The sequence below is a fragment of the Marmota marmota genome, unplaced genomic scaffold, assembly GCF_001458135.2.
Source record: "Marmota marmota marmota unplaced genomic scaffold, marMar, whole genome shotgun sequence".
Classification (NCBI taxonomy): domain Eukaryota; kingdom Metazoa; phylum Chordata; class Mammalia; order Rodentia; family Sciuridae; genus Marmota; species Marmota marmota.
Window position 1 is genome coordinate 17,066,678 of NW_025999999.1, and position 72,089 is coordinate 17,138,766.

The following is a 72,089-nucleotide window of genomic DNA, read 5'->3' on the forward strand; positions in this document are numbered from 1 at the left end:
TAACTAAGTAAACTTGGGATGGTTATCTTCCCTCCTGAGCCCTGGTTCTTGCAGCCACTGAATATGGATCCTAACAGCGACCTCTGTAGATCCTCTAGGGCTAAATGGAAACACTGTGGTTCCCTGAGCTGGTGAGTTTTGGGTGCTCAATGCCTGTGAGCTCTCTTCCCCTAATTTTGGTTGTCTCCCTTTCTTACTGTGAGAAATGTGAGCCTCTTCTTTTTTTGTAAATCTTTTTGCAAATTCTTTGTAAATCTGAGGCTTCTCTCAAATCAGCGTGGACAGATCAACCTGGGCTGGCAAGAGTAAGTTTCCAGGACCTGGCAACAGGGGTGTGGGGTGTGGGGAGTGTGTTGGGGGGTGTCCCCTCCGCATGGTAACATCCATGAGGCTCCTCTGGAGTTTCGGTTTTTTTGTTTGTTTGGTTTTTTTTTTTGACTCCTGAGCATCTCCTCCTCGGCCCCTCTCTGTACCATAATGTAATTTGTGAGAAGCAGCTTAGTCCACCCAGGACTTCATTTTCCCAAGTTCCCATAAAGGAGTCCAGTTTCCAAAGCAGCAAATGCCATGGCCCAGGTTCTGAGTGACTGGGGAATTGTGTTTCTACGACTTTTGCAAAAAAGAGTCCCCTGAGCCACACATATGCATTTAGCATCTGTTGAGGTAGAGAGATCCCAGGTTTATACTGAGTTGGTTAACTTTTGGGGTGGTTGGGGGCTAGTGCCTCCCCCAACTACAATGACCGTTCTAAATAATCTGAAAATGTTGTCTTCCAGGAGGGTGACTGACCCATCACAATTTGGGAGTTTCCTTCTTTGAGGACTCAAAAGTCCCATGTCGCAAGCTTCCTTGGTCCCAGGCAAGCTAGGACAACTGGTCACCCTGACTTCTAGTGTAGCCAAATGATCTTCCTTTCCTTCAGATGATGGAACAGAAAAAAAAAAGGGGGATTAATTGTGGGGTTTCTTTACCAGAAAAGAACAGGGACCACCCCCCCAAGAGACCCTGAAGCCCCTGCTCAGCAAACTAGGCCTGAGTTGCCACTCTTGCCCCAGAAGACACATGAGGCAGCTTCTTCCTCCTGGAGGAAGGAAGGATTCTGTAGGCAGCAGTAGTTGGGAAGAGTGGAATGAGGGGCACCTATCATTCAACTCCAAATGATATTGTTTTATCACTATCATAACCATCTTTTCCCTCCCCACATCTCCCTTTTGAGTCTTCTGTAAGCATCCCGGGGGCAGAGCAGTGCCCAGTATAAATCTAAAGAGAATCATCTCTTTGGGCTTAAAAGTCAGAGCAAAAGCCACTCCAACAAATGAGTAAAAGAAACTTGAGAATGATTTAAGTGTCACTGAGGTCCCCAAGTGAAGGATGCTGTGCGGCTCATGCTCCTGTGGATTGCATATTTTCAAAGACTGAGAAAGTAAAGCAGCTACAGGCTTCTGGGCACTGGGTGCTGCAGACACCGTGCTCTACATGCATGTGCCTCACCACCTGTCCTCTCAGCATCCACGTCAGGAGGACAATAGACTTGTCACAGGCATTTCCTAGATAACTGGTCTGAGGTTGCACAGCAAGCAGGTGGCAAGGCCAGGACTTGGGCCCTGGTCATCAGGATACAGAGTCACACTCTTGACCAGTGAGCTACACGGTCTCCCTCTGTCCTGGGTCCCCTTCAGCACACAATCGGCCTTGCCGGCTCTCCCTCCATGGATTTTTACCGTGATCTCCTGAAGACCCTCCCGAGGTGCTCTGCTCAGGATGAACACAGGCGTTCACTGCTATTACCGCTGACTGGGCACACAAGCACACACCTGCTGGAGACATTCAGAGACTCGGGTGGAATTTCTGCATAGCGTGCAGCTTTTCTTTTGATTGCACCTATCTCAGCGATTACTCGACAGAAGTTGAGGTCTTCTAGGTCTTAGAAGGACTGAGGAAGGTGCTGGGGTGATAGAGGTAGGTTCGTGCACAAGGCCCCCACCCTGCCCTGCCTGAGTGTGCTGGAACGTGGCACTGCTGTGATCAGAGACCTTGGTAGAGAAGCTTCCCCCAGGAGAAGATCCACAGGCTTCCATGAGGCGCAGGGCTGGGAACTGGGAGGAACCAAGAGGGGGGTTCTGGCTCCACAGTTTAGCTGGGAGGGCAGACTGCAGCTTTGGAAGGGTGAGTCAAGTCCAGCCTAAATACATCAGGGGGAGATGGCTGCAGCTGAGTCTGGGTCACACACATTCCTCAAGACCATGAGCTTCTAGCCACATGTTTTCAGAACCCCAGACCCTTCCAGAGCAGGGCTCTGTGGGGCCTACTGAGGCCAGCGTGGCTTTACCCTAAACAATGTCACTCCAGATTTTCCCACGAAGGTCTTTTGAGTCTCCTCCTTTCCCTCCCTGCTACCTCAGTTTCCCCACTCACCCCTGCCCATCCTGCCTCCCCCCAACCCGTGTGTCGACTGGTTTGTCCGATATTTGGGGTTTGCCCGACGGCAGGGTCAGTTTGAAGAGGAGGGAGGAGTCTGGAAGATTGGCGTCCCCTCGGTGCTCTTCCGTAACTGGATTGGGGAACTCAGGAAAGACGTGGCTGACTGTTGGGAGATCCTTCCTGGAGACACTCCCATCCAACTCTAAGTTTCCAGAGTCCTCCATGAGCTACCAACAGGTCCCTTGCCTTGGTAGCGGGTTATTCCTCAACAGGTCAGCGTAGACTGCTCTGGGGCTTCTCGCCTGGGCCTGGGTTCTGTTCTACAGAATTCCGGGAAAGTTTTCATGAACATCAATAAGTCATGGGTGGGTCTGATAGACGGTTAGTGCCTCTTCATCCAAACAGGAGGGACTGGGTCGCTTTTGAACACGCCATCTTCACAAGGAGACACGTTGTGGCTGCAAATCTGGATGGCCCCCCCCCCCCCCCTACATTTTTTTTTCCCTCGCTAATTGGCAGGAAACTAATGAACGAGGCTCTGCCTGAGCAGATGCTCCTCGTGGAAAAAGGCAGAATTGGAATTTTTCTTGCCTTTTTAAAAAATTTTTTTGAACACATCAAGAAGGTAGTAACATGTGGCAGGTCAGAAATTAAGAGAAGGTAACAGTACAGATTGTAAAGAACACAAAGGAGTCGGGGTGTGTCTGTGTGTGTGTTTGTGTGTGAGTGTGTGTTTTTCTCTTTTGTTTTAACTTCCTTGCATCTTTTTTTTTTTTTTTAAGCTCATATTCGGCTGTAGCTCATAATTAGCAGCTAGGCCTCTGGGACCTAATTAACCAATTCAATTAACAAAAAAAGCACACGAGTCACCCTGACATTTGTCAGCCATTAGGAGGGATGTCAGACTGGCAGTTTCAGCCGACACATTAATGGTGATTAGCTCATTTGTGACTCACTTTTACTCCACGATCCTCCTGGAGAGACAGCCTCTAAGCCACACTGCCCAGAGCCGTGGGGTCAGTCGTTTGACCTTCAGAGGTCAGGAGGAAGCTCCCACCCAGCTCTCCCATGGGGTCTAGGGCCCCTTTACAGCCTTAGCCGAGAGGCCTGAACTTCTCCCAAGTTCCCATGAGAAGCCTCTTTGGAGAAGCTGGATAATCTTGGCTATTTCTCCAGGATGAACTCAGCAAAGGTATCTTCAGAAGGGAAGAAGCCTTTTAAATTTTATGGTCATTATTATTTGGGGCCCGTCGGTTCCCATCTTTAGTTCCCTGGCTGGGCAGGGCTGCTGCGGTCAGCTCTAGCAGGCAGCTTCTTCAATGCGGTACTGCCTTTGTTCTTGGGTTGATTACCTCCAGTGCCTTCTGTGATGTAGACAGGTATTTATATAGTGCCAGGCTATCTTTGCCTCTGATCTCCCTTAATTTAACTCAATTTTCCTGGAAGCACTGGTAAATAAAAAGCAAGAAAGCCAGGTAAATAAAAACTCTGGTTCAGGGGTTGGCAGGTAAAGGGGAAAGTCCTGAAGAACCAGAGACCTGACAGATCTTCCAGTGTATTCCTCCCCCAAATCTGATTTGTTCTCCAAGGAGCTTATCAAGGGCTTGTTTTGCTGGCCTGAAGAAACAACAATCCCCAGGTAGCCTTTGGAGATTGTGCTTGGCTGCATAGAACAGAAAACTTCAGTAGCTGGGACTTCGACACATGGGGATATATTGTTCTCACCCAACAAGAGGTCCCAAGAGAGGCAACAGAGGACAGCTGTGCTGGCTCCCTCTGTCCTTCTGACCCACTTGCCTTAGAACCTGCAGAGTTTGTCCTTGTGGAGGCAAAATGGCAGATCACAGGCTTCCAAGCCTAATGACTACATTCCAGGAAGGAAGACGAGGGCAGGGAAAAGAAAGTGTTGTGAAGTCTGCCTTTGTCTTTAAATCAGGGAATAGCAGCTTTCCAAAAAGTCCACTTTTCCAGAAAATGTCCACTTTTTACTGACCACAACAATGTTGTACGGTCACCCAGACTACAAGGGACAGTGGGAAATTCAGTTACTCTTGCTGTCCTGAAAAAATTGGGGAATCTATTGATAAGGAAGAAGGAAAGGAGAGACATCTACCAAATACATTTATTGAGTACCAAGGAGGGGGACATATTTTCCTTGCAAGAACCATTCAGGGAAGTGATGATGATACTCCTGTTCAGTGGAGGGTCAAGTGTGTTGGGGAAAGCTGACAAGTCTACAGAAGTCACTCTCTAGTTAATGATGATGGATGACAGGTTTTCAGATGTGCTAGATACAAAGCTTCTTTTTTTTTCCCCTAAAAAAAATGTTTATTTATTTTGAGACAAGGGTCTCTCTGTGTTGCCCAGGCTGACCTCAAACTCATGATCCTCCTGCCTCAGCCTCCCAAATACCTGGGATTACAGGTGTGCCAACCTGCCTGGCTCATGAAGCCTGTTCTGCCCCCAGCCTCTACACTGGCACCACACTGCATTAGCCATGATTTCTCACACATGGTGCAGCCAATGGTGGGTATCCCCAGAGATCAAGATTTTCCCCACCTGAACATTGGGCTGGAAGACTCAGCAGACGCCATTGCTCTTCCGGCCTGCCCGTGTGGCTTGCCTGGTTCTGAGCCACATGCTAACTCAAGCATATGAGTTTCATTTCCCTGGGAGCTAGCCCAAGAAAACCTCCAAAGAAATCTTGCTTGCCACCCTCTGTCCCTGCTTGCCAACCCCCAATCCCCACTCACATACAAAGATGACCCATTCAAGTTGGAGACACCCTGGGCTGCACAATTAGGCTGGAGGAGAAAACAGACCTCGTTTCAAAAGGTGACTCCCTACCATTTTGAAATAAGACTTCATTAATTGCAGGCCCCTGTTGATTCATTACCATCAAATAGCCTGGACGGCTTGCATGTCGCATAACCTTTCTCAACAGAGGGTGCCGGACATTCTTTGCAGGTAATCTACAGGGCCCAACAGCAAACATCTAGAATCCCGACTATTCATGCATGAACAATATAGCAGTTCCTTATTGTTACACCCATTGTTCCCTCACAAAGAGCATCGCGCAGGTTAAATCTATTTTAGCTGAGAAGGCTCTACAGAAATCCTTGCTACTGGGCATTTGATACTGATCACAGAGTCACATCAGGGAACAGCCACTGAAAGGAGAAAGTCATTTTATTTCTGAACCTTAAAGGAGACAACCTCTCCTCTGCTCTGGCTCTGCAGGACTTAGGCCTTGGAGTGGGCGTGAGGATTTTGTTTTGTTTCTAATGACGCTCAATGAGAGTGTTTGATTGAGGGGGGGCAGAGGGTGGGCAGTCAGGGAGCAAGTAGGAAGGTATTAACAATGTCATACTCAAGCGACATATGTGAACTCTGGATTCATTCAATTTTAAAAACATGTCCCCAGGGGAAGCGAGTCAGTGAGCTGTGAATTATAACGAAGGGCGTGGTGGCTCCTCTTGGAACAACAGAGCTAATGTGCATCGCAGGAACTTGATTCTGCCAAGGTTTGTCTCTGTTCAGCCAGGCAGAGGGGATGCACTGGCTTGATGTGCCCTCCTTCTCCAAAAGGGAAGTCAGGAACGGTCCTACCGAGACCTATATAATGTCCAACATGCTTGAGGACCAGGAGGCATTGGATAGACCACTGAGAGTGTCAGGTAGAGGAGGGACTTCAGATGTTATTTAATCCAGTCTTCCTATACAACAGCAGAGAGGGCCAGGGAGGGGATGTGGCCTGCCCTGCTAGTTAGTGCTGAGATTAGAGGCAGCCCGCAGCACTTCATCCTCAAAGGGGGTCTTCAGTGGGAAACATGGCGTTGAACGAGGTCAGGTGGACAGCAGCAATTTAACCTGGGGTTGGGGGAGAATACCCAAAGTATTTACCAATATTTAGCCTACGCACTCCTAGATCAAGCAAGGGCACGGAGCAATCAGAATAGACAACCAGCCACAAACCACCATCCAAGCCCTACTGGTGGCCCTGATACTGTCGGGCATGCTCTAGACCTTGGGAAAACCATCATGGCGCCTGCCAGGAACTGAGCCTGCAGGGGAATCTTCTTCACAGGCAAAAGGGGGGACCAGCCGATACTCACCCTTTTGCTGATGGACGTGGTGGGAGATGGAATTGGGAGAGAAGGTAATTCCATTAGTTGTCTGAAATTATTTATTCCATAAAGTTCTAAAAAAATGTGTGAAAGTAAGAGCTATTTGTTCTGAGCTTATCACAGCAAAGGAGTGAGCCACTGTCATTTGTGTTTGGCAGAGGCCCAAAGACAGGTAGAGAAGGGGAAGCTTTATTGAAGGAAAAGGGGCCTCGGGTGGCCCAGGTGGGGGCTGCTGGCCAGAAGCAGGCATCTCATCCAGTTGGTTACGCACCCGTATCTGGCTTTCTCTGGTTGTCCCTAAACTGGAAGTATTGACAATTCAGGAAGCTGTCAGCTATTAATCAAGTCCTGATCATTTGGGGGCCTTTGTAACGGAAGTTACTGTTGAGTTTTCCTGGGTTGTCACGAGAGATGGCAGTCCAGCTTCCTGCAAGTCTGATTTATAGCAGATGTTCAGAAAGGACTACAGTTCAGGGTGATTTTCTTTGATGAGTCAGAAGTTATCTTTTTTGCCGGATTCTGGCTTCCTGGGTTGTTTACCATAGATAAAAAGTCGCTGCAGGTTATGGGTCAAAGTTCTATTTTTATATATGGTTGGGCCATTGTTTGTTGGTAGAGTGAGCTTCTGGGTCATAGAGGGCCTAGAGGACCTCAGCCCTCAGTCCTCAGGTTGTCACTAGTTTGGTTCAGTCATTTCTCCCCTGCCATTCTTCTCCTTGGAAAAAAAATGAAAAATGAGGGTTTGGATTTTCTCTGAGGTACCCGCTTCATAACACAACCTCAGTGCTAAACCTCTGCAGCTTCAAATTGAAACTGCTTCTTCATGTAGGAAGCACCCTGTTGCTTTGCTAGCTACCCTAAGAAGACAAGAGGGGGGTTCACAGGTGTCCCCTGTCTCTGTCCTTTCTTTCCATACAGTCAAGCAGGGTCACCAGCTGGTGTGGGGAAAATCTCATTTTGCTTTTGGTATTGGGCTGTCCCTTCTGTGGTCTGGGTGCTAATGCTAGCCACAAATGTTCCTACCATGGGGAAAGGTGGGCGTATCCAGTTCCGTACAATATCTTCATACATGCAGATCCATGTTGCCACTACCAGTCAGAGGACAGCTCGGTTACTGCAGGACCCCTGTTTCCTTTCTATAACCCTACCCACCTCCTTGTTGTCCCCACTCCCTGTTGCAAACCCTCATCTACCACTAATCTAGTGCCCATTTCTATAATTTTGTCAATTCTAGAATGTTTTGTAAATGGAATCACATAAAATGTAATCTTTTGACACGGTCCTTGTTCACTCAGTATAATTCTGGGAGATTCATCCAAATTGTTTTGAGTCCTGATGATTTTATTTTCCAGTCTGTTTTGCTAGTCACCCATTGAAGAGTATCTGGGTTTTTTTTTTTTCTAGATTTGGAGTTATTAATGAATAAAGTTGCCATGAACATTTTTGTATGGGTTTCTGTGTGAACGTAACTTTTCATCTTTGTGGAGTGAAGGCCCCAAATTTCAAATATGGGGTCACATGGTGATTGCATGTTTAGTTTTATAAGAAACTGCCAACCTGTTTTCCAGAGTGGCAAAACCATTCCCCCCAGCAATGAATGAATCATCTACCTCTTCTCCAGCACTTAGTGTTGTCCCTATTTCTTACCTTTGCCATTCTGGTAGGTGTCAGTAATACCTCATTGTGGTTTCAATTTGCATCTTCTTGTTGGCTCATGATGCTGAACCTTTTTTCAAGTGTTTATTTGCCACATGTTGTCCTCTTTGGGGAAGTGTCTGTTGATGTCTTTTGCACATTTTCTACTTGGATTGTTTACCTTTTGTTGTTGTTTTTGGGATTTGAGAGTTTTTTAATGTAATTTTTTAAAAAAAATACCTCCTATCTATCTATATATCTATCTATCTATCTATATATGTATATATATATGTATATATATGTGTGTGTGTGTGTGTGTATATATATATATATATATATATAGTGTGTGTGTGTGTGTGTGTGTGTGTTATTGGGCATATTTTCCTTTAAATATGGCTTTAAGAGAAGCTTCTGTCACCTCTGCTACAAACCAACCCAATTTTTTTTTTCATTGAAGACCTTAAAGTCTTCAACCATAAATTTCCCAACCATAAGCCTTTTGGGGAAGATAATTTTTCAGTTACAGAAAGATCACCATCCATCTACCCACTCAGCTCAGCTGTACGTGGAGGTGTAGTTGAGTGAGCAGGCAGTACGACTTAAGCCTCATCTTTCTCAGGCTACAGCCTCAGCACCAGCTGTTTGGAAGTTCTCTTTGAAATGATGTTTACTTCCTGTCCCCAGATCTGCTTCCTACATAACATGCTGACTGACTGCTGTTCGCTTCCTTCTCTGCTCATTGAAACAGGCTGAGTGAACCCTTGCTCCTACCCAAGAAAGGCTTGTGTTCCAGGACTCCCAGATCTCACGTCCTGGAGAACAAACTAGGCCTCTATAGTTTTCTAAGGGTGAAGGTAGGAAGTGCTCATCATGAAGACCTCATTATCCTCACTGTAGAAGATGAGCCCCCTCAAAGAAAGAGCCATGTACTTGTGGACATCCCCTGAGAGAATACGTTTAGCCTTCATCCATGCTGATATATTTTTGGAACATATCCAAGGGCCAGGCTCTGTACTAAATGTCACGGTGGACAGAGCAGAGATGGTCCCTGCACTCAAGGAGAGTGTGGAACTTCATGGTCTGTTTCTTCTCTCCTCTAATTTCCTTGCTTCATGAAAACTTTTGCAGAAGGCTCAGAATGGTTTACATAAGAATGGTCCTGGGTCCCATGGATCCTGACTCTGATGGGCCCAGTGATTCATCTTTAGATGCCAGGATGTCTTTGGGGTCTGTGCAGAGGTGTGGAAGCTCCTTCCCGCTCAGTGTGTCATGCTGGTTACCTGTTCCCAGATGTAGTTCTGCTTGTGCCCAGAGCCACACAGTCTGCTCTACACACTCGAAGCTCCCAGCCCTCAGCCCTTGTCTTGAATGGTCATCTGTGGACTTTAATGCTAACCATAGAAATCAGCATCATTCCCGACGGCTACCGGAGGTCAACACTGCTCTCCCCCCGAAACAATAGCCCATTGCACTTAGAAACACAAGGGCCATCCAGTTGTCCCCACTCCCCCCTTGTGGTAGCCAGAGAAGGCGATGGAATACTTTTGGAAAGGTGTTGGAGGCTTTCCTGGGCAGAGTTGAACCTGGAAAAGCAAAATGCTTCCAGTTTCAAAAGGGAGAGAGAGAGAGAGAGAGAGAGAGAGAGAGAGAGAGGGGGGGGGGGGAGAGAATTAGGCAAGGTTTAAGGTAGGAAAGGACCAATAAGCCTTTGTGGAAGGTTCTTAGAGACCATTCCCGCTTCCCCACCAGCTGGAGATGGTGAGTTTAGCCACGTTCTCCCAATGGCGAAGGCTGGGCTCTTGGCAATGAAATTAGACCATGAAAAAAGTCCACCGCATGCACATTTTACCTAATGTGTTTTATTCCCCAAACTATTTCCTGAGAAGGTTTCAAATACAGCTCATTGTTTCCGCTAAGGTCTTGAAGATCTAGAAACACAGTGTGATCACCAAAAAAAAAAAAAAAAAGATCTCATCCATGGAAGAGACTCTATTTCATTCCTCTTTGCCTCCTCATTCCTGTTCATTCTGATATAAATTAGATACAGCTGGAATATCCCTAATCTGAAAATCTGAAATTCAAAATGCTCCAAAATCTGAAACTTGGAGCACTTACATGATACGCAAAAAGTTCCAGATTTTGAAGCACTTCAGATTAGGGATGCACAATCTGTGGAGTTTATGCAAATATTCCAAATTTGGAAGAATTCCAAAATCGGAAGCACTTTTGGTCCCAAGCATTTTGGATAATGGATCTCAACCTGCACTCAATAAATGTTCTTTGAATGAAGACAGTATTTTTCTTGCTCCAAATTGAGGAGAGAGTTGTTGTTAGGACACTTTCCTCAACTATGTCCCAAGAAATAACAGATAGCAGTAAGTATTTGAAGCCAATCGGATCCTATGAGCACTTGAAGTTTGGTCTTAGCTACAATAGACATTAGCCGACCAAAGGCTCTAAGAATTCCTGTGGCGGGTACAAAGCCTTTAGGCTTTTTCTAACTTGACACTTTTAAAAACTCTATTGACCACGGAACCCTTTATTCCATGGAACAAAATCTTCAGAAGCACCTCACAGAACCCATTATGTGAGAACTTGAGTTAATTAGTCAAAGAAGGATGGAAGAGACATTGCACGAGGAAGAGAAGAGAGAGGAGAGACCATGGGGTGCAGAGTCCTGGGGCTAGGGGCACTTCTGCATTGTCAGGGTACGAGGTGTCAAGTGGAGAGGTCTGAACCACAGACTGGGAGGAAGGGGGCCCTGTTCCTGCAGAGGGCCCATTGCCATGCTGTGGAGCCTGGATTTAGCACTTGGGAGCCCTGGTTCTCTGAACAGTAGAATGACATCATCAGATTCCAGTGGTCGGGTGGAGAATGGATTGGAAGAGGACACTAGGGATGTCCAATCAGGAGGCTGCCTTGCAGTTTGGTAGGAGAGGTTGGGGTCTGATGAATACTGTGTTAGCGGGTGACAGAGTAGATGATCTGTCGTCCAGTATGTTCCCAGCCTTAATCAAGGCCTTGCTGCAATCTGTATATGGGGTAAAAATGGGAGTTCATAACCCACTTGAATCAAAGTGTGAAATATGATATATCAAGAACTATGTAATGTTTTGAACAACCAACAATAAAAATTTAAAAAAAAAATTCAAGGCCTTGCGAAAATGAATAGTGCCAGCTAGCCAAGCCTCTCAGCAAAGACCCTGGTGTCTTGAGGGCAAAGAAGACACTGAGAAGTGGCAGCAGAGCAAGATGGCATCATGGCATCAACTCAGAGGTAGAGGGGCAGAGAAACTGAATCCCTTCAGGGAAGGCACTCATTGTCCTCTCTTTATTCTATTTTTCTTTGTCTCCCAGCTTCTGACACAGATCAGAGTCTCAATAGATGTCCTTTGAATGAATGAACCAATCAACCTGTTGGCTCAAGGTTTCTCAACTTAGTCCATTTTCTGTTGCTACGACAGAATATCTGAGACTAGGTCATAATAAGAGATTTCCTTAGTTCACCATTCTGGAGGCTGGAAGTCCATGATTGAGTGGCCCCATTTGCTTGATTTATGTGTGGAAAAGAGGGAGAAGTGGGCAGAGGGGGACCTACCCTTGTAATAAGTAGCCCACTCTCACAATAACTACATTAAAGGCTTCATGAGGGTAGAACCCCTGTGACCCACGCCTCTTAATAGCCCCACCACCTCCCAATACCATCGCACTGGCAGTTAAATCTCACCAGGAGTTTCAGCAGGGACAAACCACATCCAACCCACAGTTGTTTACCACCTTGTACAAGTTTGCCACTTTTCAAAGAGAGCCTCTCGCAGCAAGAGCAGCCAAAATAAGATGCCCTTGGTTAGTTGAATTTTTTCCTCTAAGGCCTCATTAAGTTCCAGCCTAAGCTTGTTGGCTCATCTGTTAAAAACCGAGTGTGAGTTAGGGGGTCTGGGACTTTGGGGGTGCGCACACTGTGGAACAAATGGCCCTGTTGCTAAGGGACACAGAGGATGTTCCAAGTCAGACCTCAGCTCTCCACCCCACCCACCCCAGTCCATATTGTCCCTAAGCATTTGTCCTTAATGGTTAATGCTGAGTGTATTTCAGGGGAAATTTAATCCATATGGTTTTGATTCATTTACACTTAACTCATCAAAACACTTATTCTCTTTTTTTTTTCTAGGAGAGTTTGTTGCCATATGGGAAGTGTTTTCAGATGTGATAAAAGCTTTTAAAATGATCAGGAAAGAGCTAGAAATTGGTCATAAAAATGACGGATTCGATGTGGAAGGAGGCCCAAGGCCAAGCCTGGCCTTTCCGTGCTCCGTTCAGAGATGGCCACTTTTGGTCACAGTGTTCTTGACCTTGGAAATGGACCAGATTAAAGGAAGATGGGAAAACAGGGAGAGAAGACCAGAGCAGGAAGCAGTACAGAGGGGCCAGTACAGCCCCAGCCCTCACCTGCAGGCTGGCAGGCGGAGGGCAGAGGTCCCCCTCCAGCCACCTTGCCCAGCCACCCTCACCTGGGCCAGGCTGTCACCTTGGTCCCCTTGGTTGTGAAAAATGGCTCTGAACCCAGGCTAACACTTGGACAAGCCCTTAGAGACCAATACATACCCACTGGGTTTACACGGGAGCAACCAAAGGGCAGAAAGCAAGAGGCTTGCCTAAGTTCATGTGCGGAGCCTTGAGCCAGGCTTCTGCCCCACCCCACACCTGTGTGCCTTGTTACGGGGTGCAAGCTTGGGCAAGTTTTTAAACTTCCTTTATCTTAAGAGATAGTAAACATGGTGACCAGGAGAGGAAGATTGGAGTCACTATGCCAGGGCTCCAATCCCAGCTCTGCCTCTTATTAGGTGGCTGATCTTGAGCAAGTTACTTGGCCTTTCTGTTTCTCAGGCCCCATCTCATGGATGTGTTTGTAAGACTGGGTGTTCTTATTATTTAAGTTAGTCCCCCATAACTGCCCAGTAATGGAGCTACCCTTTAAACCTCCATATGGTAGATAAGGAAATGGAAGCCCATGGCATTTGTCCAATGCAACTAACAGAGCTGGAATTCAAACTCAGACCTTTCTGGGTCCAGAGAAGCAAGTCTCTGGGGTTTATTTGATAAGTGTGTAGAATATGTTTATTAGGCTTTCCCCCTCACCATGATATAACCTAGGTGTAACAGGACTTCTCTTATATCTTTAATATACAGCATAATACAATAATGATTGACATTAAGTATCAAATAAATTTCAAATAAAATTTTCACTGTATTCTCAGAACCCGTTTAGTAACTGGTCTCCTTGTGAAATGTTTCTATTCTACACATGATACTTGCAGATCCAAGAGACCAAAACTCAACTCAAATCTTGCAACACACACCAAAAGAAATACGTCAACTCGTATAACTGGAAAAGTCCATGGTCAACTCCAGCTGCTCAGAAGATGTCACCAGGAGCCTTTGTCTCACCGTGCCTTCTCTCTGCTTTCCTCAGGGCCGGCTTCTGTCTCGGGCGGCAGTCCCCATGTGGGGGCAACATGGCCACCTGAAGTTCCAGGCTGATGGGCCACCAGCTTAGCAACCTTGGCAGAAAGAGAATGTGTTGTCTGCAAATTCCACCAAAACCCCAGTGTTGATTCTCTTCTGGTCTGGCCGGGACCTCCCTCCACCCCATGAAACAATCACTCCTGCAGGGTACAAAACCCAAAGCTTACTCAGCCCTAGTCATGTGATTGTCCCCTGATTCAGTCGAATCCCCTGAGCTGAGATTCGACTGAGGTGAGGGAGGGGTGGCCCCCATGGAAAGCTCAGACAGGGGATGGAAGCTGGGCTCATGGAAACATCAGATGTGCGCTCCGAGTTGCCAAACAAGTGTTAAGAAAAAAATCAGTCTTTGAATCATACTTGACACCACAGTGGACAACATTTTCATCCTCAAACATTCTGCCCACGAGTTTTCCTTTGTCTGAGAGCCACTTCTGCCAACGCCCTGCCGGGATGTCTCAAGCTCCAAGTTGGCAAGAAGGGCACAGCAGCCCTGTGCAGGTGGGGTAGGTCAGCTCCAGCCTCTGGCTCTGCAGGGCCAGGGGATGTTACTGCTGTCCCAGGTAAGTGTGTTTCCCCTCTCTGGTGAGGACCCAAAACTGGCTTTCCTCGGGATCTGAACAGGGAGAACTTCACCCTGATTGTCTTGGGACAATGAGGTCTCCCTAGAGGTTGGCTGTGGTGGGGACGGTATTGGCATGAGGACCAAGTTCCCGGGACTCCCTGCCCACAGAGAAGTCACCCCCCACCCCAGTTAGCCCGCCTAGGGGCCTTGAGGGTGGCTGGGCAGAAGCTGTCAGCACCCTGTGAGCTGGTAGAGAAGCCAGTGAGTCATTTTCTAGAATCCTATGCTCATCCACATGTGGTGCTGATAAACAGGTCATTTGGGCTGAACCAGCCATTGGCCCAATCCAACAGCATTTACTGCCACTTGTCAGCCTAGGGACAAGCATAGCCGTGGCTTTCTAGTCGATGCCATCAAACTGCTCAAGACAGCGTTGTGCTGTGGAAAGACTGCAGGCGAGGGGTCAGACGGGACCCACATGCTTTCTGGGTGACTCTGTCCTCCATTTCCTAGTCTGTAAACAGGGACACTGTCACAGAGCCTATGTCTCAGGGCTGCCCTGGAGGGTTCCATGAAGAGACATCTAACAGGCCAAGTAGCTGGAGAAATCACTCAGGAGGTGTGGCCTCCCTTCCTCCCTCTGTTGGAGAATTCCTGCTGATGATCCTTCCCAGATGACAAGATAGAGTGCCTTCTGGTACATAGAGATGGACACGTGGGTACTCAGAGACAGCAGTGTGGACACACTGACTTTCGTTTGGTTCAACTCTCTAACCAACTCCTTCAGGCAGTAGGAAGAGGAGGGAGTCACCAGGTGAAAACTGGCCATCTGTTAACCAAAAACACGCCTTAGTGGGCGCCCTGGGTGTCTCTTCATGGCTCCAAATGGAGAGTTTAGCCTTTGCAGTTAGCCTTGATGGCTGTGGCATCTAGATCTGATAATGATAACAGAAGCCAGATTAAATACCATGCTCTTCCCTTACCTCAGAGAGTCATGACGATATCAGTATTGTTATCTCTTTTTACAGATGAGAAAATGGAGAGTTTCCATCCAGGCAGCCACCCTCAGTCGTATGTGTGGTCTGTGTGACAGCACCCTCTGGTGTTGCGGAGGTGCATAACAGTCATAAAAATAGCAGGCATTTGTGCAAGGCCTGATGTCCGTCACATGCATGCGCATCTTAATCCTCACAACTGTCCCATGCACAATCAGAGACCACATACAGAGACTCCTGGCTAAGGAACTCGCTCAAGGCCAAGATCTCGTAAAGGAAGGGGCCTTCTAGAGTCCCTGCCACACACCCTACACAACACCTCGTGATTGACTAATTCTCCTCCACTCCCCACACACTAGGTGGGAGCTCTGCAGTGGCAGGATAGCCATTCTTGCATCCCCAGGATATAGCAGAGCATCTGGTTGATAGAAGGTGCCAGATAAATATTAAAAAGAAAGTGAATTAATGAATGGGGTATATAATTCAGGGAGGGTTTTGGCCTATGATGTCACAGCAAATGGTTGGAGCAGGTGTGTGTGGCGGGGTGAGTGCTGGCTTCGATGCCAGGTGGTGCAGAACAGATAGAGACTCCTGTGGAGTCTAACACAGATGGAGCCTAACAGGGCTGTGTTTTCTCAAGTTCCCCAACTTTCTTGGTCCCCTCATAACATCTGGTCTAATAGACACATTTCTCAGAAAAGCGAAGGCACTCATTCCAACGTGCAAGTGGCCCCTGGCCAACAGGCACTGGGGTCAAGGCTGATTTTGTTGAAACAGCTGAACGCGGGCCACAGAGACTCAGCCCTTCTGGAGACTCAGCATCTGGGATCTGAGTAGGGACTCTTAATCCTCCTGAACATGGATGTGCTCCTGACTTAGCTCCCAGGCACCCAGCGCCTAAGGGGCGGCCCAGGGCGAGCTGGAACATTCAGAGACACTGCCATCTAGTGGTGCCTTCAGGACAGGGCAGGGTGCTCTCTGGGCAGCTCCTCCAGCCAACCAAAGCCTAAATCCATTTTCTCTTTTTTCCTCATCTTTTTCCAGCTTGACATCACTCCCCCAGCTCCAGAGTAGTGACAGAATCATGTCTGGATACGATTTTGGCATTTGAGTCCTTTCTTTCTGAAAAGAACACAACTAGAATGCACTTTTGAATTCTTAGGAAGTTTTTTGGAAATCTTTCTTGGTACAGAGCATTTCATGGAGGATGTGAAGAGAGTCCCCCTGGTGTTGGGTCTCCTCCTGGGTTCAGCTGAGGCTGCACACTGTGGAGGCTGAACACATCCATGCCACCCCTGTCTACCAGGGCTGTGTGTCCTTAATGTGACCTCGCGAATGTAGATGTGTCCCCACAGTTTCTGAAAGCTCCACTCACAGCCTGGATAACATCCTGCATGAAAGATTTAATCTGAACTAAAGGGATTTGCATTAGTTTTTCGTCTCTGTGACCTAAGTACCTGACACAAACAACCTGGAGGAGGAAGGGTTTATTTGGGTTCACAGTGTCAGAAGTTTCAGTCCATGGTCAGTTGGCGCCATTACTCTGGCCCTGAGGTGAAGCAGAGCATCGTGGCGGAAGGATGTGGTGGAGGGAAGCTGCAGTTAGAGAGAGAGAGGGGGGGGGGATTGGAGCATGATATGGTCCCCATGGGCACCCCCCATGCCCTACTTCCTCCAACCATGCCCCACCTGCCTACAGTTTCCACCTCTTCCCAGTAGTCTATTCAAATTATTAATCCATAAAATGGATTAATCCACTGATGAGGTCAGAGTCCTCATGATCCATCCATTGTTCATCAAGGACCCAAACAAGTGCCTCAGGTTCTAGACAGAATAGACACTTGACAATTCCAAGGTGACTGCACTGTGACAGAATACATGGCATCTCTTGTGCCCCCGGGAGTCTACAACATCGTAAGGGAGCAAAGCTTCAACTGGGTGCTGAGAGGTGATTCCTAGAAGATGTTGTTCCAAGTAGGGCCACAGAGACCATGCACCCTTGCACCACCTTTTGGGCTTGAAATAGCTGCTGCAGCCACCACCTGACTTAGCCGGGAAGATGAGGGCTGGGGGACTGGGAGGATTTGTCCACTGGTTTTTAACACAGAAAAGGGACAGAGAACAAAGACAGAAGTGGAAGCACAAACCAGCCTGCTCTCCCAGCCTCCACCCTGGGGTCCAGGCAGGATGCCCTCTGGGTAGGGGGTGCACTCCCAGGAGGGTGAAGTGATGTTGCATGTGAAATTAGAGACTCCTCCGGAACCACAGCCTGAGGGGATCCTTTTGTTCCACATAGGAAAGCCAAAGGACACTCCTGACATGCCACCCACAGAAGCAGCCTCTGCAGCCCAGCATGTGCTCTGGGACATCCCTCTACAACTCAAAAACAAAATTCCTTCTTCATTCCCCATGTCTCTAGGCAAGAGCATCACAAATGGAATTTCAGGAAAGCAGTCTACGGGGATACGGAGAGGCTTGCATGGGAGGTAATGTGAAGGGAGCTGGGACCTAAAGGATGGAAGCGATGGGCAATATTATAAACACCAAATATTTTCTGCTCTGCTGCCCAGGGGCATGGTGGGCTTGTACTTCCTTCCCTGTCCCCGGATAGTTGGCTGTAGCCCAGCTGCTAGTTCTGACCAATAGGAGTGAGCAAAGGTGACCACTTTTATGCCAGGGTGTTAGACTTCCAAAGGGCTCTCATTCCCTCTGGTAAGGAGATCACGTGATTTGAAATGATGGGTGTTCTGTTAACCAAACTGATTCCATGACTTTGATGACCAGAACCTTGTACCAACCCATGATGGACTTGGAGGATGAGTGAGAAATGAGACTTTTGTTTGAAGACACTACAATTGGGAGGATGTTTGTTACTGTAGCACAGCTTATCCTGTTGTGACTGATACAGTGGGCATGACTTGGATGAGTGACTATGGTTACCAGAGAAGATGTCACTTTGAACCAATTTCTTCCTTATCTGGACTTCATTTTTTTTCCCCCTGACATGATGACTTTGTCTCGGAAGGTTGGGCTCTGCTAGGTCCACACTCAGGAATGAGGGAGAAGAAACAGAATCATTTATGCACATGTAACACTCAGCTGTTTATAGAAAAGGTCCAAGTAGACTCCCTGTGTGCTCCTTATACCAACCCAAGGAAGTAGGCAGAGCAGGAGGATTTCATACTTCCAGAAGTTGGAGGAGGCTGGCTTCTCTGTATCCTGGTTTGCCACATGTCCCCACCCATGCCCACCCTACTTCCATACCCAGCACAACTTGCACATTCTTGAGCTGCATCTCCCATCTTTGGATGTTCATCAGAATGGCAACTGTAGTTGTTTTTTATTTTACCTTTTTATGGACCAAAAATTTATTTGTGTATTTAAAACAAATTCTTGGCTCTGCCATGGTCTCAGTTTAGATTCATCCCGATGTCCCAGATATATGTCAGCCTTGTTCAAAGAAAAATGAAGCTCACTACAGTAGCCCTGAGATGGAGTAAAATCCTTAGGTGCCTTCAGAAATGAAAAAAAAAAAACTACAACTATATGTGAAAGACCTTGAGTTATGGAAGAGCCTTAGACATCGCCTAGTTCAAGATTTTTCAGTCATAAATGAGAAAAATTCAACCCAGAAAGATTAAATGACTTGCCCCAAGTGATGGAGAAATGGTAGTCATTAGAAGAATCCAGACAAAACCCTCCATCTCCCAAATTTCTGGTGTTCTTTTGAATACTGGTAGTTTGCAGGGCCTTGAATGGTCTCAGAATCAGCAGACTTGGGATGGGGCCTGGGATCCTGTCACCTTCAAGACCCCTGGGTGATTTCTGTAAGTTGTGAGCATTGAGTTGTGCCGGGCATATAATTGAAGTTCATGATACTGACTTAGAGCAGAGTCCTCTCGGCTGGGCTAAGCTGAGGTTGGCATGGCGGGGGCTTGGCAAGACAGCTGTAGCTGCTGCCTTAGAGAGCATGGGGCCAGCGCCTTTGTCCTCTCAGGAATTTGCAGAGAAGAGACCTGCTGGAGCCCACCCCCGAAGCAGACAGGGGACAGAGGCACACGTTTGCGTTTTATTATTAAATGGACTACCAGTCCCTGCAGGCTGGCAGGGCCTAGAGTGGTTTGAATTATAAAAAATGAGTATGTCCCCATTTTATTGATGAAGTCACCAAAGCTCAGGAAGAGGGCAATGACATGGCCAACGTGTTAGAGCAAGTAAAAGGCAGACGAGGAGCCGGCTCTGTTAGTAACAAAGGACCAGGCATGGAGCGCCTTACACAGCACAGATGTAGTGTCTCACAGCTGGGGGGTCTCACTGGGGTAAGACCTGCATGTCACGGGCTGGCTCCTGGAGACTGGAGGGAGAATCCATTTCTCCTGCCTCTTGCAGCTTCCAGAAGCCCCGGCATTCCTTGGTTCATGGCTTCCTTCTTCTATCTTCAAAGCCAGCAGTTTTGCATCTTTCTGACCGTTCTACCCCCACCCCCACCCTCACCCCTCTCTCAACAGCCAGGAAAGGTTCTCTGCTTTCAGAGATTGGAGTGCACCCTCCCAGAAAAACCAGCATAATCTCCCCATCTCAGTGTCCTTAACCTCGATTGCAACTCCAGCCCCTTTTGCTCTGGAAGGTTCTCAGGATCAGGCGAGGACATCCCTGGGGGCTCCTAGTTTAGAGCCCTGGGTCAGACCAGGCTGCGAGAGTGTCTGCCCTTCCTCCCTCACCCCCTCCCCTACTCCCCTCCAACACAAGGAGTGACTTCCCCTCAGGCTACATCTGCTTCCAAACGGATCCCACAGTTCTCACCCAAACCCACCATTTGATTCAGAAATTACATGCAGGACTAATTGTTGCTGGAGGCGACTTGTGAAATGGGGGTAGTTTGTAACAAAAAAGCCCAGCATAAGGCTTCAAGGTAGGAAGTGAGCTGTTCTGGGAGGAGACAAGAAATACAGAGAGAACCCTGCAAACTCTGTACTCTTTACCAGGTTTTCCCAGGTGGTAGCATTTAGCAGAACTATAATGCAACCTCTCAGCCAGAATATTGACAGATACAATACACTGATTTTAGTTAGAATTTCCCAGTTTGATTTGTAGGTTCACACATGGTTCTGGGCCATATTATTTTAGGCTTGAGTTCTCGTGTCTACCACCACCCAACAAAGACACTTTTTTTTTTTTTCAAAAAAGAATAGTTTTGTCACTATGATGATTTCTCATGAAAAAACAAACAAAAGTGGTTCTTTTAAAAAAGAGAGAAAATATAAATAAATGGATACATAATGAAAACAGATGAAAATCTTTAGATTTAATGAAAGAACAGAGAATATAGCCCATCGCCCTATCCACAGGGGATGTACTCCAGGAACCCTGAAACCACAGCTAGTAGCAAACCCCACCATTGCCCATTCCTGAATCTGTGTAGCCCTCTCTTATTTGCTGTAAGTGGCTTGATGTCACTGGATTCAGGGGTCCCTTATTGAAGACTTCATAAGGGCTTAGTGCTGACTTATGAAATATGTTGCCAGCAAAAGGAAGACGTTTTCTGTTCCTGTGTTCCACTCACACATTCAGTGCCTTTTCCTTTTTAACCCTGCGCTTGCCAAACACTGTGGTCATAACTTGCACTTTGATGTGTGATAGCAAAACTAGAGTGAATTTCTTTTTTTCTTCTTCCCAGTTTCATAGGTGATTCATTCTTAGCAAACTCTGCATAGGATTTTCCCCTCCATCCTTATTAAGTCAAGAACTTTCACCTTTAAAGGAACATTGTATGGCTTCTCTTGGTCATGTCCAAATGGCCAGCATCAGGAGTCCTGCCCCTTGGGACCCTGATTAAGTGAAGTAAGGGTTACCTCAACACCAGCACTGTGATACGGTGACAATAGATCTGACTGCCAAAACAGTCCTCAGGGGCCAGCAGGTGGCTCTCACCCAGCACAGGTGTGCACACAGTATGGATACAGGTGGTGGCTTCCTGCTCTCAGCCTGCATCAGTTCTGTTACGTTGTCAAGTACAAAATAATCCCTACTTTATCTGAGTTGTTTCAGAAATCAAAAAAGGGGAAAAGCTGTCTAATATATTTTATGAAAGGACCATGCCTCAACTGAAAAATTATATAAGAACAAAAATTAGAATATAATAGAAAAAAACTTGAGTCAACTAAATCTAATGATTAACTGCATTAATAATGACAAAGTTAGGGTTCATTCCACAGTACACAGATGCTGAATCTTGGAAATCCTATTGTAATTCAACATATCAATGCACTAAAGAAGAAAAATCTGGTGCTTTTATCAATAGATTCAGAATATGTTCTTAATAAAGTTTAACAAGTGATTATTATTTTTAACTCAGAAAAAAAAGTTTTTTAAATTTTTTTTTAGTTGTAGATGGACACAATATCTTTATTTATTTATTTATTTAATGTGGTGCTGAGGATCAAACCCAGTGCTTCATACATGCTAGGCAAGTGCTCTACCACTGAGCTACAACCCCAGCCCAGAAAAAAAAAAGGTTTTCTAAAAGTTTTCTTTAACTTGAGAAATGCTAGATATAAAACACTTGTGCAAAAATTAAAACTGAGAAAAATTCAGATGTAGTCCATTAAGAATACCAAAGAAACAAAAGATAAATGCTTTCCTTTTACTAACCAGTGTAGCACAGGTGTCTATCCAATGCTGCAATATAACCAAAGGAAACAAAATACGGAAATTGAAAGAATGGAAAAGAAAACTGTCCATATTTGGAGGTGATAATGGTCATTTCCACAGTGAATCCAACAGAACCAGTTGGAAAATTCTTAAGAATCATAAGAGCCTGGCAGATTGCCAGATTCGAGAGTAATTTACACACCTCAATGAAAGAATGCATCTCTGACTTTTAACTTATGGTCCTGGTGATGGCACTGGGACTGGACTTGCCATCCTAAGAACACCAACCCAAAGCAAGTTAAAATTTGCGACAGCTGTTTCCAGGAAATGAACAACAAACAACACAAGAGCTCCGATCCAGGAAAACAAATGAGGTAAGCCCTACCATCCCTGGGGGAATGTTCCGGAATACAGTACAGGGATTAGGATCCCAAGCAGCCCATGGCTGCATCCCTGAGTGAAGAATAAAGAAATCATAGTCTGATGAGGCTGAGGAGACTAGAACTTGTGGAGGCAGAGAACCAGAGGAGAGAGACACATAAAGAAAGAATTCCATGAGTTTCTGTGTGACTCCTAAGATGTGCCCCAGTAGAATGAAACTCCATAAGGCAGCACAGGAATGTTGGAGACCTTGCAAAGCCAACAACTTCCAGAGACAGACACTTGAGAACTGACCAAATGGAGAAGAGGGTCCTTGAAACTCAGGATTTTTCAAGATAGTGGCTAAGGGTCACATGTTAGCTAGACTAAACTAGCCCAGAATAAAGTTCACTCTAACTTACTCTAATAACGGCTTTAAAAACAAGTCTCAACAGCATAAAACTGATGGATCAGTAACTAGACTGCCTGCCAGAACAAATCCAACATTCCAGAAGGAAAACAACAAAACCCAGCAACATGAAATTCTCGATGTTCACCATTCAGTAAAAGATTACGTGAAATACCAAGAAGCAGGAAAATACAGCTCGTACCCAAGAAAGAAAAAAATCCAAAGAAAGAAGCATCAAAATGCCATGAATGATGAAATTAACAACCAAAGCCTTTAAAGCAGCTATTATAAATCTGCTCAAGGACTTCAAGAAAAATGTCAACACGATGAGAGAAATGGAAGATATATAAAATATATAAACACAACAAACTGAAATCTGTTGGGTATAAAGCAGTGTTTAGAGAAAGATTTATAAATTTAAATGCTCCTTTGGATAGATCTAATGTATAATCTCCCATTATAAAAAAAATTAGAAAAACAAGCCTAAATGAAATAGAAGGAAGAAGTCAATAAAGAATGGAAACCCATGAAATAGAAGCAGAACAAAACTAGAAAAAAGACGCAATGAAACAAAAGCTGGTTTCTTAAAATTATTAATAAAACTGGGCTGGGGAAGTGGCTCAAGCAGTAGCATGCTCGCCTGGCACGCATGCGGCCTGGGTTCGATCCTCAGCACCACATACAAACAAAGATGTTGTGTCCACCAAAAACTAAAAAAATAAATATTAAAATTCTCTCTCTCTCTCTCTCTCTCTCTCTCAAAAAATTTTTTAAAAGAGAAAAAAAATTATTAATAAAACTAATAAACTTTTAACCAGACTTGTTAAGAAAAAAGGAGAGAAGACAGGGATAACCAATACCAGGGACAAGTGAGGAGACATTTTTATAGATCTTATGGATCTTAAAACCATAATAAAAGGATATCATAAGCAACACTGTACTAATGAATTTAACAACTTACATAAAATGAAAAAAAAATAATTTGAAAGACCAAAAAATAAAATAAAAATATATAAAATAAAATAAAAATAGAAGAAATAGGAAACAAATTGCCTCAATGCAATTTTTGTAAATAGTAAAATTTTTTATACTTCCCACAAAGAAAAGTGCCAGCCAAGATGGCTTTCCTGGGGTATCAATCATATATTTAAGAAAAAAACAACTTTAATCTTAAACATATTCTTTCAGATAACAGTAAAAGAGAATAATTCCCAGCTTGTGTGATGAAGCCCATATTACTTGAATATCAAAATGAGGCAAAGGCATTTTGAAGAAAAGAAAATTGTGGATCAATATCTTTCACAAATATACATGCTAAAATTCTTAATAAAGTATTTAACAATTGTAATCCAATTATATATATATATAATAAATCATATCACACATTGTGACCAGATAAGGTTTATCCCAGGAATGCAAGGATGGCTCAACATTCAAAATTCAAATTTATTAATAGAACAAAGGAGAAATCTCATATGATCATTTCCATAGATACAGAAAAGGCATTTGATAAAATTTAGTATGATGCTCATGATAAGTACTCTTTACAAACTCAAAGTGCTAACGGTTTAAAAAAAAAAATCCTACAGCTAACATTATACTTAGTTGTGAAAGAGTAAAGCTTCTTTCTTAAGGTTTGAAGTAAGTAAAGATGCCTGCTTTTACTATGTCTGTTCAGTATTACATTGAAGGTCCTAGGAAATACACTAAGAAGAAAATTTTTAAAACATAAGGTATACAGATCAGAAATGAAATGATATATTCTCTAGGGATAAGCTCCTGAGAAATCTATCAACAAGCAACTGAACTAATAAATTGATATAATAATATTTCATAATACAATAATTAATGCAATAATTAATTGTATATCCATATTTAGCAAAGAAAAACTTAGAAAATGAGATTATAGAAAAGGCAATTACAGTAATAGAAAGAAATCTCTGTGGTTGCCTTGGATGAGCAGAAGCATAGGAATTGAGTACAGAAGGTCTTAGGCAAATTTTTGAGGGGTGATGGAAATGTTCTGTATTTTGATTGTGGTCATGGTTACATGGGGTATATATATTTGTCAAACTCATGAAATCCTACAATTAAAATGAGTGTCTTATTTACAGATTTTTGTTGCAATATGATTAATGGGGGAGCATATTTCACCACACTCCAAAAACCTCCTAGAAAAATACTATAGAACTCAACTCACAATTCAGAATAATCTCCATACCTGGGACTATCTAGGAATTAACTGAAAAATATACCAAACCTTTACAGAGAAAATTCTACATAAAATAAGACTCAAATAAACAGAACCGTAGAACGTGTTTATGATTGTATTGACTTATCAATTCTCTGGACATTAACTCTTTAAATTTTATTCAGTTCCAATAGCATTTCATATTTTTTGGATACTTAGAAATAAAACAACACAAACAGCTAAGATATTTCTGGAAAATAAAAAAAAAAGAGCAAAGAAAGAAACCATTGCCCTATTAGATATGAAGACACTGTGTAAAGGTGTGGTAATAAAAATAGTGGGACAGTATGTGGGAACAGACAAGTAGACCTGGGGAATAAATAAAGGAACCCAGACAGAGATCCGTGATCTAGATAAGGAGGCACCAGAATTCAGTGGAGGAAGGAAAAAAAATGAATAATTTAGTAGATTCTTGTTGGGGTAACTGGTCGACTGGATGAAGATGAAGACGTTGTAGCTCTAATTCAAAACACATTCAAAAATGACTCAAAAAGACCTCAATGTGAAAGAAAAATGTGAAGTATTCAATAGAAGAATATGTAAAAAGAAATAATAATAATCTTTTTGACCCTAAGGTGGTAGTGGTTTTCTTTAATAAGACCCCCAAAAGCATAAACCGCAGGGCAAAAACTGGTGAACCTGAAAACGCCCAAATTAAAAATATCTGTTCAAACATGGCCACTAGCGCCACAGTTAACTAATGGGCAGGAGATTGAACACCGTGGAGAGCAACAGAGGAAGAGACCCTAGAATATAAGATTCTACTGATCAGCAGGACAAAAGCAAGAGAGCTCAGGGAGAAAGGGGAGGAAGGAAACTAAATAGCTAATACATTTAGGAGAACTGTTTAAGCTCCAAGTAAGTAGAAAGACTCACATTAAAATAGCAACGGGATGCTCTTGGTAAAAACTGGAAAAGTGAGAAAGAAGAGACCGAGTGTTGGTCAGGATGTGGGGAAGATGCAGATGAGCATGTTCTCCAGACGTACAAGGACCCGATGTCCTCTGGAGACAGACCAGGGTCGGCAGCCATGCTCTGGATTGCTAGATGGATCCTTGGGCAGGAAGAGCAAGGAGCCATTGCCAGGGGAGCCAGGTGGAGCCCTGACTGGACTGCAGGGCGTCTCCAAGGGATGCCTGGATACAGACCAATAGGAGAGACCGCGGTGGCATTCGGGTCCTGCTGTTTGTCCAGGTGGGATGTGGCAGATGCCGAGTGCAGGGTCTTTCCACTTGGCAATGCCCAGATGGGACACATGCAGGTCGGTCGTAGGGTGATGGGAACAAACGTGAACACCCAGCCCCAGGTGACTCTGTGAGCTGCTCCACCTGGGTCTCCTGGTGCTTCCGCCACCGTGCTCTTGGGCCCTCTGCGGGGGACCTCCCTGCCTCTTCTGTCTCACAGGCCAGGTTATATAAATACCAGGTCTGCAATCTCAAAATGCAGCCGGTGGGCTGGACCATCAGGAGGAGTGTGCTGGGCTGCTTTGAGGTTTGACCTATTTATTTTTTGCCAGGAGCTTTTTTGAAAACTCTCTTTGTTAAGGTTTTTCCTCCCCTCTTCCTTTCTTCCCTCTGACTTTGACGTCAACACAAAAGCCAGTGTGGGCAGAATGTGGGCGTTTAAGGACACTGCCGAGCAGCGAGTCCGCTCCTGATACCTCCTCGCTCCTGAGTCCTGGTGGCTTCAAGAGTTCCACTGACCCCCAAAGACAGGGGCCAGGTTCCTCCTCCCCTGCCTCGGGAGGGCTCCCTTTCTAGTCTCCTTAGCAGGTGCCCAGCAGAGGCCTCAGGGGCCAAGTTTTGCCCTGGACCCTCTAGGCCCAAGGCCGACCTGTCCTTCTCCAGCCTGTTACTCCATGAAGAACTTTGGTCTATGGAGTATGCGCCCATCAGAGTGTTCAGGAGGCCGAGGGGACTGGTCTGTGGGGCAAGGCGTCGGCCACCAGCTTTACATGACCTATAGTCTCCCCACTTGGCTGGAAGAGGTCTTGGGGTTTGTCATGAGAACTCAAAACCTCATCCCAGTCAGAAGTAGCTCATCAGGTCTCATGAGTTGTTGATACCTCAGTGTAAGTTCCATGCACATGGTGGGAGAGAGAAGATTCTAGAGCCCTCTAGAACCCCACCAGGAAAGACAGGGACTTCTGAGAGAGAAAGACACACAGACAGGCAGGTGGGTGTTGAAGACCAACCTGGCCAGCTCCTGACCAGCTCTGGTTGGGACAGACCTGCCCAAAGCCTCCAGTACCCTCAGCAGGCTAGCGGGTCCAATGCCGGGCCCCCTGCCAGCCCCAGGGTGAATCTCCTGAAACTTCCTCTCCACTCGCTCGCTCTCTCTCTTTCTCTCTCTCTCAATGTCTCCTCTGTTTCACTGTCTCTTGAACTTTTAATTCATTTTCTCGGTTTCCCCTTTGTCCTCTCTCACTTTTGGTCCACACCTCTCCCACTGCCCTCCTGTTCTTCTCCCGCCACATGGTCTTCTCCTGCTTCCGTTTGGTCTCTTCTCACGTCTTGGTAGCCACGCTCTGTCCACTGAGTAACGTGGTCCCCACATGGTGGGGTCATTCTGGTCTGATTCTCCAGGAGCAGGGGAGCATGCGCTGGCTTTCTTCTCACCCCTCTCCCCTTCCCCACACCCTGCACCCTCCTCCTCTGGGCGAGGACCCTCCTCCGACTCCCTCCTCCTACTGCATCTGTCTCCCACCCTCTTCCTTTCAGGGGGCTGAACATCTCAATCGCCCCATGTCGGCAGATCCTTTGCGGGTTGATATTTTATACTAGGTGTGTCTGCTTTAACTCTTCCACTTAAAAATTAAACCCATCTGCCCCAAACCAAAAACAGTCTCTCCCCTACTGGGGACAATAAATATTGATGACTTAAGGCATGATTGGCTTTTATGATGTTTGATGACAACTGGTATCAGTTACAGAACTTACATCATTTAAAAAAAAAATACAAAGCCCTAGCAGGGATGTTGCATGTCCACAGACATTATTAAATGTCAAAAGAAATCCATTTCCTTCCAGAGCCCCCAATCTAAACAAGGTGGGGGGTGCTGGAGGGGGCTGCGGTAGGGGAGGTTTGGGCAGCTTTCATGAGAAGAAAGAAGAACATTTCTTTGCATGTCCACCCTCATCTGTGACAGTGGAGCTTTCCTACAGTCCCACTGTAGTGACCGCCACAAATGCTCCTCCTTGTCCTCACTGGAGAAACCGAGCCCACTTGACATCTCTCCTTCCCCATGGGATGCTCTCAGATGCCTCCAGATGGGAGAAAAGGAGACCAGGAGAGCTGGGGAGCCGGAAGCCAAAGAGGAGGTGAGAACACTCATGTCCCTCTTTATTTTTGTTGTCAGAACAAAATCAGGGCTGTCTGGCGCTGAGGTTGAAAGCAAATAAACCAAAATCTGGTGTGGGAGCCTACTGTGCTTCTATTTATATCCCTATGAGTTAAATATAAATAGCTCTATTAAAGGGGAGGCTGGGGGGGGGGCTGCCAGCATTTCTATTTAGAGCGTATTCAAAGTCATAAAAAGAAAGAAGAGTGGAAATATTTTACTGCTATTTTAAATGTATCTATGTGTTTTATGGAGCTGGATTCTGACTACCTAAGATACTTCCGGAGACTTATTTGGATATTTTTGGAGGAGTCATAAATTCTTGTGGTCTTGAGGGTGGCTTGGTGAATCAAACCCCTCAAGGCTTTTGTAATTGGAAAGGGCAACCTGGCTTCAAGTTCCTAACTGATCTCCCTCTTGCCCCCGCCCTCATAGTTTATGAGATGGGAGAGGCAGACTCCTTTGTCATTCCAAAGAAGGTTCCGGAAAAAGAGAACAGAGCTGCAATGGGAATGCAGGGATTTCTCCTGGAGCCTGCATTTGTGAAGCAGCGTTACCATTAATATCCATCTCACAGGGTCCTTGAGGAGGTCACAGGAACATTGTTCATGGAAGTGGTTTGGAAGTGGGAATGGGTTGAGCGTTCTCTCCTCTAGAGAAACAGGGTGCCACTTACTTGGGGGCTTTGGACCAGTCACATACCCTCTCGGATCCTCTATTTGCCATCAGTGAGATGGAAATGATAATCCTTAGGTCTGAGGCCTTTGGTGGGAAGTGAATGACGTGTGTCTGCAGCTGCTTAGGAAGCAATGAAAGGCCAATGACACTGACCGTGGCTCAGGCCCGCTGCCAGGAGCTGCCCATGGAGAGACGGGTGATGGGAGAGCAGTTTCCACCATGAGGATACCAACCACTGGGCAGTTCCAGTCTTGAGACCCGAAGGCACCCCTCCAGCCTGGGGGCATTTCAGCACAGGTGAGGGAGAGTGGGAGGAGAAAGTTGAGACAGACTGTGGGACAGTAACTGGGCCCACTGGTTGTCCTTTATCCATCCGAGTTGGCCAAGGTCAGTGGAAAGGCAGGGATGGTGCTGAAAGGAAAGAATGAGGCCAAGTTTGGCTCAAGGAGGGGCACGAGGTTGGAACGACGACATGTTGCAAGGCCTGGGATGAGGAGCTGGAGAGAAAAATGCGAGGTCCCTCAGGACTTCTTCTGGTGGCATTGTCCCCATGTTGACATGATTTGAGCTGTTTTGCCCAGTTAAGGCTGGAATGAAACGGGAATGCATGAAAGGTCCTGTCTGGCTCAAACAGGCCCTCTCGGGAATCCAGCTCGTTATCTGGGTGATCTTAGCCATCAGGGGCGGGGCGGGGGTGGGTTGGCAAGAGTCGCTCAGAAATGACTTTCTTGTGATCCATGCAGCAATTCTGTTCACTCTGCCAAACCAGAAATACCACTGACCCTGAGGTATTTGGCGTGGGTGACACTCTGGATCCTTGAAGGGCACAGGGTTACAAAACGGAAATGGTTCCCTTAAAAGTCCACGTACTTCTTGGAGTGGGAGTGCATGTGTGTGCATGCGTGCATGCAGAGGAGGGGGAGCAAGAGGCTCTCACCTCTTCCAAAGGAGCTTCCCAACCTAATTAAGAGCAAGTGCAAACAGACAGGGGTGGATTTCATAACAGCTGTGGGTTCTTCACCACTGACCACCTTCAGATTAACTGGCCCCCCACACACACCAGAAGTTGTCCCTTTAAGTGAGGTGGGCAAGCTCCAAGGAATTTAAGAGAATCAACGTGTTTTCTTTTCCTGGTTGCATTGCTTCAAATATTTCACTTCTTGAAGTAACCTTGGTTTGTTACCGGTAGATTTTTTTTGGTTTTGTTTTTTTGTTTTCTGTTTTGTTTTGGCTCTTTTTTATATTTTTTCCTTGTAAATTTTTGTTGTTGTTGTTAAGGTGAGAAAACCAGCTCCAGGAAAAAGAAAAAAAAGAAGGGGGGAAAAAAACCCACAAAACCCCACAACTTGGAGTTGTCAGAGTCGGAATGCATATCAGTTATGCTAGGAGACAATGAAAACATCAAAAAGAGCATACAAGCCATAAAAAATTCAGGTCCTCTGAAGCAATGTGGGACACGCTTGGCTGTGCTCCTCATTTGCATGGCAGTACCCACAATGCTCCGCCAGCTCCCAGATCTTTCTGAGCAGCCCCAGTGTCTGAGCTCTGGGGAACAAAGCGAAAGGTTGGAGCGTGCTTGTGCGTAAGAGAGGTACTTTTGTGTCGGCTCCGAGGAGTCGGGCGGGTGGGGGCGCGGGAACCTCTCCCACCGTGGTGATTAGCAGGCAGCCCTGGAGGGCTTAATCACCGTCCCTGGCCCTTTGTTTTGTGGTTCTGTTGTGGGTTTCTTACCTTCCTCAGCTGGGCTGTCTTCCCTGTCCCCAGATGCGCTGCACCGCGGAGGCACGCTGTGCTGTGCGGTGCGGTGCGGTGCGGTGCGGGCAGAGGAGGAGGCCCAGCCTCAGAAGCCCTTCTATTGCATTCCCTGGAACTGGGTTCGTGTGCAGTGTGTTTCCCAAACTGGTCGTCACCTCAAGGGTACAGGCAGTCCCTGCTTGGTCAGGTGAAAGCCGGATGCCACCTTGGCCGGATGCCGAGGGCCAGCGGTTCCCCTCAACCCTTGACCTCCACCTTCCTGTACCCAGTGTGCTTTTCCCTCCAGAACTCGCTCCTTGGGTCCAGCAGAGCCATTGTCTGGATGCTCCAAAGCCCAAGGTGGTTTGGGGTGCAGGCGTCAAATTAAGAGCAGATGCAAGAAGAGCTGGGCGGAGGCCCCCTGGGTGTGTCCCGCGCACCCTCTCCTGTTCTTTGCCAAGTCCGCCCCGTGGTGTCCCAGGCTGTGGAGGGCCTGGTGGCTATTATTCCACTAGTGATTTTTAGCATGACCAACCGTTCTGGGGCATTACAAAATACATTAAAAAAAAAATAAAAGTAAAGCTCGATCTTTGAGGTTGCTACCTGGAAGGTTTTTGTCTGGGTTTGTACTTTGATTTTTGAGCTTGACTTTTCTCAGTGCTGTAAAAGAGTTCTTAGGCTAGATTAATTTAGCAGTAGGAAGGTCTGGGCAGAAGAGTTAACGTGGGTACGTGTGGGCCCTCAACTGCCGTCTGCAACCCCCGAGCTTCAGAGGTAAGATGAAAGTCAGCCCCACCCAGAATTCAGAAGTGGGCTACCCGCGAGCCGGAGCCAGCAGACTTGTTTGTGCAGCCTCAACAGAGCATCACAACTGTGTTGAATCGCTTGCCAACGTTTTAAAAATCAGGAGTTTTGATGGCATTTCTTTAAGGTTCTGAAGATTGGGTGCATTCCTCATGGGAACCACCGGCCGGGGTTGGTTGACAGCGCCCCCTACAGGCAGACTCCTTTCCCACTAGGTCTGCAGTGGGCTCCGCCCCAGTCCCCCAGGTCTCTGCTCTTAGGCTGCACACTCCGCGCCCCTGAGTGCCTGTCTTGCAGGCCTCTGAATGCTCAACCTTCTGGGCTGCACTCCCAGGCAGAATCCCTAGGCTTTTCCATTTGCTATCTGTAGCACTGGCCCAGGGCTTGCCCAACCTCAGCTTTCCGCCTGGGCACAGAGAGAGGCAGCACCCGGGCTCTTGACTCACGAGAACTCCCAGCTTCTCTGTCCCAATTCCAAATCTAGCAAATGCATTTTTCACCTGCTCTCCCTCCAGGGGTCCACTCTGGCCTCCGACTCCTCTTGGCACATGTTTCTCTTCTACCTCAAGTAGTCTGGGGTGAGGGGTGGGTTGCAAGGTTTGGATTTTAAAAATTCTTTCCCAGATTTGTTGTGTCTAATTTGGGCTGCAAGTGGTTTTCGGTGTCAACGACTAACCAGTGTTTGGTCTGCACAGGCATTTCTGTTGAACTTGGATGGTGGTGAAAGCCCAGTTTCCCCAAATAAAGTCTAAATACATTCACACATTTATTCCCAGGTGCGTCTTTATGTTTCTGCCTGTCTCACCACACCTCAGACGTTTCCATGGAAGGGGAGGGTCCTGGAGAGAAAACGGGCAGGTAACCTGAGCTTCTAATGTAAACTTCGTCAAGACAAAAACACCAGCACTGACCCTGGACAAGGGTTGGTGGTCAAGATGCTTCCAAGCAGATGTTCACCTGAGCTTTGGGGTTGGAATTTGGTTCCCTGAAGACCTAAAGGATGGATAATGGGAAATCGAATAGGGAGATCAGAAACATAAGTGAAAGGACCACTTTAAAAAATGGTCCTCCTCCCCCCCAAATCTAGCTGGACCTTTCAGCCACACCTGCAGCACACCAATGTATGAGACGGTTATCGACACCGGTTTTAATAATGCTAATGCTGCAGGAGCCATTGATAAAGGGCTCATTGTGTGCTAGGGTCACTGCTGAGGGCTCTTACACACAGACTTCCTTAGTCCTCAGGATAACTCCATGAAATCTATATGTTATCCCCATTTTACAGACAAGAAAACTGTCACATGATTGAGTGATTTGCCTCTCTTGGAAGGCAGCTGTAAGAGAGGCTCGAGGTCCAGGGGCCGGGAGCAGCCCTTTCTAATTGGAAACTGCAGAGTCAGGGTCAAGGTACTCTCACTTCTCCAGGCCAGCTGGACCACAGAGCTGGGCCTTTAGTAGAAGTTAAATAAATGTCTTTTGATTAACAAGTGCCCCTGTCAATGATTTTAGGGCCTCTTGGAAGGACTTGTGGGAGAGGTGGAAATTGAGTGTGTGTTGTATCTGTTAAACCTAGACTTGCTGCTAGTAAGATATCTAAATTAACAGCTGCAAAGCCTAGAGGGTGATTGTGTGGCATACAGAATGAAGTCTGGAGGATTAGAATTCATGGTAATACGACACCTTCATGGTCATCAGGGATTCAGCTTGTTTTCTATCTATCTGTTCTTGGATCTTCAGCTCACAAATGAACAGGCCCAAGATCACCTCATGGTAACAAGACGGCTGCTGGAACATAGGTCTCACATCCACTTTCTAGGTAGAAATAAGGAGAACAGGGAGAAAGAACAGCCTTCCCAGAAGGCTCAATTGATTTCCACCAATATTTCACTGACCGCTTCTAATTGCAAGGGAAATTAGGAAATATGTTCATTTATCCTGACACATCCTTGATCTGAATAAAATCTTGCTTCTGTTAGGAGGAGGAAGGGAAGCACAGACAACCTTAGACTCTTTTTGCAAGATGGAGTCTTCCTTTTGGAGAAGGAGAAGGAAAAGAATTCATCAAGGCAACGCCTGTCTCATTCCTGTCCTGTGAGAGGCACAGCTTTGGAACGTCCTTTATCGTGACCTGACGATGTGGCCAATACTGGGCACCGGTGCCTTGGCACATAATTAGTTCCTGCTCTATTCAAACCCTCCTGCCCAGTGCTTGGTTGATTGCACTGACCTCTCCTTCGTTATCTGCAGCTGTTTAATGTGCCTCGAAGAACACTCGCCCTCTATTTGGCAATGAAGCCTCCGGTGAAAGACGGAGTCTGACAGGTATGAGGACAGGAGCTGGGCTGCCAGGAAGGTAGATGGACCGAGAGGTGGCTGCGGTCTTTGGTAAACATTAAGAATCACTCAGCAGCAACATAACTGCCTCTGGCTGATGCAGACCCGCCATTCCAGAAGAATCACTTCTGCTAAACAAAACACGGGAATTTCTCGCTTTTAAAAAAAGTCTACAAGAATCGGAGCTCCTGTGGAAGACAAGTGCCAAATCCCCACTCATGTGTTTGTTCAGCTTTCCCAAACCAAACAGAAGGTACCAGTTCTCCCAAGATGGCAGCCCAGCCGCCCGCAGGTGCTCTCAGACAAGGAGGGCGCCCTGGACACGGGAAGCTCCCTGTGTCTGGGATATTTTTCCAATTCCCTTCGGGTGAGGAACCCAGGTCTGCAGAGGGGAAGGCCTAGGGCTTCTCCTGCTCCTTCTTACTCTTGCACAACCAGCTGAAGGGGTGTGTCACCTCCTGAGGAAGCCTCCAACGTCCACCAGGCCTGCTGGTCTCGGCCAGTCCTTGAAGGTGGTGAGAGTATCCAGGACACCGACATCCATCCCAGTCTCTGTAGGAAAACCCACTCAAAAGCGGATGAACGCCTCATGTCATCCACGCTGGGAATTTTTACAAACATCTTCCATTCTGGCTTCACTGCAAACTCCATGAGAGCCAGGAATGTGTCCTCTCTCTCTCTTCTCACTCCTTGCCCAGAAGCAGAGCTCAAGGTGTCTGAGCTTAATGATCATACGGGAAACACCACCTCATTTCTTTCTGGAACCATGTGCAACTTGGCTTCTTCCTTCCCTTTGGTTCCCAGGTTCTTGACATATTTTCTCTTGGGTAATTTTTTTGGGGTATCCTTTTAGTGATTTAGATTATATATAGTTAATTGCATGTAATTGTAGATGACCCTCCATCAAGCAGTATTATACGGGGTCAGCATGTTCCCACATGCTCTCAAATAGACTAAACTGCTCTAACAAAGAGAACTCAAATATAGAGACTTCATTAAATAAAGTAGAATGTAATTCTCACCCACATAACAGTCTAAAGGAGCCTGTGGCAGGTGGACAGTTCGCTTCCTTAAAACATGACATCCTTATCTTGGTCCCTATCAGTGGCTCCTCTAGTTTTGATCTTTCCAAAGCCAGGGAGAAGAGGGAGAGGAAATGGAGGATAATGACTTCCTCATAGATATGCAATCCACAAGGTGTACATTTCACTTCTGCTCACATCCCTTGGATCCAAATGTGTGGCATGACTCTAGTTAACCTGCAAAGGAGGTTGGGAAATGTAGTTTCTGAACAACCAGATGTCAGGAGTTGGTGCTTCCAGATACCCAATGTTAACCTTCAGGATTTACAGACAAGAAGTTGGAGTCCCTGGCAAGACTCAGAAATCCTGAAATCCTAAGCTATTCTTAGAAGACGTCAATGGACTTCGTACCGTTGGCTTATTACAATGGACAGCTAGCAACATTGGTTTGATAAATGAGAAATATTCAGTTTAACAAATTTACAGACAACTATAGCCTGTAGCAAATAATTAAGCGTCAAAAAGAACTAGTGAATATTATTGTGTAATATTCAAATAATATAACATTTAGATCTTTTAGCAAAGTTCAAGTGCTACACATGGAAATTGCCAACCAAGGGCTTATTTTACTTCCCAAATTTGTTATTTCTGAGAACATTGCTAACAAGATTTGCGTAAAGCATACCTACATATAAATTTAATATTGATTTATTTCCAAGAGTGACTTTCCATTTCCAGTGATCAGGACCATCGACATGCACACTTATAGCAGGACCAGAGCCATGGTCCTAGCCAATCGTGATCCCCTATCTCCCATGTGCTCCTGTCCAGTCCCCATGATGTCATCCTTAACCTGTCAGCATTTCCAGCTCTTATCTTTGGTTTGACGTTGGTGGATTGAGCCTGTGTTGCTTCTAGGTTCGCGGTTAAGCTTTGATTTTTGCAGGACAAATACTTTTTCCATTAATTTCTTGACTAGTTTTTTCTTTTAGCATTTAGAAAAATGTAAACATTTCCCAACAAATGCTGGAAAGGAATTCCCACTTGGAAAAACTCGTCCAGGTGAGTAAGTGTGGGGAGTGGAGTGGAAAGCCCTATCCTCGAAGGCAGGAGAGGATGAGCACTGAGAGATGCCTCTCCTCCATGAGCTATTAGTGAGCTCAGTGCAAAATGAAATGTAGGGGTTCTTCATTAAAAGTTATTCAAAGTATCAAGGTGGTGCCCACGGAGCACTAAACCAAGTGCTGGGTCTTTTTAACTGTGGCATCCTGTACATGTGCACAAGTCCCACACCTATAAAGCTGACCCTGTCTGATACATCACATTATTTTAGAATCCTTGTTAGTATCACTTTTAATGACAGCCTAATACTCTACTGTGCCAAAATGCCATAATTCATATTAATTTTCCTGTATCCTTGACAAGTTTAGTAACTTAATTCAGCAGTCTTTGCTACCGTTTTTACTTGAACTTGGTGTTCTCCCTGAGCTGTGGAGCCTCACCCTGGACACCCCAGAGGAGCTTTAGACTGCTGCTGAGATGTGGCCTGCTACCTGCATGGCTTAGTGAAGGCCGGACTAGAAGACCCCAGGACCAGATGGGTGTTCTCAGGAGGAAGGCAGCCGGTCGTGGGCAGTATTAACAGGAAAATCAAGTCCAACCTGGATCAAGATACATCAGTAAGGGCAGAATGGCAGACAGGCAAATGAGGGCTATGCTCAGAGATGGTCATGTTGCCCAGCTGAGGTCAGTTGCTGTCCTTTGCTCGGGCAGCCTGGTTCTTCTCAGTGTGTCTCTGAGCTGATCTCTCTGGGTTTTAAAGAGCCCAGGCCTGTTCAGGCCATCTCTGTCCCTGGTGGATGACTGTCTCTCATAAGTGCTGGGCAGACCAGGAGCCCATGGGTTGGGGGCTACAGAAGGAGGGGATGGGCTGGATGACACATTTAGCAGGGCCAGGCCAGTATGACCAAGTGGGAGGCACTTCAGCATAGAGAGGAGAGAAGCCCAGGGGTGCCTTTGGAGCCGAGTCCTGTCCGGCACAGGAATTCCCAACCTGGATGACCTTGGGCAGCACACTTAGCTTCCTGTGCTTCTACTTCCTCACCTTTGTGGTGGGTTGATGGCTGACCTCGGGGCCATTCTTTCTTCTGCAAAGCGCTATACAGTAAATTTTTTAGACTTTAGGGGCCACAGGGGTTTTTTCATAACTACTCAATTCTGCTATCGTAGAGGAAAACAACCACAGGCCATCTGTAAATGACAAGGAGACCGTACTTACAGAAACAGGTAGCTCGCCATGCTTCCCCGACCCCCCAGCTACTTCACAGGACGGCTGTGCAATTAGAGACCGTGCATGCGAGCGCCTCCCCCAGGGGTGGGCACAGCCAGGGAGAGGGAGCGCTCTCCACTGACCCTCAGGCTGTCAGGACTGAGTTAACACCACGCTGGAGACGGCTTCCGCTTCCAGGGAAAGAAGATAGCCAAGAAGAATCCCGACAGCCCTTCAGACAGACAGAGTGACACACTTCTGTATTCGTCACTCTTAACTATTTTTGAAGATGGGCACTTCCCAGGACGTATTCACAGACGCATGGCTGAAACAGGAGAAGAGTCTTTGAGAACTTTCCAGTTCTTTTTTCCCCCATATTGTACCTCCTTTTCATCTCCCATTCGTTCCCTTCTTGAATGTTCTATTGTGGTGAGAACACTTAACCTGCGATCCATACTGTGGACGGATTTTGAAGTGCACAGTGTAGAACAGTGATCTCTGGGCACGAGGTTGTCAGCAGGTCTCCAGAACTCGGTCATCTGCTGTCACTGAAACCTCATGCGATGGGTGAGCCACGCCCCGTACTCCTCTCCTCCCCTCCCAGCCCCTGGTAGCCACAGTTCTGTTCTTTGCTCCCCTAAATTCGATTATTTTAGACACCTCTAGGTGATCGTAAAAGAGCCTCTTTCCTCTCCTATGTCATCAGCTTGGTGCTCCAAGGGAACACTGGGGAGGGACACTGCAGCCCCAGATCCCCTGGATAAGGGACAGGTTGGCGGAAGCTCAGAATAATGGCGCCCAGATGCCCACCCCCGCAGTTGCCTGGTCTGCCTCTGGTTTTTTTGCAGGCTTGCTCTGTTGGCCAGAAGGCAGGGGACACGGCAGCACATGCCCACCTGCAGTGATGGCTCTGTGCTCCAGGAAGGCGCTGATTTCCCCTGGGCTCGGCCACCTGGGGAAGCTGGAACTTGTGAACTCAGCCGCAGACGCAGGAGAGCCCTGGGCTGGGAGCGTTTCCGCGTTTCCAAGCCAACGCTGAAGGCTCGGGCACTGGTAGATGGGAAAGCCATTGATTTTTCTTGAGATAATAACTCCAGTGTATTTGTTCAGTGTCTTTCAGAACCAGAGCCTTGTCTGATTTTATTTCTGTTTTGTTTTGGTTTTAGTTTGTTTGCTCTGAGAGGAAAAAAGTGAACTGACTAAAGTCAAAAATCTCAGTGTTTCTTGTTCAGTGGCTCCCAGGGTCAAACGGTTGATGTCCTCCTGTTAAAAGCACTGGTTCTGCAACATGACTCTAATGAGCACCTACTGTGTGTTGTCATGGGCAGGGAGGGCTTTGGGAGGAGCATGAGGTCTGGTGGCTTCTGAGAGGGCAGCCTGGCTCCTGGAGTCCATAGTCCCTCCCCAAGTGGCCTCTAAGTCCTGATGACAGTCCTCTGTCAAGAAACCAGTCAGTCCCAGACAAAAATTCCTTGGGAAACTTAGACCCAATGCTCAGCAAATCCTGTGTGTTGTCTGGCCTGATGTCTCACTTCCTGTTTCCAGTTCTTGCCTGATTCCCAGAAAGCAGGTCTCTTTCCTTCCTGTCCATCAACGGAAGGAAGGAATGGGAAGCCATGGAACATGGCGCCCAATACTTTCCACCTGAGGCAGATTTTGTCTTCCCACTGCCCCAGCTTGCAAGACAATGATGCCTGTGTAACCGATGGAGACTGAGGCCCCAGAGAGTATTGGCCTGGCCTGTGGAGCCAGCTGGTCGGCAGTGGAACCTGCACTCATCCCTCTGCTGAGTGGCTCCCACCCACACCACGGCTCCCTGACTTCTGTGTTCCCCGAGGGCATCTCATCTTCTCCTTTGGGCCCTCCACCCAGGCCTTTCAAAACCAAGTAGCATCACACTTTGATTCAAGTGGGTTATGAGCTCCCATTTTTACCCCATACACAGATTGCAGAATCACATCAGTTACACATCCATTGATTTACATATTGCCATACTAGTGTCTGTTGTGTTCTGCTGCCTTTCCTATCCTCTACTATCCCCCCTCCCCTCCCCTCCCCTCCCCTCTTCTCTCTCTGCCCCCTCTACTGTCATTCATTTCTCCCCCTTGTATTATTTTTCCCTTTCCCCTCACTTCCTCTTGTATGTACTTTTGTATAACCCTGAGGGTCTCCTTCCATTTCCATGCAATTTCCCTTCTCTCTCCCTTTCCTTCCCACCTCTCATCCCGGTTTGATGTTAATCTTCTTCTCCTGCTCTTCGTCCCTACTCTGTTCTTAGTTACTCTCCTTATATCAAAGAAGACATTTGGCATTTGTTTTTTAGGGATTGGCTAGCTTCACTTAGCATAATCTGCTCTAATGCCATCCATTTCCCTGCAAATTCTATGATTTTGTCATTTTTTAATGCAGAGTAATACTCCATTGTGTATAAATGCCACATTTTTTTTATCCATTCGTCTATTTTTGGGCATCTAGGTTGGTTCCACAGTCTTGCTATTGTGAATTGAGCTGCTATGAACATCGATGTAGCAGTGTCCCTGTAGCATGCTCTTTTTAGGTCTTTAGGCTATGTAATGTTTTGAACAACCAACAATAAAAAATTAAAAAAAAAAAAAAACCAAGTAGCCTCTCACCACAATGCCCTTGGTGGGTCAAGAGTGCACTTGTATTCAAAGGACCGCTCCTCTCCCTCCAGATCATCCATCTTCTGGGGAATCACCAAGGCCCGAGGCCGTTCCTTCTCCCAATATGGTCCCTGGCCCAGCAGCAGTAGCAGCAGCCCTGAGGAACTTAGGGGAAATGCACATTCCTGAGTCCACCCCAGACCCACCGGCCCAGAACCTCCCAGCATAGATGCAGGAATTGTGTTTGAATCCCCTCTCCGGGTGGCTCTTGCCACGCTCTGAAACAGAGAGCCGCTGGCTCAGATTTGATGCCCCGTGGGCTTGGATCATAGAAAGGATGGGAAAGGGGGTCATTTTTGTGTTCAAAAATTGGCAAGCAGCGCGTGTGCTATTGCTGTCTTAGAAATTCATAAGGGTGCCGTGTATTCAAGACCAGGAAGAGCTTTGCAGTGGGAAAACCCATCAGTTTGACTTAACTGGCTCCTTCTAAGCTAAATTTTTCCCTTAAACATATTTTCTTTTGCAAAATGCCTGTGGCTTTTTCAAGGAAGCAGTGATGATCGGCACTTGAGGAGGTATTGATCAACGCGTTCCCCACCTGCGCACGGCCAGAGCTGCATCTCCAAAAGCCACAGCAGACACTCAGGAACATCATGCAGATTCTTTCTTTCTTTTTTTTTTTTTTTGAGAAAATCACTTTGGGATCCGCACAGACCCCACTGTTGCACAACTCTAAGGGACAGAACCACATAAACAGGGCCCCTGCAGTCAGGTGGCACTGCAGCCTGGACCTATCACCAAATATTGAATTAATGAGAGACTGAGAAAGTTTCCACCTATCAGAGATAATTTAAAATCTAGGGGTTTGAGGAGCCCAGGGAGAGAGATTCCAAGATTTTTAACTCTTTTAACTATGTGAAAAAAATATTTCAGGATGAATTTTGCCAGTTGTAACTATGCCAGTAAACACCATTGCATCGAATAGAGTCCTATTTTTCTCCTTGAAGCAGAGTTTGTCTTACATTTTCAAAGCTCTTAATAAAATTATGTGGTATTTAGTAGCCTCTTTCGCCCCTGCCTCTAAAGACAACCAGAGAGAGTAACGGCAAGAAAATTTCCCAACTTGGAGGTTCCTCCCCTCTGGTTGGGATGGCAAGTATCTAACAGAAGAAGGGAATTTGTTGACACCGAAGTCACTGACCAAATGTTGAAGATGATATCCAAGCCCATCCACCGACAGAGGAGCCGGAATGCAGATGTGACTGTGGGCTTTCTATTTCCATGAATTAATTTAAGAAAAAGAAGAAAAATAGGGATTTTGTGTCTTCTTTGTGGTGCCCTAAGAACCGCATGTTTAATCAGGAGATGTTTGCCATTTCCAGGCCCCGGGCATGCCTGAGAAATGCCCCAAATCCCTTTGCATTAGATGCTGGTTCCAAATGCAGCAGGGAGCCAGGAATATTAGACACACATAAAAGTTGGTCATGGGGGAAGGTGAGCAAGGCCACCTTTGAGTTCCCTTCCGCCTGGCAGGTGCCTTTCTTTTCTCTTATTTTCAAACAAAGTTTATAATTTTCTCTTTTATAAGAAGAATACAGTCTCATTATAGGAAATTTCAATAGAATCGTAAGAACTGAAGAAACCCCCCTTCACCCAAGGAGCATCACTATTAACAGTCTCAGCTATTTCCCTCTAGTCTTTCTCCCACGCATTTTAGAAACAAAATTAAGGTCACACCAAACATACCAGCCTGATGTCAGGGTGTTACGGTAGAATCTAGGAAGATGACCTTGCTCGTCATAATGACCCTGGGACCTAGCTCAGAGCCTAGCAGTAAATGTTGCTGAACAGAACGGCAGGGGACAGTATGGCACCCAGAAGATGCACCAGTGCTCCTGTGACCTGCCCTTGGAATCACCGTGACAGGCCATGCTGGGATTCTGCTCTGCTCACTTTTTCTAGACTGGGATTGTCATCTGTTGCAGATCCTGTCATGGATCCTACCATTTCCCCTCAGATTTCCCCAGAGGCACCTGCAGATAGTCCCTGGACAGACTGCTGGCTTCCAGTGTCACCTTTCTGAGCTTGTTGACTGGCCATGGGGGCATGCTTGGTCTACATACATGTGGGGTAGCCTGGGTGTGCCAGTGATATTGTCCCCAAGCGGTTCTCCACCCATGGGACGCGAGCGGATGGACAAGTGTCCCAGTTTCTTGCTGCCCATCACGTAGACTTTCCTCTCATCCTTGCCGCCCACATTCCCCACTTCCTCTGGAAATGGCTTTGGGGATCACCTTCCAAACGAACCATTCGCACCAGACCCTTATCTCAGGCTTTGCTTCTCAGGACACCAACCAGGTCAGCGACTTTGCACCCAGACTCCGCAGCAGAATTGCTGGGCTAAGCGAGGATGAGTTGTTTAAAGATTCAGGATGCATGTTGATGGGCAAGTAATTTCCAGGTGGGGGTTTTCAGAGCTCTTCTACTAACCCTCGACTTTACTCTGAGTATCTGGACCCTGAGCTGAACCCTGAAGAAGAGGGAAAAAGTGAAGCCCGAGCCCTGAGCCTCCGGGTTGCACTGGAGGATGGTCCCGAAGTTCACTTGAGTTCGCCCTTGATGTCGCTCACTTCTCTGGGTGGTTTGCCTGGCTTGGTTTCCCTCCGTGTTCCTGGACAGAGGCCAGTGGTTATAGGATGTTCTTCTTCTTTTTTTGTCTTTACAAATGGAAGAGGAGGGGGAATGGAATGCAGTGGAGAAAGACTCTGGGGGGAAGGACAAGCAAGAGGTTGCTTTGGAGCATGTCAGCCTTGGGTCTCCGTAACAACCAGAGTCCGGTATTTTCAGAAAGAATGAAAAGAAATAGACTGGACTGTAAACTGGGATTTGTCATCATGAAACCCCTGAAGTCGGTGAGGAGGGTGCACAGTTGTGTTCCAAAATACAGCTGCATGTTTGGGGATCGTCATGGTGACCTGAAAGCACGTTTCCTCCAGGGACACCTAGGAAGGAAGTTTCCTGCTGGCTTCCCGCTGGGGCTGGGGCTGGGGCTGGGGCTGCACGTGGAGACAGGACCCGGTCTGTTTTGCTGAAAATGACCAACAAATGGCTCTCTTTTGCCTAGTATTGCCTGGACGTTCCAAGAAAGCAGGGTCAGCCATTGCTGGAGGGACCTGGAAGATAGAAACTTGAGCACTTAGCTTTGGTGTCCTGGTGAGGACCCAGATTTTGCTATTTGTGCCCCCCTCTCCTGAAAACCTCTCCCTAAACCCTTCTCCCGAAGCCTGTCCCTAAACCCAATCCAGGCGGTGCTCACCTTCCCCATCCTGCCTTCCCTTTTCAGAGCTACTTTCTGGACCCAGTTTATACGTAGCCCTCTCCCTTCTCCTCTGAGAATAAACCGTCCATCCTGGCCTCACTGTTTCCTGCGACAGCTCACAGGCTCCCCTGAGTTCATCAGAGACCCAGAAAGGTCCACAAATGAGATCAGCTTCTTCTCAGGGGGTGACATTGAGGGAATGGCTGTGGATTTTCATGCACTATCATGACTATTTTTTAAAAATGGCAAATGGGTTGACAACGCCGCTATTTGTGAGTGATTGTTGGGTAGATCCTTTAAGATCCCTTGAGCTCATTTTCCTACCTTGCCCAACGGGGTCTCTAGCACTTCACAGGCTCCTGGCTGGGAAGCGAACCAGATGCCCTGTGGTTTTCCTGGACTTGCAACATGTTTGCTCTTTGTGAGGAAGTGGAAGGTGTGGGCCCAGCCCCACGGCACAAAGGAGGGTAAACTGAGGCCCGAGCAGCAACGATCTGGATGCCAGCTGCTCTGGATCTCCTTCTGGAGTCTCCCGGTCAACTTTCAAATGACCTTGAAGGAAGACCTGCGTTTCCGGGCCGCCAGCTGAGCGCTCCCACCACAGGGAAAACCCACCCCCTGTCCCCCAGGGTGGGTTGTGAAGGTTAATGAATTGGTATTTGTGAAGTGCTTTGAGATCCGCGGATGAAAGGGCCTATGAAGTCAAAAGCATTCGGGTGATTATTAAATTGCCTTGCCCGAGGTCAGACAGCGCAGGACTAGGGGAGTTGGAAAAGGAAGACATGCTGCCTTTCTTCCCGTCCCCTGCCAGAACAACTAAGACCGTAACCTGCTCTTGTTAAGACGGGCGTCCCTTGGTGGGTGGATGTCCTCGGGCCTCACATCCTGCCTCCTTTATTCCCGGGCACCCTGTTAGGACCAGGCTTGCCTCTCGCAGGCCTGGCTCATTGGAATGCCAGGCAGCTCCTTGGCTCCTGGGGAGGGCTCTGCTTTCCGGGGCTTTCAGAAGCTCAGGGAAGCTGTTGAGTGAGGGACCGAGACCCACACTTGACCCCGAGACCCTCCTTGAGAAAGAAGGGGCCATTTCTCTGCTGCCCACTGGACATCGAAATGAAGGAGCCCAGCGCCGGCTGCCTTGGGTCGGTTCCACGCACACCCGCTCTTTCCTGTATTCCATATTCTTTTCTCTATATTTTTTTTCTTTTCCATTCAGCCAGCCTGGCAGTTGCAATATTTGTTTTACAAACATCTCCTCCATATTTCTGTCTTTTCCTTCCCCCACGGTGGCTGTTGTATAGATAGCTCATTGCAATTCAGACACCTGTCACTTTCGGATGTCAGTGTGGCTGTTGCCACGCTGATTAGTTAAGATGAAGAAAAAAAAATACAGTGCCATATAAATAAAAAATTACAGGCTGTCACATTGTTTAAAGAGGGCCCACCTCCCAACGCCAGATCTGGGCAAAGTGGCGTTCCCTCTGTTTCCTGGGTACCGCCGCTAAGAGGAACGCTTAGAACGTCTTGTTTTTAGTGATTAAGTGGTTAATGATTTAATGAACTAAAAAAAAAAATCTCATTTGTTGCTTCCCTTGGACTTGGAAAAAACCTCAAAGAGCTGATTTTCTGTGTACCTCAGTCCAATATTGCTACCTGCTGGGTTACGAACACAGTCTCTAAATAAATTGCTAGTGGCCTTAGGCGGGTAGAAGAGTCTCTCTTTGATCCGGCTGGAGCGGATGAAGTCAAATGTTCAATCAATCAATCACATTCATAACTTGCAGCTACAATCGGGCTGACAACGGCCTATTATTTATTTTTAAAATCATATATTTCATTATTGCAAAACACACAGGCTCTCACGAGGGGGAAGAGACTAAATTATTGATAAGCCTTATAGATGACGGAGTTTGTTGTTTCTGACATGCTTGTCACTAACTATTGTCAGGAAGAATTTACTAAGATGTAGAGTCGGGAAAGTTGGCCAGGAATGTATGTCGTGCCAAAGCAGAGATGGGAAGAGGAAACTCTAATGGTCCCTCTCTCCCTCTTATTGAATTCTTGTAGGTAAGAGGCAGCTGAAGGCAGAACAGGTTTCTATTGTAAAGCAAGACTTGAAAAGCCCCCAATTTGATTGCTACAGAGCAGGAGATTTGGTTCTCAAAATAGCCATGCGTTTGGGAAATGAATTTTTGCTGGTGTCTGTGCATTCCTGGAAATAACAATTGTAACTCTCCAGAATTCCCACATGGACCAGGGCCAGGCATATTTATTCAATATTGTGTGTTGGGGTGGGGTGGGGGTATGGGCGAGTGCAGCCTCAAGTAACAGGCGCCCAGAGGAGGCCATTTGGACTCCCCTTGCTTTGGAGGTGGAGAAGAGGGGAAGATTTCCTGCTGCACCCCCATCATGCTCCCTGAGATGGCAGGGCATTAGGAATGGGGCCCCTTCCCTGGGCCTGCAATTGGACTTCTCTAATGGGCTTAGGGGAAGGAAGGATGGTCAGGAAAATGCTGACCACTCCTTTCCGTGGGCGTCTTCATTTTCTGGGTTCTGGGTCATGAGCAAGCTGAGATCTTAAAGCTGTACAACCTCTCATCTGAACAGCGAGGGGCTGGAATGGAAGACCCCCCGGGCCCAGCACTGTCACCTGGCTCTCATCTCCGTGATAAGGAGGACACCGTCCCTGGAGGTGCTGGAAGGAAGAGCCCTCTGGACTGAAGGAGAGGGAGGTTTTTTTTTTTTTTAAGGGAACTTCAATGCTCACTCATACAGATCAAATCTTATTAGAATGAGTTCCTTAACATTTGAACAAAAACAGCTGTGGAACCGAACATTTCTAATACCCAACCCCCACTGGATACCCCCTGGAACGTGAGGACAATGAACATAAAATCGAAGCTCCTTCGGAGGTCTGGTTGAGATTTGACTGGTATTCCTAACTTATTTGCTGAGTTCAAGCTGATCTCCCAGTTGCATGGATGGGGTGGGACAGGGCTGTGTGGGTACCCTGAACCAGTCTCCTTAAAGCCAAAGTAGCCTTGGAGTCCACTGTCCAACTTCTCTCCTCTCAGCTCCATGGAGAAGAAAACGAAGAGTCAAAGGAATCAGAATCTGACAGCTAGCATGTGGCAGGTGGGGAAGCAGATCCTGCCTCCAACCCTTTCCCTAAGGTGAAGCGGAAACCGAAACACACAGGAAATAAAAAAAAAGAGGCATCAGGTTGCCCAGTCAGGTGCTCTGTCTTCTACGTGGTGCTGATTTCTAAGGGAACATTCCCGTGCCCTGGTTTGGTTTTAAATCAGTAAACTCCATTTAGAATCCAAACAACGAGAAAGCTCACTTAGCATGTGTTTTTTTATTTATCTTTTTAAAAATGTATTTTTTTAATTGGTGCATAATAATTATTCAAATAGGAGTTTTACTGTGGCATATTTAAACATGCACATAACATAATATGATCAATTTCATTCCCCTGTATCACTTTCCCTTCCCTCCTCTCTGCTCCCGGTCCCCTTTCTCTGCCCTACTGGGCTCCTTATATTCATGAGACACCCCCCCTCTGACATACACACTTAAATTTTTTTTAAATCTCTAGCTTCTACATATATGAGAAAACATATCACCCTTGATTTTCAGAGTTTGCCTTATGTTATTTAACATGATGTTCTCCAGTTCCAGCCATTTTCCTGCAAATGACATAATTTCATTCTCTTTATGGCTCTACAAATCTCCATTGCACATATAGATCATTTTCTTTACCCATTCATGTGTCGACAGGCACCTAGGCTGGTTCCGCAACGTGGCTCTTGTGGATTGTGCTGCTGTGAACATGAGTGTGTATGCCTGTATCTCTAGAGTATGCTGACTTTATTTTATTTTTGTTTTGGGTAAAGACTGAGGAGTTGCAAAGTTGGATCATACAGTGGTTCCATTCCTAGTCTTTTCAGGAACTTCCATGCTGGTTTCCATAGCAATTGTACTAATTTAGATGCCCACCAACTGTGCTTTTTTTTTTCTTCCTTGCATCCTCACCAGCATTTATTGTTATTTGTATTCTTAACAATTGTTGTTTTATCTGGAGTGAGATGAAATCTCAGTGTAGTTTGATTTGAATTTCCCTGAAAGCTAAAGATGTTGAACATTTTTTTCATATATTTATTAGTCATTTGTACTTCTTCTTATGAGAGATATTTGTTTAGTTCTTAAGAATAAATCAAATCAAAGATGTGAAAGACCTCACCAAGGAAAGTTACAGAACACTGTAAAAAGAAAGAAAAGAAGACACTAGACTATTAAAAAAAAAAAGACCTCCCATGTTCATGAATAGGCAGAATCAATTTTTTTAAATGGCCAAATTACCAAAAATGATCTACAGATTCAAATGCAATCCCCATCAAAATCCCAATGACATTCTTCACAGAACTAGGAAAAAAAAATCCCTAAAATTCATATGAAAGAATAAAAGACCCAGAATATCCACAGCAATTCTGAACAAAAAGAGCATGCTTGGAGACACCACAATCCCCAATTTCAAATTACACTACAGAGCTATAGTAACAAAACCAGCATGGTGTGGGCATAAAAGCACACAGACCAATGGAATAGGAGACACAGATACAAACCTACACAGATACAGTCATCAGATCCTTGATGAAAGTGGCCAAAAAACACTTCTGAGAAGACAACCTTTTTAAGAAGGTGCTGGGAAAACTGGATATCCAGATGTAGGAGAAGGAAACTAGGTCCCAATCTCTCACCCTGCACCAAAGTCAACCCCAAATGGATCAAAGACCTAGGAATTTGACCAGAAAATCTGCAACTGCTAGAAGAAAAGATAGAGGAAACACTTCAACATGCGCTGCAGGCAATGGCTTTCTCAGCAGGACTCAAATAGCTCAGGAAATGGTAACAAGAACCGTTAAATGGGAGAGTACCAAAGTATAAAACTGCCCAGCAAAGGAAACAATATAGATTGAAGAAGAGCCTACAGAATGGGAGAGAAATCTTTGCCAGGCAATCTTTTGATAGTTGATTAATATCCTGAATATATAAAGGACTCAAAACACATAACACTAAAAAGTCCCCCAAACGAGTCAATGGATAAATGGGCAAATGTACTAAACCCATGTTTTCACAATCCTGAGTCCTGGAAAGGACTGGAGCAGGTTATGATAGGCTCAGGGTTGGAAGGAACGTCTGAATCCACAAGACGACGGAGAACCAGCCTGGGAGTTGGGAGCCCTTGCTTCTAGCTCTGTGCTGTCTCAGTCCCATGGTGTGTTGGACTCTGTGGGTGGAGCCCCTTCTGAGTTTCTGTCCATGAAGTCAGGAGTGGGCACGGCAAAGAATCTTTCCTTGACCAAATTTTAGTCAGCCCCTCCCAACCCTCTTCTCAGACATTCACCGTGGCCCCTGTTCTTGCTGAGCCTGTGTACCCAGTTTTAGAGAATATATTGCCAAATCAGCTTAGAATCTCTTGCCTTTGATATGTGATGACCTTGTTCTGCCCTCAGCAAAAATCTTCTGTGATCAGTGTAGCAAGAACCCTCTGCCCCCGATGAATCCTATTGGTAATTTCCCACCCATTGATCCTGTTCAACCCTTGCTCGTGAAACCGGCTCCTTGACTACCAATCCCCACCTCCTGTTGTATCTGGAGCAGTTCCCAGTTGGGGACTGAGATCTCTTTTCCCCTATTGCAATAGTTCCTGAATAAAATCTGTCCTCACCACTTTACTCTCCAACCCTGGTTTTCTCTGAAAGTCAATACAGGCTTCAGGTCCACTTCTAGCTCCAAAAGTCTACATAGAACCCTACATAAAATCCTATTCTGTAGCATTTTCCTTTCAATTTATTTTTTGAACATTTTGTTGCCTGGGTTGGCACAGGTGGGGACAGAGTCCACCAAAGCAATCAGAGCACCAGGAGAAGCCGTTCATGAGAACCTCCTCATGACACAATAGAAATAACTCCTCACTGGGAACAAAGAAACCTAGCCTCACAGGCCTGGCTCTGCTGGATTTGGGTGAGACGCGTTGTCTCTCTGGACCTCATTTTTCTCTTCTGTTAAATGGGGATATTGGTGCCATTGCTCCCACCCAGCTGGGGCAGATTGCTATGAGAATCTAAACCCATTACATAAGTTTAGGGAAGGGAACAGAAGTTAAACTGCACTACAGGTGTGGAGTAGCCGTATTATAGGGCGGTGGGAATTTACTCTAGATGAGAGAGCCTGCTGCAAATATGAGATTACATTTTAATTACCTTCAGATGCTGACCTATGTAAATAGGCCTATTGTGTTTCTTTGGGAGGGGGCAGGAGAAGGGGGTGAGCGGGACTCATGAGCTTCTTAGCAAGCTGCTATTTTCATTTTTTTTTTTGCTGCAGGTTCAAGGAAAACCTTTAAGAGAGGGATAAAGAAGCTGCCTCTGTGCAGTTTCACAGAGATGCAGAGTCGGGTCCTTTTCTGGTTTGGGGGTGCGAGGTGCGTTCGTCCAGCAGCACACCGGCTGCTCCTCCTTGGCAAGGTCCATAAACATCATAGTCTTCTCCTGTGGGCAGTTTTTTTCCTTTTGAAACCTGTTTGCAGTGCACATCAGTCAGAGTTGCCACCTCAAGGAGGCCTGTAGGACCTGCCAGGGCTTGGACCGCGGGATTCCAGACAGATGGGCTCCCCACCCTCCCCGCAAGATAAGACTCTATTAAATATGACTTTATTAATAGTCTCTCTCCCCTTGGGAGCCTCCCGTGATTGGCCAGTGGTACAATTATAATGGGCACTAATTATACCTAGAAGCCAAGGAGAGCAGCCCACCTTTCAAAGCCCTCGGTGATTCGGATTTGGGTAAATGCAATGAGCTAAAAATGACTTCATCTTTCCAAAAGCACAAAGGAATGGCTCCTCGAAAAATGAATAACTCAGGAATCCAGTTAAACAGGGAAATGGGAAATAAATCAGAAATCACTCCAGCTTTTTACCAGTCAGGGGAGAGTGGGCCCCTTTGGATTAACCCTGGTGTGGACCTGAGTGACATTTGCTTGTCCTGGAAGACTCTAGGAACATGGATTTCGCAGCAATTCCCCAAAGAGGACCCTTTTCTTTAGATCCCAGGTGTGTACACTGAAGCCAGGAAGCAGCCTTATTCTACATCCAGATATAAAACCCCCTCCGAAGGCTCCATCCATTTCCTCCAAATGACCCATCGGAGCCATCCCAAGACAGCGGAACTGGCTGTGAGCCGGTAGCTCTCCCTCTCCCCCAGGGGTTTTCAACCAGGAGTGCTGGGCAAACTCTGAATGACTGCACAATTGCATGCTAAGAGGCAGAATTTGCATAGAGCAGAGCAGCAATGGAGGCCACTTCAGGTCCCTAAGGAGCTTCCTGGGGGGAGGAGTGGTCAGCTGAGTGGCTTATTTCCAAGGAAAGCAGACTCCAGTGTCTGCACGGGGACTTGGCTTTTCATTGACTTCCTCTCCACAGCCCTGTTGCTTCCTCATGGCTTCCAAGTGACCGGGGAACCAGGTGGAGCTGCCATTGCCAAGCTGCTCCACTGCTCTGTCCCTTTGGTGTATCTGGCCACACCGACCAGGACCCTCTGCTCTGGAACAGACTCTCCACGTGTTTCACGTCTGGGGAGCAAATGGTTTGGGGAGCAGATGAGTTCATTTGGTTCAGTGGCTGATCCAGTGAGTCCCTGAGCTCAAGTTCAGTGTCATGGACTTGTCCTCAGCCCCATGTGGTCTGACCCTGCCACTCTACTGGCCTTGTTTCCTCCTCTTCTGCCACTTGTTCTCTCTGATCCAGCCACGTGACTTTTTGCTGTCCTCAGCCAGACCTGGCTCCTGCCCCAGGACTTTGTCACTTGCTCTTCCCTCTGTCTGGGACTCTCCCTGCCACTAGACACCTTCACGGCTCCCCACTCCTTCCTTCAGGTCTTCGCTGTAAGGCACCGATTTTAACAAGCAGTCCCTGGACATCTTGAACCTCCTTCCACTCAGGTTTCTCCCCCCATCGAGATTTCTTGCATTTATGAACAAATGGAACAGTATGTTCACTTGTCTATGCACCTGTTGTCTGAACTCCCCACTTAATAAAGCACCGTGAGAGAGGAGACTTGTCTATTTCATTCATGCTTCCATCCCAGAATTTAGCAGCATGGTTGTTCCATAGCTGGTGCTCACAAAAATATCTGTGGACCTGACTTTGAATTCCAACTTCCACATAGACCAATTTAGCTAGATCTCTTCTCAGGCTACTTTCAAGGGCAGCTCCTGACGACACGTGCTCTGGGGGATGTTTAAAAGGTCCAGCCATTTCTTTGCTACAATAAGAACATGTATCTAGATGGTCTTGAAAGGATGTGATTAAATACTAAAAGTAGAAGATTCGGATGACATAGACCTTGCCCTCCAGCAGCCGGCGAGTAGAGCCTTCAAAGTTTCCATGTGTGGGTCATTCTCACTTTTGATCTATTTTAGCAGAAAGTGGTTTCTCTACTTTTTGCCAGATATCAATCAGTTCACTAGATTCCACTTGCCCAAGTTATCAGAGAAGGAGAAGGGATGTTGTTCCGTTTTCCGACGGGAGAAGTAGTCAGGAATGGGCAGCCCTGAACTTGGTGGCACCTCCCAGCTGTACCCCTGGGCCTCCAACGCGGGCGCAGTGAGGGTAGATTGTTTATTCACAACTTTTCCTACCTTTACGTCATTCACAGGAGTGGAAGTGCGTGACTCTCCACTCCACTGATGTCAATCGAGGCCTGGTAACTTGTTGTGGTTGTAAATCAGGGGCAGGAGGGACAGTGTGCCAGCACTCTGATCCCAGGCCCTCAGAACAACCCCCTTTTTGTTTCTACCTGCCCCCCCCCACCTTGAGGGTCTGATATCCATGTTGACAAAAGCATGCCCCTAAGACTAGTCATCAGCCCAAGATGAGTGAGAGACACAGGAGGAGACCAAAGCAAACTCACAGCTTGAAGCAGAGCTGCCCTGGCCAACCCACAAGTCCATGAGTGAGAAAGTGACTGTCATTTATTAAAGTTTGACACTGTGTGTTCCTCACTATTATTCAAGCAACAGCTGACCAGTAGGAGAGCGTTCTAGCGATCCACACTTTCCAGGGTTTTGCTACACCTCTCTCTATCCTATCCTGCTAAGTGACCAGGCTCTAAGTGTACATTTTCTAGTTGCCAGACCAAGAAAAAGACTTCACCTAAGAGTAATGGGAAGGTAAAGGAGAGACAAAGCAGCTTTGTGGTTTGGATAGGAGCTGTCCCCCCAGAATGCTTGTGTTCATGCAGGAATGTTCAGAGCTGAAATGATTAGACGATGCGAGCTGAAACCTGATCTGTGGATTCATCCATTTGAAAGAAATACTCTACTGTGTGGTAACTGGAGGCAAGCAGGGTGTGGCTGGAGGAAGAGGTCACTGGGCGTGCCTTGGGGATCATATGTCTTATTTCCTTCCTCCTTGTTTTCTTCCTCTCCTTCCTCCGCCACCTTCAGCCCAGAACAATGGACTCAGCCACCCATGGAAGGAGAGCTCTGAAACTGTGGGCCAAAGTAAACTTTTCCTCCTCTAAGTTGTTCTTGTCAGGTGTTTTGGTCCGAGTGACAAAAAGCTGACTAACACTGAAAGGTCTAACAAAGCATACCAGGAGATGGGAGAGAGACTGACGGGTGCATTTGGACTTTTGAGTTGTCACTGTGGAGACAGACTGGCTTTGCTGGTCTTTTGTCCTATATTTCAAAAGCAGGTCTCTAAATTATTGACTACTTTAGCAAACTCAACACTTCCTAATTAATGATCGAAGTTTTCTTGGCTGAAGGAAAAAGGCTTTGGCAGAGTAAAAACTCAATGTGACTGTCTTTTCACTTGGTCATCATCCTCCCCAATGAGCATCGAAAGACAGCCTCACACCCTTCCACCGCACCACCCAGCAACTGTACTAACTTTGCCTGAGCGCCTACTAAGAGCTGGGTGCATGAGGAACGTGTCACCTGGGCCACCCCTCAGAGGCTCACACAGCCCTGTGAAAGGAATCCCACTGATTCCTTTCATTCATCAGAGAGTAGATGCTGAAATATCCATCCCCCCAAAGCACACACCTGGTGAGTTGGGTAGCTGGATTTCGACCCAGTGGTCTGCTCCTTGGCTGGTGCTCTGAATCACTAGGCCCCAGAAGCTTCCCTCTGAGTCCTTGACCAAAAGGATATTCTCCAAATCCTGGCTCCTCCCTGACTACCAGAGACCTGGCAGAGCACCTGAGGATGCCCAACCTCTTCATTTGCTCACATACACCAAGCTTGTGCCTAAATGAAGAAAGTGTGTTGTGACATCAGGGAAGCATGGACCTTGGCCCTTCCTGATGACTTGACCAAACTGCTCTTGAGTGCAGGGGGGCCATCAGCTGACACTGAGAATGTGGCATGCACTGGCCATGCCACTTTGTCACTTTGTACAGGAAGAATGTCACCAAGGGCATTGTCCCCAGCATGAGGACTCACAGGAAAAGGTCCTCTTCAGGTTTAACATCCACCCAGGGGTAGAGAAGCACCTATGGACACAGTGAATCAAACAGCTCAGTCCTTCCTTAGAGACAAAGGTCTGGCTCATATCTAGCATGTGAAAAGAGTGCCACAGCCCAGATTTGTGAGTTGGCCTCCTCTGTGCGCACTAGGTGACTCTGGTGGCTTTGGTTTCCTTTGCCTTGCTTTTTGTTTTTACCTGTTTTTAATGTGTGTGTGTGTGTGTGTGTGTGTACATGTCTGTGTAATTAATGCTTCTCCTGCTTAGGATGCATATGTAGTCACACATCACTTATTTGCCCTCTATCAGCAGGATGTTCATTTTGAGGGCTTCCTCTACCCCCATCCATTCCTGAACCCTTGTGTCTCTAAATGAAGTGAAATTTTTTGTCCTGCTCTAATTGCTGAATGAACCAAAAGAGATTGGGGGGGGGGGGCGCTGAGAGGTGCTCTGATATGTTGCTGTGGCCACTGCCACATGGTGTCCCTCCTGGTCCTTCACAGTCTGCTCCTGGGTTCAAGATCCCTGCCAGGATTTCAGGGTGTTCCACAGGGCCCTCAAAGCAGGACACAGGCCGGGGTACTGACCTCGTGTACACATCTTGCTGGGCCAGCCCCTTGACTCTCAATAAAACTTCTGGGACCCTAGGAAGAGCCTAGACCATCAGCCCAAGATGACACTCCATCCCCGGATCTCCACCATCAAGGAGTCCTTGTCTTCTTTCTTCCTGAAGAATTATGGCCAAAGTCATCCTATCTGACGTGCCTGACCTTGAATCTCACAGTGTTTGAAGTTCTAATTCCATCCCTCTCAGAATGTCCCACACTCCTAATGCACATGAGCCCTCTCCAGAGCGGTGCATCCCACCAAAGACCTATGGAGCCTCCAAACTCAGGGCCTGGCTGACCTCACACCCATTGTATGTGCTCCTGAATGTTGGGCCACCTGGTCTTGTGCATCACGACTGCCCGACAGCCACCTTTCCCATCATTCACACTTATCCATTCAGAAATGACTTGCCCAGTGATTTCTGTTGCATGGGCTAGAGATACAAGCCCCCACAAGAAGAAAATTGTGCCCTGTTCTTACGAAGCTTATAGTCTATGAGAGAAAATAGGGTGCTCAAAAGGACAAGTATTCACAGTGGTAAATGAGGTGGTGACTGGAAGAAACCACCAGTGCCTCAGTTGGTCCAGGAGGAGCTGAGAAAAGAGGAAACAGAAAATGGGAAGGGCATCCACAGATCTCTGCCACTGCAGGAGTCTGTCCCCAGAGAAATAGCCGGGAAGATTTTTGTCTAGAAGGAACAAGAAGCCTCATTAGTGAGGTCCATTCTTACAGCCTATGAAAAGAAATTTAAAGAGGTAAAGTCTTTATGGTTTTAAAGGGCCTTAGGGACCTTCAGAGGGAGGAAAGAACCCGGCCAAAGTCAACACAGCAAGCGATGGAAAAATTAATCCCATCCTGCAACCTAGAGAAGGCCAGGTCCGCCATGATTGCTAAGTCTGAGGCCTCAGAGGAAGAGAAGACCCTTCCAAGGGATTTTATCATGAACGAGGGAAAGTGGGCAGCTGTCCTGTGGTAAGTGGAGGAAAGCAGCCCTCAGGCTTTACCCCCGTCCTTCCCCCTCTCCACTTCTTGTCCCGATGCCAGGTACCCCACACTGGGCCAGCCCACCAAGAGGAAAGACCCACATGTCGGGCATTGCTGTTCTTGACCAATGCCCAGTTCTCTCCTTGTGGGACGTGGGAGGACTCCTCTTCTTGCTCTTACCTTTCTTGGAGCCATATTACTAATCCGGTCGTGGGCTAACGTGGCACAAGCCACTCTGGGGCTGGAGCATCAAACGGCTGGCACAGGACTGCCGGTGCTGTCTTTCAAAAACCAGCCAAGTCCGGACAGTGCCGTTGCCGTCAACCTGAGGCTCTGAGCAAGGACGACATGGAGCCAGCCTCCCCCATACTAATAGGCAATGAACATGCAAGGTGAGCAAGCAATATGCCACTACTGTTTACATCATTGTTACGTAGGGCCTCGATAGCACAACCTATCTAATTGTACATCATTTTTATCATTCCAAAGAGAAACCCCATACCCACTAGGCAGTCACTCCACATTTCCTCCACCTAACTCCCTTTCACTAGGCCCCACCTCCTACAGGCTCCACCCGCTACCTGGAGGACCACAGCCTGGCAAACAAGACTTTAGCATCTGGGTCTTTAGCGGATATGTACAAACCAAACCAAAACACTAGTAAGGGGAGCGGTTGAGGAGAGGGAGAGAGTCCCACTATAACAGAGATCAGATTTTCCCACCAGTCTTAGGACTTGAACTCAAATTTACATTTTAAGGGAAAAAAAAAATGATGCTTCCTGTATCCAAGCATTCAGATGGATATAGTATGTGTGTGCGCATATGTGTAGAACAAAGGTCTGGATAGACACCTGCCTACTCGTGATGGGTGGTCACATGGGGAGGGGTGTGGGGTGGAAAAGGATGAAAGGAACACTCGATCTTTATTTTATATACTTTCATATCCCTTTACATTTTATACAGTGAGATGCTATTCAGAGATTATTAATTGTTACACTATAAGCATAATATGAGGTGCATCTTATTATTTTTCAAAACAGAAATGATGCCACTCTGCAGTTAAATTAAACACTACAACTTTCCAAAGGGCTTTACGCTCATTTAATCTCATTTAACAGGTGCAATCTCACTTATCAGTGGGAATATTCTTCTTTTTAATTCTCAATTTTTCTTATCTCTAAAATAGGATGATTTATTCCAAATTACCCAACCAATAAAGGTGGAGAGAGACCAAAAGCTTTAACCCTGCTGTCAGGTTCCAAATCCAAGATTCCTCCCTTACACTGTGGATGCCTCCAAGCACCACCTCCTTCCTGAGTGTTGTGGTGAAAAACAAAATTTTGATATTGAAAGGGGAGATCAGGGTGCACTCAACACCTGGGAATCATTTTCCTTTGTTTCTGGTGCCAGAAAAATATATACCTCCACAAAGACTTCCACCCAGAGAATTCTTGTGCACATAAAGGACTTACTGTAATGCTCACTGTTGGATCTCCTGTCTGGGACGACACTCCTATGACAAGGTTGGTAAATATAGACCATACGAGCTGCCATTTTCCCCTCTCTGTCCATTGAAAACATCAAGAATCAACTAAGGCATTGAGTCTAGTGTAGACCTCAGAGTCTTTCTCAACTCAGTGTTCCAGACAATCAGAGAGAGCAAACCTACTTCCTTCCCTGTCCTAAGAGATATTTGATCTCCCTGGCAGACACTGTGATAGTGGAATACAATTGTCTTTTATAATTCCACTTTCTGTGCCTTCCTCTGATAGATGTTGAAAAACAAAGTCAGGTACTTGATTGCCATCTTCTTTGCAGTTAGGTGTGACTATGTGACACAATATTAATTACCAGTGGGAGGTACTAGAGACTGACTGCTGGGAGATGTCACTTTCCTGATGGAAGGGACATATGCAAAAGGAGCTAGTGAGAGGCCTTCCCCTTCTCTAGCCTTGAACACAGACAAATCTTAAACATTAAGTTACTAGTTGATGACAGTGTTGTGCTTCCAGACCACTTACCTAAAGCCACTTACCTTCAGATTAGTAGTTCACTAAATAGTAAATGTCCTTATGGTTGAGACACCACTGGTTTAACTTTCCTTACATGCAGCCAAATACATTCCTAACAGATGAAGTTCTTGTTACAGGACAGCAGGGACATTGTAGAACTTTGATCAGTAAATGGGTGAATATTTTTTTTAAAAAAAAATTTATATAACAATGAATGCATATTTTTACCATTTTAAAGTGTACAATTATGTGGTTTTTAGTATATTCACAATGCTCTATGATCATTACCACTATCTGATTGCAGAACATTTTTACCATTCTAAAAGGAAACCTCAGGCCCATTTAAGCAGTCACTGCCTATGTCCCCTCCTCCCAGACCCTGGCAATCACTTATCTCTCTGTCTCCATGGATCTGACTTCCCTGGATATTACATAGAAATGGAATCATACAATCTGGGGTCTTCTGCGTCTGGCTTTTTTCACATAGAATATTTTAAGGTCCACCCATGATGCAGTGTGTATCACTTCTTATTTTTTTTATGGCTGTTCTGCTGTAGAGATGTTCCATATCTGGTTTGACAATTAGTCAGTTGATAGATATTTGGGTTGTTTCCTCCGCAGGGATTCTATGAATTATGCTGTGATGAGCACTTGTGTACAAGTTTTGGCCCCAACAGATGTTTCCAATAGTCTTGAGAACATACCTGGGCGTGGAATTGTTGGATCCAATGGTAATGCTATTTTTAACATTTTGGGGAACTGCCAAGCTATTTTTCACAGTGGCTGTACCATGTACATTCTCACCCCAAATCTGTGAAAGTTCTAATCATTCACATCCTCACCGATTCTTCCTTTCCTTTTTTTCTGTTGGAATTTTAGCCATTCTACTATTTGTGAAGTGACATCTCACTCTAGTTTTGATTTGTGTTTTCCTAATGACTGAGGATGTTGAACTGTATTTTCATAAGTTTCTAAACCATTTATATATCTTCTTTGGAGAAGTGTAATTTTCATCCTTTGCCCATTTTGAAGTTGGGTTGTCTTTTTCTTGTGGAGTTTTAGAAGTTCTTTTTATATTCTGGACACTAAATCTATATACAATATATGATTTGTCAATATTTTGTCTCATTCCTTAGACTGTTTTAGATTAATAATGTCCTTTGATGCACCAAAATTTTCAATGAAGTCCAAGTTTTTTTTTTAATTTAGTGACATCTGTTTTTGATGTCCCATTTAAGAAACTGTTGATTAATATAAGGTGATAAGGATTTATGCCTAAGTTTCTTTCTAAGGGTTTTAAGGCTTTAGATTAAATGTAGGGTGTTGGGTCCATTTTGAGTTATTTTTCGACATGGTGGGAGGAGAGGTCATATGGTCCGGCCTCTCAGCACCACTGGTTGAAAAGACTGTTCTTTCCCCTACTGAAGAGTCTTAGACTCTTGTCACAAATCAGTCACCAAGACCTGGGCTCCATCCTATTAGTCTATATAGGGCTGACATTATGCTGGTCACCATTTGGATTGTCACAGCTTTGTAGGAAGTTTTGAAATCAGGAAGTCCTCAGCCTTCTCTTCTCTCTTCCAAGACTGCTTTGGCTCACTGGTGTCCCTTACAATTACATCTGAATTTCAGGATCATTCTGTCCATTTCTGTAAAAAACAATAATAATAATAATACCACCAAAAGTTTGATACTTCAAGGGTCTAAATGTTTCTGTCTTCTCCAAATTCGTTGGTTGAAATCCTAACCCCAAAATGGTGGTATCTGGATGTGGAGCCTTTGGGAGGAGACTGGAACATGAGGGGAGAGTCTTCATGACGGCAGTTAGCGCCCTCATCCAAGAGGCATAGAGAGTTAGTTCTTCCCTCCCACCACATCAGGAGAGAGCAAGTTGGCACCATCTGTAAGCCAGAAAGTGGGTCATCACCAGGCACTAAGCCCTCATTGATTTTGAACTTCCCAACCTCCAGAACTCTGAGAAATAAATTTCTATTGTTTATGAGCCGCCCATTTTGTGATATTTGGTTATAGCAACCCAAACAGAACAATAGGCATCACTTCTTTAATGTCCTTCTGTAATGTTTTGTACTTTTAGAATATAAGTCTTACATTTCCTTAAATCTATCTCTAAGTATCTTTCTTTTTAATATTGTTATAAGTAGAATTGTTTCTTTTATTTAGTTAGTTTTTATTTGTTCTATTGGTTATACATGACAGTAGGATATACTTTCCTATGTCATATATAGATGGAGTATAATTTCTCATTCTTCTTGTATAGTTGTATATGTACATACGGTAATAATATCTGATTCATTCTACAGTCCTTCCTACCCTCATACCCTGACCCCTCCCTTCACTCCCCTCTACCTAATCTCAAGAAACTCTATTCTTCCCTAGCCCTCCCCCACTTATTGTGAATTAGGCATCACATATCAGAGAAAACATTTGGCCTTTGGTTTTGGGGGGATTGACTTATTTTTCTTAGCATAATGTTCTCCAGCTCCCGCCATTGATTGGCAAATGCCATAATTTCATTAAGGCTGAGTAATATTCCACTGTGTGTGTGTATGTGTGTGTGTGTGACATATTCTTTATACTTTCATCTTTGAAGGACACCTAGGTTGGTTCCATAGTTTAGCTATTGGGGATTGAGTTTCCATAAACATTGATGTGGTTGTGTCACTGTAGTATGCTGATTTTAAGCCCCTTTGGGTATAAACCAAGGAATGGTGGTTTTATTCTGTTTTCTGATGAATCTCCATACCACTTTCCTCATAATGGTTGCGCCAGTTTGTAATCCCACTAACAATGTATGACTATACCTCCTTTATTTCTTCAGGTGGATCTGAGTTACTATCTGAGAAATTTTGGCCCCAAAGTTTTCTTTTAATATTTCTTTTATGTATAATAGTAACTAATCCTTTCCATTTTTGTTTATCTTGTAATGCCTTAATTTCTCCTTCAGTTTTTGATGATAGTTTTGGCAGACACAGAATTGTTTGTTGGTAGTTTTATTTTCTTTCAGCACTTTGAATGTGTTGTCCCACTGCCTCTGTCCTCCATGGTGTATGAGAAGAAGTCGGCTGTTAATCCTTTAGGGATTTCTAATTATACATGATGAGTTGCTTCTGACTTGCTATTTTCAAAAGTCCTTCTTGGTCTTTGATTATACCATTTTATTTTGCTGTGTATCAGAGTGGATCTCTCTGAGTTTATCCTTCTTGAATAAACTTGAGCTTCTTGAGAGTGTAGATTAATATTTTCAGCATAACTGGTAAGTTTCAGCCATTATTTCTTCAAATAGACCTTCTATCTCTTTCTCTCTCCTCCTGGGACATATTAGTATATTTGATGGTGTTCTGTAGACCTCTTTGGCTGTTATTTTATCTCTTCTTTTTCTTGCTGTACCTTAAACTGGTTATCTCAATTACTCTATTTTCAAATTTCCTGGGTGTTTCTTACATCAAATATGTTTTCAATGGCATCTACTGAATTTTTCATCTCATTTATTACACTTTTCAACTCCAGAATTTCTATTTGGTTCCTTTTTATAATTCCTATCTCTTTACTGATATCTTCTGTTTGGTGATACATCATTCTGATGGTTTCCTCTAACTTTTTTGTACATAGTTGCTTTTAGGTCTTTTAGCATATTTAAAATAATTGATATAAAATTTTGATCTGATAAGTTGGATATCTAAACTGACTGCTCTTCATCCTACCTATGGGCCACACGTTCTTACTTCCTTGTGAGTCTCATCACTTGTTGTTTGCTGGGGTTGAAAACTGGACATCTGGAATATCGTAATGCGGTAACTCTTGAAATCAGATTTTCCCCCCTCATCAGATTTTGTTTCTTCCATTTGTCATAGTGGTTGTTTGTGTCATATCTTCTCTGAACTAATTTTAATAAGTCTGTATTCCCTGTCATTTGTGACTACTAAAGTCTCTGTGCTATTAGTTTAGTTGTTACCTAGTGACTGAACAGAGATGTTCTTAAATGTCTGGAACAAGATCAAACAACCCTGAGTCTTTGAAGATGGGCTCTGTGGGTGTATTGAGGTGTCCTCAATATGCAGGCAGTGTTCTGTCTCACCCTTAACTTCCTGACTGTGCAGCATCTGACTGCCATGGGGGAGAGCTCAGGGCCTCCTTGGGTCTGTCCTAAGCAGGCAACCAGCGCTGGGCTGCCTGTCACCTTCCAAATTCCCAGGAAAATGCAAGTTTCCAAAGACCTTGTTTCATTGCTCAGCTCTTCCTTGTGAGCACATTTGCCCCAACTGTTGCAGGAACAAAATAGAGAAGAATAAGACCCTAAGGATATCACAGCCCTTAGGATGGTTGGAAACTCTTGGCGAAACCTTCTAGCTCTATCCAACACCAAAATGCTCATCAGTTCTCTGGTTGCCCCCTCCGTCCCTTCTCTCCTTCCTTTCCACGTTTTGCCCTCCTCTTCTTTCCTCCCGTTTTCTTTCCCTCTGTCCACCAACATAAGATGGGTGAGGCACTGCCCACAGGGTCAAAATAAAGCACTAATGAAAACAGACTTGGTTTCTGCTCTTGTGGGCCTTTCAATCTGGTAGTTGCATCAGAAATTCAAAAGACAGTCACAGATGATTAGTCACTATGGCTCTAAGCCGTAACAGAGGTTTGTGGCCTAATCTCAGGGGTCATGAGTTGTGTGTCTGAAGAAGAGACATTTAATGTAGGAAAGAGAAGGGGAAAATACGAGTGATCTCAGAAAAGAAGCAAGGGGGATGTTCAGGAGGAAGAACCAGGAGACGTGCAGAGGCCCTGAGGCAGGCAGAAACCTGAGAGCAGCAATGGGAAGCAGCCCGTTGGTTGTGCTGGGCACTCTTAGAGGGAGGGGTAGCAAGGGCAGCAGGTGAGATTGGGAAGGGAACAGTGTGGGGGCTCTGCCATCTAAGGTCTTGTGGAACTGATTTGGATTTTACCCTGAAAGCCATGTGAGCTGTAGCAATGGCAGTCCCTAGTCGGGGAGTGATGTCCACACTTAAACTCACATGTTTTCTGCAGGGATGCAACCTTCTTCCTGTACCTAACGTGACCTGACCCTGCACCCTCCCCACAGAGAGGTAAAAAGCCAGGCCTCAACATTAACATCTCAGTTGCTTCCATTTAAAACCATCTCTTTAAGATGAACTCTCTGGCACAACATTTTGATCTTTTCAGAATATGATCTAAGTCACCTCTGGATTCCCTCACTCCTTCTTTAAAACTCCCTCCTGCAGAGGCACAGTGTTCCCTGGGACTGTGGGAGGGGTGTTGCCAATAGGTCCTCCTCCCTGGGCCACCCCGGGGTCCTCACTAGTGCCCCCAGGCATGTTGTTCATCCCTGGTCCCCGGTGGTTGGTGACCCCTGAGGTGGGACCAGGACCCTCATTCCTGCCAAAGTCTTCACATTCAACCTTCTTCCTCTCCCTCCCCTCCTTTCCCTAATCGTGCGACCATGTGGTAAGTCATCTCAAAATTAAAGATGAGCCTCTGGACCATGGTCCATCCATTTTGACCCAGTCATTGGGATGGGTTACCTGGATGCACCCAATACCCTCCCCCGTGTGAGGCTGACCACTTTATCCCAGCCTGTCATGGCTAACCGGTTTTAAAATTGACAGATCTAAGCCCAAGCAACCCCAGTCTCAGGCAGAGCAAGTCAACTGGTCTCCCTACCCCATTCCTCCTTGGCAGGAAGTCAAGAGGCCAAGGTTAGAGGTCCAGATAAGAAAATAAGATGGGACCACATCTAGAAAGTGTGATGCCCCGAGGCTTCGATGGGCACTCATTCCACCTCGGTGAGAATACAAAACCCCCTCCTCACTTAGGTATTTGCCCAGGAAGAAGTTATTCCCAGCATAAGTGGATTTGATTCAATAAATAAATTTATAAATAAATAGCATGCTTAAAAAGTGTAGGGATTAAGTAGCTAAGCCTTATGCTGAAGTCAGAAGAGAACAAGCATCTTAGGTCATGCATCTAAGTTTAAACAAACATCATCTAATTCTTATTTATTTGGATAACACTTTGGAGCAGGGGAGAAAAGTCAAATGTTATAGTTTCAGCATCAAAAACATATGTAAAGAAGCTCTCGCTCGCCCACGCGGTTGACGGGAACTGCCCTTTTGGAAGGGGTGCGCGAGAATGCTTTTGTGCTGCTGGGTTTTTATGTTCTTGACTTAGCAGATCAAGGACAGATGTGAATGCATTTTCTGACTTCACAACCAACTGGGAGAACAGCAACCCAAGGCGGCTGGGGAAGAAAGCCGTGTGCAAAGCCACGCTCTTTCTGGAAAGACTGTCTTTGAGTGTGCAAACTGGGAGGCACCCGGGGTGTGTATATTTTGACTCAATGTAAGAAATGATTTAAGGGTGCCAGGGTGGGGGGGTGTCTCAGGGTTTTTCCTGGTGTTGCGAGAAGTCCCTTTTGCTCCCTTATAGAAAAAGTCCCTCCTCCAATCAGCTATCTTCTGTCTGGAAAGCCACTTGGCAATAGGATCTGGGCACAGGTTACTTACAAGGTGTGTGTTCTACATGTGTCATCTCATTTGATTTTCAGAACAATCTTTTGAGGAAGCTATGGCAGGTCCCCAGGACTTAACCAGAAATGCTGGGAACTTGAGATGTTTTCAAATTGAGCCTTGTTTTTCCTTTCAGATTTTTAGAAAAGGAATAATTTGGGGCATAGACTACATGTTACATAACTCCCCCTGGAGGATCTGGAGTAACACCCTTTGATCAAACACATTAGTATTTTTGCATGAAAAACTATGAATATTCACATTTGGTGGGACACATAAAAATTATCATTTTCCTCATATCAATTCAGGTCAGACTTCACTGATAAACGAGCTTCAGTGCTGAACTTCTGGAGAGAGAGGACAGGCTTTCTCTTTTCACAGCCTCTTGGATTTCAGAATGGCAGGAAGGAGGCTGGACCAGATGCTAGCGTTGGATAATGCCCACGTAACAGATGACACAGCTGAGGTCCCACTGGTCCGTTGTCTGCACCTCAGTCGTTTCGAGATGAACTCCAGCTCTTTAGGGACTGCTTAGTCTTTTTGGAATCTGAGTCCAGCCAGTCCTGGCTTTGCCCCTGAAATCCCTCTGCCCAGGTTCATCCATCAGCCGCTGTGGCTGAGTGTCCAGCACTTGCCCAGCTCCCCAGCTGTGTGGGACTTGCCTTCCTCCCTCCCTGTGGCTAAGCCAGGTGCCTCCTCTTTGTATTCTCAAGAAAGAAGACCAGTGGGCAAACCAAGGGCAATAATATGGCTTCCTTCTGCAAAAATGGAACACGCATGGACTCCTCTGCCTGGGACCCCCATGGCGTGGGAGCTGTAATTGGTGGTTCCAGAACATTCTATGTCTGTTGGACAGTAAACATGTCCAGGGCAGCAGGGAATGGCCTCTATCCATCTGCACACATTTGTAATGAATACCTGCAGATAGATCTGAGGTGGAACCGTCAGCCCTGTTTGAAAGAAAATAAGCAGTGGCAAAAGAGGTGGGCGGGCATCACCCTGACCCCTGAAGTGCACGTGGGTACACACAGGAAGGGCGTATCTGTGGGCGAGACCCAGGTGAGCTCTACGAGCTAAGAGCAGGGGTCAGATGGCAACTGAGCCCTTTCACCATGTGAGGGCGGGTGGCTCTCTGAGAGACAGTGTCCCAGCAAAGTCCTGGTCAACCCTTCCCAAGACCAGATGCGTCTCAGAAGCACTCAGCCCTCTCTCCTCCCTGACATCTGGCTAAGGAGACACAAGGAGTCCAGAGCCAGGGAGGCCACAGCCATGGAGAAATCGTGCATGTGCATGCTGGCTGGGCGTGGTGGCCCTGCCGGGGACACTGTTCTCCTGGGTGATGGATGACCGCTGGCTCCCCCATAAATCACCAGTTACAGGCGGCAGGGGCTCACGGGCTCTGGCTTGTTGCTCTGCAGGGCTGCAGCGAATTGGAGAGACCCCAAGTGTGACTGAGGCCTGGTCAGGCAGCTGGGGCTGCTGCTGCTCAAGGAGAGACAGCCTCGCTGTTCAGAGAGGGCGCCGTGAGAGCTGGGGTGAGCAGAGCTCCAGCGCCCGCCTCGGCCTCGGAGAAGGAGAGCTCCGCTGGGCTGCGGCTGGGCTGCGGCTGGGCTGCGGTGAGCGATCAGCGGTGTGCTGGGCTCCCCGCTGGCCCAGCTAATGTTCTAACTTTCAAAGAACCAGGTAGGAGGCTGACAGGCTCATCAGAAAAAAAGAAGAAGAAATCAAATCTTCCCTGAGAACTTTTCAAGTTACTTTCTTCTCTCCATTTCTGAAGGGGCCTGGGTCCAAGTTCTTGCCTGGAAAGAAAGTACTCTGGAGACCCCCAGGAGTGAAGACAGAGGTGCCCCCAAGGGCAGAGGGAATTCCACGGATACCTGCCCATGGCACAAGATAATGAACCCCATTCTGCCTGGGCGACAGCCTGAGCCAGGTACTGTGCTGAGCCTCTATGTGGGGGCTGTTATGTCATTGATTCTGAACCAAACACATTTCAATATCATCAAAATTCAGATGTGTCTTACAACTCATGGCACCTTAGTACAGTTTAATTGGCAGCATATTTATTTATCTTTTACATTTTTCAGTGGCTTGAAAAATAATGGAGCATCTTATAACCTGTGGAAGCCTAGGTCTGTGCAAATAGGGTGTTACTCCATCTAACAGATGAGGACATTAAGGCCCAGAGAGGTTACACGATCTGTCTAAGACCACACAGTCTCCACTTGAACTTGAAACCAAGTGTGTCTTGCTTCCAGTGGGGCAGGAGCAGGGAGACCCATCGATGTAGGTCTGGGATGTCCACCTCCAGGTGGAGGGAGAGGGGCATGGCAGGACTTTGCCCAGACTGAGGGCTGTAGGATGGTGGGCAGGATAAGAGGAAGACACAGGTCGGGTTCTATTGGGGGCTCTATTTTCTGCTTGCAGTGAGGATTCTGTTTGTCAGTTCCTGAGCACCAGCTGGCTTGGGGAATCTGCCTCTGAGTTAGACTCGCTTTGATTCAGACTAACAAATTGTCAAGGGAAAAAATTAAGGGGCCTTTTCCCTCCAGCTCAACAGTGACTAATTCTTTCAGAGAAGCAGCTAGGAAATGGGAAGAGGCTGAACTTAGAAGTTAGATGCACCTGATTTTAATCTTGGCTCTTGCGTCTTTTTAGCATGGGAGGAGTTCCTGAGACCCTCAGAGCCTCGGTGGCTTCATCTATAAAATGGGAATAATAAAGATATCGTCGTGGAGATTTCACGTGTAGAAAAATGACCGACATGACCCGTGCTAGCTAAGTCAAAGTTACCATTCCGATATTGCCATAACATCACGGTGGTGATGAATGGATGCAGCAAGACCTTTCTCTAATCTCACACGTGGCTTCCACTCCCTTGCACCCATCCGCTTGCCCCCACCCCTACCCGCAGGTGCAGAGCTGCGGTTGAGCTCCCTCCTGCGTCCCCCCGGGAACAGAGGTGCTGGGGAGGCCTCCAAGAAGGCCACGGCTGTCCTCTAGCGCCCCCAGCGGCCGGCTCGTGAATTGCACCCTCCCTTTGCTCACCTCTGCCTTTCCCGGCTCCAGCCACTTTGGGTTAAGGGACTCCATTCTAGGAGGTAAAAGTTTCTGGGAGTTCTTCCTCAACGTGGGTTCCCCAAACCGAAGGAAAGAAGACACCTGACATCCCCCAGGTGCTCCTTACACCCCGACACCCCCCAGCACGCCTCAGGCATGCTAAATCCACAGCTTAGGCCTTCACCTGGGATACAAGGTCACAGACGTTGCCTCTGACTTCTCACCTCAGCCTGGGTAGAGCACAGAGGCCAAGAGAGGTAAAATGTCAAGTTCAGGTTCACACAGCGAAGATGCTCACAGAGCCTAGATTTGAACTCAAGGCTACCTGCCCCTGGCTCACACCCAGAGTCTCCTATCAACTGCCAGGGCATCAGGTGGGGCTTTAGGATATGGGCCAGGAGCAAAGGGAGAAGGGCCATTTGGGGAGGGAAAAGGATCATCAAATAGAGCAAGGCTGGAAATCCACGTGCCCAGGGACCTCAAGCTGTTCCCCTGAGGAGACAGGGCTCCCCAGCCATCAGTGCAAAGGTGGGGCTAGGAGTGCCTCGTGTCCTGCCCAGCCTCAGCCTCAGCCCGGGGGACTTGTTCCAGAGGAAGGTCCTCAATGCTCTCACTGGGAGTGCCCAGGAATCTGCTCAGGAGACCAGGATCACAAGAACTTTCTAGAAAATATGCTTCCCGTTGTTCCTCTTCCTCCAGAGCCTTTAGCAGCATTCCCATGGGGATTATAAATCTATCTCCAAATGTGGGAGAATTTCAAGAGTCTCCATCTGAAGATAGCCATCAAATTCCAGCCCAGAGCAAAAGTAAAAAGAATCATTTCTATGCCCGTACTATTTGTGGCTGCCCCTCTCCTGTTGCCTTCACCTGGGATGCCCCACCTGCAGCCTGGTTATCTGGTGAACTCCAGACTTCTCCAACCCAGTTCAGACATCACGTCCTCTGAGATGCCCTCCTGGCTTCTTTCAGACATGCTCAGTGCATTCTCTGTGCTTCAGGTACCTTTTAGAATCTGCTCTAGAGTTGTTGGTTTACACATCCATCATCCCTCTCCTCTCCCAGATACACCAGGGCTTATAATACCATGGTGCCTAATATATGCAGGTAGAACAAATGAATTAAATGCCCATTCTGCCTTAGCTTATGCCATAAGTTGCAAGGAAGTCATCCATGAGATCTCTGCACCATCCTGTTGTGATAAGATTCATCTGGAGACTAATCACATTGGACATAATAAACAATAATTGCTGCCAAGGACTCCACTAGCTCAAGCCCTGGACTGACAGGCTGCTAGAACTTGGTACTGGTAGCCTTGTCTTTACTTCCCTCTTGTGGCCAAAAGTTGCTGCTGCATCTGGGGGAAAAAATTTCATTGCAACCACAGAGCTTGGGATACTTGTGTCTCTTGGCGCAGTTTTTTTTAGGATCCCTGGGCTATTTTGAGCCCAGGATCTAGGCCCTGCATGTATCTGTGATCTTTATTCCAGTGCCTTGAAAATGTGTTAATAGAGTAATAGCTACAGTGTATTAATAACTAGGTATAAGTATAAAGAGACTCCACCAACTCTGAGTGTGAAAGGCAAAGACAGAAGAACATGTGACAAGTTTCTGCTTAAAGACCTTGCAGTCTATTTGTAGCACCTTCACCCAAAACGAACACCACCGTCGCCTTCTAAGAAACCTAGAAATACCTGCCAGTCTAATAGCCAAGGTCTGAGCCCAACATCCCTGAGGTATGCCCTGGTCCCACACTTGTGCCTAGGTGTCCTTGAACAAGTCATGTCATCTGCAAAATGGCCCAGTAGGTTCCTGCTCCACAGAACTCGGTGATCAGTGCAAACGATGTGCCTCGTCCCTCGGCCTCGTGCTGCAAGCAGTGAGTTCCGTGAGCAAACCACAGGTATTATGAGTAAGGTTCTAAATTATCTGGCACAGAGAGAACAGGTGCAATGTGATAAAAAGCTGGACAGGTAGACTCCTGACCATGGCCTTCTTAGAGACAGAGCTCACTATTTTTTCAGTCCTCAAAACCCATCCCAATGTGTTTATTGATAGGATGCTCCATCTTGAGCAAGGTTATCCATAGCACTGCCGTTGGCACAGGCTGCATGGAAGAGGCCACCATCCACTGGCTCTAGCCCGGGTCTCCTCGCTTCCATCTCTCCTGGCTTTACTCATGGCAGACATCACTAATCAATCATCGCCCCCTCCAAGACCCATGGCAGACATGACGAATCAATCACAGCTGTCTTTCAAGCCTATCATGGATATTATCTCAGAATTCTCATTAGAGAGCTCCAGGCAGCTAGAGCAACGGAGCGGGGTGGGGAAATGGCATACAGTCTCATCTGTCTCTCCAGGTCTTGATACCCGAGTAGGTTAGAGATGTGTAGAGGAAGGAGGAAGGTATTTTAGCCAGAGGAGGTAAAGAAAATTGAATTCTAAGTGAGAAGACAGATGGGAAAGGGGAAGGAAGTGAACTAGGAAACCTAGAGAGGGGCTGTGTCACAGAGGCCCTCGCCTGGCTAAAGCCACAGGCAGCAGGGACACATGGCTGTTGGGAGATGAGTGTGCGATGAGGTCTTTGGGGGGCAAGATCTGTCAGGGCCAGGGGGCTGTGAAGTGGGCTGAGCGCAGAGGCTGGCCGAGGAGGCTGGGACTCCGGAGGCTGGGGAGGCCGCGGTGGACTCCTCCACCCCACCTCCGCACACTGGGAACGAGGAAGCAGAGCCATCCATGTGGCTTCCTTGGGCGTGGGCGCCGGGGGCTCTGCAGACTGGGAGGACCACGGCACCTGCCACAGGGTGGGGCCTAGGCACAGCAGAGAGAGAATGTGCTCACTTCAGGCTCAGGGAGTTGGAGGTGCCTTTGGGACAGACGTCCAGTGGCCATTTCCTGTGGGCCGCTGGGAATGGGAGACTGGAGCCACAGAGGGGAGGGAAGAGAGAGGAAAGCTGATGCTTCCCGGGTCCAGCCTCGTTTCCACTCAGAGGAAAAGAGCAGATGGAGAAACAGATGAACTGGGTAAAGGTCGGAGCTTAATTAAGAGCTGTTCGCTGCGACCGGGGGGTTCCAAAAGACACTGCGTATCTGGGTCAAGTATCCTTTTCACAGTATCACCTAAAATGAGTAGGAAAAAGAATTTTTTTTTGGTAATAGGGAGCAGTAAGTCTCATGAACAGGACCCCCAATGTCCCTATTGCTAAGAAAGAAAGTATATATTTAGCTGAAATGCCCAAGCCATCAGAAGAGGGGTCAAAGGGGTGGTTTCTTTATGAGAAGACTCCATTTCCTAGTGGTTTATAAAGTCACTTGGACTGGAAGGTAAAATAGACCTGGATCTGAACCCCCAACTCCACCACTTCCTAGCTGTGTGACCTTGAACATTATACTTAACCTCTCTGAACCTTGGTTCCCTTATCCATCCAGTGGAGATAACCGAGTGTCTAGTTCATAGGGCTGTAGTGGTAATCAAATAAAATAGTGCATGCAAAAGGTTTAGTTCAGTACCTGACACATAATCAGCATTGAATGGGTGAGAACTGCCTTTTTATCCAATCATCTAACGTTCTTTTAGGAACAGATTTTAAAACAGCCAATATACCACTTTTCATTGCTGACATGGCTCCTTGCATCTCCTCTAGGGGACAGTCCACCATTCATCAGTAGGGTAAGTTTCCTGTGTCCCAGGATGTAGGTGAGCGGCCGCCCCCACCTGCTCGACAGGAAAACTGAGAAGAGGCAGGAGCAGAGTAGCAGGAAGGTACTGTGCCCTTGGGTCCCAGCTTGGGGACCAGGGACATGATGTTTGAAGCAAGAAGACACAATAATTATACAAGTAAATGAGACCCTTGGTGTGAATGTCTGACAACGGGTCTCAGAGTCTCGGGACAAATCTCGGATAGAAATAGTAGCCACAGGAGCATGAAAAGGAATCTCAGGTCACAGGGGCCTTTCGAGGCTGGGCACACAGAGACCTTCGAGGCTCTCCCATCCCTGGGGCCCTCTGAGCCAAGCTGGGTGCAGGAACGTTATGGAAGGAGAGACTGCAGCCCGCTTCTCCCTGGACTTGCCCTCTCGTTCCGTGAGCCTTCACTGAGCGCTTTCTCTGAGCCCGGGACCAGCTGTGAGCTGGGCCAAAATAGACGGTCCCCGGGGAGGAGCCTGTAGCCTGGGGAACAGCAGACTCGGGCACAGCCCTGGAGGCCCACACAGTCCCAAGTCATCATGGAGCTCAGAGGCCCATGGGATCCTCTGCTTCTGCCCCTGCTGGGCAAACACCAGCAAAGAGACCCCACTTAGGGCTTGGGAGGAGGTTGGTGGCAGTCGACACCATGGGGGTCCCTCTGAGAGCGCTGCCCACTGCCCTGTGGTGGCCGTCAGCTAGTCCTCTCCCTCCCTCACCCCAGGAAGCTTTGGGGTTGGTGGGGCTTGGCTAAGCCAAACGTGTGGAGACCTCCTCCTGTCCTCTCTGTTCCCACTGTCACCCAACCAAACAGCGTCTGATCATGGGGACACATGGCACCAGAGTCCCCTGCTTTGAGTGGCAGGCAGAATTTCACAGAGGTCAGACATCAGATTTGGAATCAGCTACATCTCAAGTCACATCACTAGCTTTGCCAAGGTGACAAGTGACTTCATGTCTCTAGGCTCCAGAAAGGTGCACAGAGCAGAGGACAAGGGGACCTCCCTCCTGGGCCCTTGATGACAATGAAGCACAGCTTCGGGGCTCTGAGCCAATGCCCGGCCCCCTGGAGCCCACAGCAAATGGGAGCTGTTCTTCCACAGCGTAGGGCGCATCCTCCCCAGCGCTGATTCTTCAAGAATCGGAGTGAATATAGAGTCAGAAGACCTGACTGAGATCTGGGTCCTCAACCACCTCGCTGCTCCTTCTGTCCCTGAGCATCCCCAAGTCTCTCCGTCCTGGTCATCGTGGGCATGGCTGTCCGCCCCACTCTGTTGTGAGGATCAAATAAGACAAAGGAGGGGCAAGAGCTTTGCTCACCAAGTGCCGCGTAGCTAAGGGGAGTGTGAGCTGAGGCTCCCGCGGCCTCCGTCCCTGGGGGCAGCCCAGCCTGGCACCCGGCTCTTCCCCTCCCCCCAAGGCCTCTGGCTCCTCCCCGGTGTTGAGCATTCCTACCCTGCTCCCATCTGTGAATCTTTCTTAGATGAGATTCTAAGTCCCCTGAGGACCAACCCTGCATCTCTTGTTCTATAACCAAGTCACAGTCCATCCCACCCAGGGTGGAACGGCATTTTGCAGGGTCCACTACAGGCTCCCCTCCCAATGACCCTGGCC

The 72,089-nt window shown here is 46.7% G+C and overlaps 1 long non-coding RNA gene across 1 annotated transcript; it reads left to right on the top strand.

Annotated features, from left to right (window-relative positions):
• Window positions 1–30,486: 30,486 nt before the first annotated feature.
• On the top strand, window positions 30,487–39,041 carry LOC125617998. The gene is made up of 4 exons (XR_007349204.1): window positions 30,487–30,537; window positions 32,270–32,351; window positions 35,842–35,911; window positions 37,967–39,041. It is a non-coding gene; the product is annotated as an uncharacterized LOC125617998 (long non-coding RNA).
• Window positions 39,042–72,089: the final 33,048 nt, after the last annotated feature.